We start from the raw sequence: 72,089 nt of genomic DNA, 5'->3' as shown, positions 1-72,089 counted from the left end.
GAGAAAACATGGCTATTAGACTTTAGACTGACCCAACTGCAGTTTGCCATCAGAGAAAGTTGGTGATAGAGCTGAATGCTTCCCTGAACCTTTCCACAGACAAGTGGTTGTGATGGGAAGGGCTGAGCAAGGTTGCAGCCTGTTATTTTACTGGCTCTGTTTGCAGACTTTCCATTCAGGTAAATTACACATACATTTCAGATATGTGATGTATTTGTCCCTCCAGATGTGGTTGAAGGAAACAGTTCATTTTCCTTCTCTTATCTAGAGCACAAGTACTTGATTTAACAAATACTCGAAGACTTATTTCACATTGTAGGACATAGTGCTAGGCTTTCAGTAGCCATTTCATAATTTTCCCCTAACTTATTAAAAGCTGCTGCTCAATTTTATTTAACGTCTGTTTAGGAAGCTGGCTTATACTTTTCTACCTTAATTTGGAGGTATAACATATGTATATGGTATGTTATGAGAATTCCTTAGGTTGGACCATTTTTGAAGTCTTAGGATATACCCTGGGGAGCTGTCTTTGTTCATTGCCTGTTGTCGTAACTGAATACCACAGACTGGGTAATTTATAAAGAACAGAGGTTTATTTAGCTCTTGGTTCCAGAAGCTGGGGAAATCCAAGGTCCACAGGCTGACATTTTGGTGAGGGCCTTTGTGCTGTGTCATCCCATTGCAGGAAGGTGGGAGGGCAAGCCAGGGCAGGCAAAAACGAGAAAGCAGGAGAGGCCAGGTTCACTTTCTAACAACCCACTCCTACGATAATCACACTGATCCTTGCACGAGAGCTCTGTCCTCAAGGTCCAATCCCCTCCCCTTAGGTCCCACCTGCCAACATTGTCACCTTGTCTACCCCGTGCCAACATGAGCTTTGGAGGGCACAAACACCCACACTACAGCAGCAGTTGTGGTAGGTAATTATTTCATATGCTTCTGGATTCTATTTGAAAACATTTTCTTTAGAAATGTTGCATTTATATTAATTTGAAATGTTTGATTTAGAATTTGTATTTATAAGTGGAATTCATTTACAGTATTAGTCTGTCTTTATCTGATTTGTGTATTATGGCTTAGATTTGAAAATGAGCTGAGAGGCTGTTTATCTTTCTCAGTGGCCTAGAATAGCACAGCATTGATCTGTTTTCCTTGGTCATTGACTGAGGCTTGATCTTTGCTTCTGTAGAATGAGAACCACAGATCTTTTTCTGCTTTCCGGAACGGCTATGAAAATCAAATGCCCATGAAGATGTTTTTCAAATTCTGACATGCTATCCAAATATTATTAAAATAATTATTACTTTCATTCTAAATCCAAAGTTTGAATCGTTTTTATCTTTATAGCTGTATTGCATTCAAATACTCTATTCTTCTTTTATTCTTTTATTTTCTATGTACTTTGCAAGTTTTGGAAATTGACTTGGAAAATCAGTACAATTAAGAGCTCAGCTGTGGGAGTCCAAGACAGGCAGATCACCTGAGGCCCGGAGTTCAAGACCAATTTGACCAACATGGTGAAACCCTGTCTCTACTAAAAATACAAAAATTAGCCAGCCATGGTGGCAGGTACCTGTAACCCCAGCTACTTGGGAAGCTGAGGCATGAGAATTGCTGGAACCTGGGAGGCAGAGGTTGCAGTGAGCAGAGATTGAGCCACTGCACTCCAGCCTGGGTGACAGAGCGAGACTTCATCTCAAAGAAACAAACAAACAAGCAACTCAGATTTCAATCTTTGTCTCTGACATGTATTAGTTTTGTGACCTTTGTTTCAATCACTAAATATCCTTCAGCCTCAGTTTCTTTGTCTATGAAATGGGGACAATAGAACCTACCTGATGGGGTTGTTGCGAGGGTTCAGATATTTTGATCCCCCTCTTAAGTATACTTGTAAACTAAGTTAGCTATTATTACTGTTATGTGATTCTTGGGGTGTTGTTTTGCCTGCCAGAAACCTCTGTGGCCAGTGGTGCCTTTGCCTGAGTTTTGTGTGGGCCCACTGCATTCATTTGGCCCACTCAACCTGGCAGGGTGGGCTCGGCTAGCCCTGCTGGACTGGATCCCATGCCAGCCAAGGGGGAGCCAGGCACAGAGTGGCGGGGGATGTTCGAGCGAGTGTGAGGTTCAGCCACTGTGCACAGCCAGGCATGTTGGCTGTGTGGGGCAGGCAGCTCCAGGCACCAGCATGAGTGCTGGCTTGCTGCAAGGCTGCAGCTGGACCAGGAGTGCCACAGGCGGCTTCCACTGGGTTTGGCATTGAGGAATGCAGTGGTACCCAGAAGCTTGGAGACACTAGGAACTGCCGAGCCCCAAAGAGGGTGGCACAGCCCCAGCGTGGAGCTCCTAGGTCGGGGCTCCCCGAAGGCTGCAGCTCTTCTCTCCTTCTTTCTGTCTCCTTGCCTAAGATGTGGCAAGCGAGGGGCATGTTTCAGCCCTGTTCGTGTTATAGCTCCGTTAGCCCTGCCATTTGGCAAGTCCCCAGTTCTTTTCCTGCATTCAGGAAGAATGAGGTGTGTAGACAAGTGGAGTGTGAGCAAGGCAAAGGGAGATTTCTTGACCTACAGAACACCTCAGAGACATCCACATTGGTAGCTCCTCTCCAGTGAGCGGTGTTCATCTCTCAGAAAGGAGATGCCGGAGTGGGTAGCTCCTCTCTGCAGCTGATCCTCCTGTTGTGTCTTAGGGTCTGGCTAAGTCCAGGGCTTTTATGGGCCTTAGAAGGGAGGAAGTGCATGCTGATTGGTCCATGGGCAGCTACAAACAGCCTTGGAAAAAGCACCACAAGTTCCCACTCCAGTCTGTGGGACTGGCAGCCCTGCCCCCAGGCTTCGGGTCCTCCCGGGCTTGAAGGTGGGGCTTCACCAAGGACCCGCCCCCTTCCACTTAGGAGCCTGTCTGCCTCCTGCCACCGTTCATGATGCCCGGGCTGCCAGTGCTCGGGTCCTCTTGCAGGCCAGCACTGAGCTGTCCTCAACTCCTGGCTCCGTCTCCCTCCCATGAGCCTCAGCATCCAAAGTCCGGAGGGGGCCAAGGCAGCAGGGAGCTGGTGGTGCACACACCAGGCTTGGCGCGGGGAGAGAGGGCGCAAGGAGCAGGGAGAAGCCAGGCAGCAGGAGCAGACACCACCATGTCTGCCCAGACAAGGAGGCCTTCCCAGGCCCTTAGTACAGAGATGTCAGGGTCAGCAGTGGCAGCTTGGGTGGCTGCAGCTGGGCCCTGGGTGGGGCTCCTGCCTGCTCCTGGCCCCCAAGGGCACAAGGAGGCCTGGGTCCACAGTCCAACTTGGGTTGCTGCAGCTGCATCAGAAGGGCGGGGCTCCTGCCTGCTCCTAGCTCCTGCAGGCTCCGTGGAGCCTTTAGCCCAGCTGCACTTCCCACGCTGCAACCCGCGTCCTGGCAGCAGCTGCCCCAGGTCGGCCACTGCTGCCATCATTACTATCAGTTATAAGATGATTTTTGTAGATTGACTCTGAGTTACGTGAGAGTTGGGATGGGTATGACTTTTGACTTACTAAAAAGCTTATTAAAATCCTATCTTTGGTAGTTGAAAAAGATTTTAATTCCACGTTCCCCCCATATGGCATTCTGATATACACTCAATATTAGTTTTCTAGTAAATCTGCAGTTTATGTGATTTTTAGCCATCTGGAGAAGAGTTTGATGATTTTCTCAGAGTTTGGTGCTCTGGAATTTGAAATGCAAAGGCAAACATTTAGAGTTGTGTCATTACATGTGGGCATTCCGCCAACTAGCGTCTTCATTGAAAGAGAGGGAAAAAGAAATCTTGAAAAGTTTTAGTATTTTTTCCCCCCTGCTATGTATCCTTCTTGCTAATCAGCCTGATCTATGGCCCAGATGTCCCCAAAGCGGGGCCCGAGGTGACAGAAACTGAAGCAAATCAAGGAACTTTGCTCTCTTCTTGAGGTCAGTCCCACCCCAAACTCTAATAAGCAAGATCTGGACCCACAGCCTGCCACAGAAAGTTAGTTTTCCAGAAAAATTTTAAAGGGGAATTTATTCTTACCACCAAATAAACCTGAGGACAAGTTCTGCCATTTCCACTTGGTGTGCAGTCGGAGTAGCTGACCTCAAAGGGCAAACCTAACCCTTTCAGATGTGTTTTCTCAGCAAGCGCTTTACCTTAGGCTTAGCCATTGTGGTTATTTCTGCATTTGGATCGAGCCGGCATATTCCGAACCACAGTGTTGACGGAGGGCCTTGTTTTTGCTCATTCACCAGAGTGGAAAATCATAGGGTTCCTGAAATGGGCAGTTTAGAAAAACAGATGTGTCTTCTGTGACCAGAAAGTTTTGAACCTGGGAGACCCTTCTGAGGAGTAAGGGACATCTTGGAAGGAGACGTGTGTGCAGAAATGCTTGACCATGCAGCAGTTCATGGGGACAGAGGCAATTGCAGTCACATAATTGCTGTTTTTCTTCAACATTTTATGGCAAGTGAGGAAGACTATTTTAGTGTGGCGATATAATCAGCCAATGATGGTTTATCTCCCTGGTTTCCATCAAAAGCATCTAAAATATGTGTATTTTTGACCTGGTGATGAAGCTGTCTCTTACAATTGCCCCCTCCTTCACCTCAACCTTCACATCTGTCTTAATTTGGAAAGTTTTGGGGGATTTTGCTGATCATTTTGGTGGCATAAGTAAGGTATTGAAATGTGCAAAACTTTTGTGAATATCTCTAATTGCCAGTGCGGGAGGCAGCTTTCATCAGCTCTCACTGGCTCATGAGAGCTGGCTGTATCTCCTCCCAAACCCATGGTCAGTGTCGTTATTTTGGTAGCTTGATATCAGCCAGGGTGGGAATATTTACACACTGGAATCAGCAGATGCCAGAAATCATCCCCCAAGAGAGTTGTCGTCAAACGCTTCCTAGCCCTCTGCCTCATATCATGTTTTTCGGGACTCAACAATTGAGGCTGGGCTGCTATTCTAAGACATTCACTTCTCCGACTCCACAATCTATGAGGATGGCTCCTTGGAAATACCGTTCCTTGGAAAAGGAGATGAGTTTCCTTTCTGCGGTGAGCATGTGGCTTGCTGCCTCCATTTACCTTTCACCGGGTAATTGCACCTTACTTCCGCTTTCTGTTTGCGAAACATTCTGTCCTTCATCAGTGGCCTGGGGCTTTGGTTGGTGTTCACTCCTGGGTCAGAGGTGAAGCTTATTACTTAGGCCAAAGCCCATCAGAGTATTGTCTCCCTCCTGCTAGAGTAACTGGTTCAGGTGTGGGCACGTGGCCCCTGTGGCATGATGATGCCTGAGAGACTTTTGCTGCAACTTCTGGAAGAGGGACGTTTGCTTTTTCTATGGAATTGAACGAGAAAATATAAGATTAGAGTTGCTTACTGGCATAAAAACAGACACTTAGGCCAATGGAACCAAATAGAGAGCCCAGAACTAAATCCAAACATGTATGGTCATCTAATTTTTGACAAGGGCACAAAGAAGACACAGTGGGGAAAGGATAGTCTCTTCAATTAAATGGTGCTAGGAAAATTGAATTTCTACATGCAAATGAATGAAAATGGATCCTTTTCTTATGCCATACAGAAAAATAAACTCATAGTGGATAAAAGACCTAATGTAAGATCTGAAACCATAAAACTCTGAGAAGAAGTCACAGGAGGAAATCTTGACGTTGGCCTTGGGATTAATATCTTGAATACCACACTGAAATCTCAAGCTGCAAAAGAAAAATCAGTAAGCTTCTGCACAGCAAAAGAAACAATCACGAAAATGAAAAGACCCTACCATTTGGGAAAAAATTTTACAGATTCAAGATCTATAAAGAGCTGACACCATTCAATAGCAGGAAAACATATGATCTGATTTTTAAAAAAGGACAGAAGACCTAAATAGACCTTTATTCATATGCGACATCAAAATGGCCGACAGATACAGGAAAAGGTGTTCAGCGTCATGAATTATCAGAGAAATACAAATCAAAAGCATGCTGAGACGTCACACGCCTGTTAGGATGGCAATTATGAAAAAGACAAATCATACCAAATGTTGGAGAGGATGTGGAGAGAAAGAAACTAATATATACGTTGTTGGAATATAAATTAGTGCAGCCATTATGAGAAACAGGATGGGATTGTCTCAAAAATCCCAAAGTAGAACTATGAGAGAATCTGGCCATTCCACAGCTGGGTATACACCCAAGGGAAATGAAGCCACTACCCTGCAGAGATGTCTGCACTCTGGTGCTCATTGCAGCACTACTCACAAGAGCCAATATGGAAACAGCACCGATGCCCATCAGTGGACGAATGGATAAAGACACTGGTGTGGTGTATGTATGCATGTATGCATAATTCCATGATATAAAATGGAATATTACTAAAGCTGTAGAAGGAGGAGATTCTGTCATTTGCCACAACATGGATGAACCTGGAAGATATGATGCTAAGTGAAATAAACCAGACATAGAAACAGATACACTACATGATCTCACTTATAAGCAGAATCTTAAAAGAAAAAAAAAAGGTCAGATATACAGAGATAGAAAAGGAAACAGGGGGGCCGGGCGCGGTGGCTCACACCTATAATCCCAGCACTTTGGGAGGCCGAGGCCAGTGGATCACGAGGTCAAGAGATCGAGACCATCCTGGTCAACATGGTGAAACCCCGTCTCTACTAAAAATACAAAAAATCAGCTGGGCATGGTGGCGCGTGCCTGTAATCCCAGCTACTCAGGAGGCTGAGGCAGGAGAATTGCCTGAACCCAGGAGGCGGAGGTTGCGGTGAGCCGAGATTGCACCATTGCACTCCAGCCTGGGCAACAAGAGTGAATCTCCGTCTCAAAGAAAAAAAAAAAAGAGAGAAAAAAGAAAAGAAAAGGAAACAGGGGTTACTAGGGTTGGTGGGTTGGGAAATGGGAAGATATAGGTTAAGGGACACAAAGTAGCAATGTATAGGACGACCTGTAATCCCAGCACTTTGGGAGACCAAGGTGGGAGGATCACGAGGTCAGGAGTTTGAGACCAGCCCGGCCAACATGGTAAAATCCAGTCTCTACCAAAAACACAAAAAAATTAGCCGGTGGCAGGCTCCTGTAATCCCAGCAACTCGGGCGGCTGGGGCAAGAGAATTGCTCGAACCCAGGAGGTGGAGGTTGCAGTGAGCTGAGATTGCACCACTGTACTCCAGCCTGAACAAAAGAGCAAGACTCCATCTCAAAAAAAAAAAAAAAAAAAAAAAAAAAAAAAAAAAAGATCTAAGATGCAGCATGCAAAAGGTGGTTAATGACAGCATATTGCATTCAGGATTTTTACTAAATGAGTAGGTAATAGCTGCTTTTGCCATGGGGAGTGAAGTGGGCAACTGTGTGAGGTGATGGATAAGTTAATTTGTTTACTGTCATGACTCTTTTACTATATAATGTGTGTCTCTTATAACATCATGTTATACACCTTAAATACACAGAGTAAAATTTATTAGAAAACAGACTGGAGTTGCTGCTTCCATTTTGTCACCGCAAGAGCCCAAACACTGGCCAGCAGAGCGGTTCCGAGGGCGTGGCCTTGAGGGACAGAGGAACGCCACCGGGGCCTGGTGACAGTGTCCCGCTTTTGAGGACCTGCCTGAAGCCCACTCTTGCCACCAACCTTTCAGTTGTGCGCTCCAGCGCCTTTCCGTCTTACTTAAAGCGTTCTGGCCTGGCCTTTCTATCACTATCCTCCCAAGGACCTTCTCTGGTATAACTGAGACTATTTGAAGGACATCGTTGAAGGAAATCAACTCCAGGTTTTCATAACCTGGAATGACACAGTCTACTTTATCCATATCCATGTTATGAAAGACTAACAGTCATTCTTAGGTAATATCATTTATTCACAAACATCTCTCAATCCTAATCTGAGCACAAATGAATAGGAGCCTGGAGAAACATAAATGCTGAACTCTTCGTTTGATTTGCCGCCTGAATCTTCAGAAACAGGATGTGGTTCCAAGAAACAAGGAACATTTGGATGATCCTACAAAAATTCATCAGTGGTGGCCTCTCACGACGAGCACTCTCAGGCTATTTAACAGAGCCCTCTAAGCCAAGGAAGAACATACTCTTTCTGCCACTGCCCAGATCCACATGTCATTGAGCTCCGCAGGGAAAACACCCTTCTTTGGTGTACGGAAGACACTGGGTTAGTAACCACAGTGTAATTCCCGACATTTTCATTACTGGGCAAGAAAGATGAGCCTAATTGGATTCACGTCCTTCCCCCAACCCCAGGTTTGCCAGCGTGCCGTGTGACCTTGTGCAGGGCTTGGCTCATGGCAGGTTCTCACAAACTGTCAGTAAGTGTTTTGGATGGAGACCAATGAACCAGTACATTTCCTGATACAGTGAGCCCTCCGGGGCACAAAAACGATATCTATCTATTAGCCAGCAACACAGATGCCGCTAATAGAGAAATATTAGCATTCAATATTTGTTTTAGCTTTAAAAAATTAAGGAACTGTTAGAACACGGGTTCTTTATTCCATTGATTGTAAATTTGCTTATTTCCATTTTCACGGGAAGAAGATAATATTCTTAACCGACTCTTGGTGAAACAAATGCACCTAACATCTCCCCTTCCGAAACCCAATTCTCTCTGGTGGCTGCTAATGTTCACGTCAGATTGCACGGCCAGGGCGGCTATAGAGAAGAGCGGGCTGGTTTCCCTGCTTAAAATCACAGCAGTCTCAGTGCCGATGAGGTCAAGGTAGTGGTTTTAAACCTGAAAGAGACCAGTAGTATCATAAAACGAAAAATAAGAAAAGATTTCACTGTATCATGATCATTCACAGCAAGCAATCCCATGGCTTTCCAGCAGGAATGCTGAAGGCAAGCCTTTTCGTTCTGTCACAAGCAGACAGGGCAAGATAGCACAAATCCATTGTCATATCTTCCTGACGAGGCTCAGGAATGGCATCTGAATCTGTGGAATGGGCACATTTTAAGTTGCGAGAACTCACTAGTAAATAAAACAGGTCCTTCATGTTTTCCTTTAATTATGTAAGGATTTTCTTGCCTGAGACCTTTGTGTTTCTGTCTTTACCCTTGAAGACTCACAAAATCCTTGGAATCCAAGGTATTCAGTGGCTTTCAGATGAAACAGTTATAAAAGGAACAACATCCCTGTCAATTCAATAACAGTATAGCTCAGAAGTTCTCAGACTCTCTTAGTTTGTGGCTCCCTTAATTTCCCAGTAAGTTTTCTCGTGACACTCAAGGCTAAAAGAAATGGCCAATAGTTTTATGAAGTAAGTCCAAACACCTTAATAATATTTATGTTCTAGCAACTCAGTAGCTGTTTGAAAAAATAAAACACATCGATTAAAAGAAAAAAATAACATTTTATTTTATTTCATTCTTTAATTACTACAATTATTTATGGGATGTGTGAGCCTCTTGGCAATGCCTGACTTCCAAATCTTGTAATGAGATTGACCATCTTCCAATCTTTTTCTCTTCCACACTGGTTTTCATGCGGTACTGGCTTCTTGTCCCAGAAACCACTGGAAACCTAGTTTCTGCAAAGATAGGATATCAGCAGGAATCTAGCATAATTTCATATTGAAGCTGTGAATTCTGCTCACCTATTAGTTCACCAAGCGTCTGACAGATGTTAAGCAGCTTTCCGTTTCCTTCAAAAATTTAAAATATTCTGTTTGTTGAGCACAGTGGCTTACGCCTGTAATCCAGCACTTTCTGTGGTTGAGGCAGCCAGATCGCTTGAGCTCATAAGTTTGAGAGCAGCCTGGGTAACATGGCAAAACCCTGTCTCTACAGCAAAAAAAAAAAAGTCAGGTGTGGTGGAATGTACCTGTAGTCCCAGCTACTCAGTAAGCTGAGATGGAAGGATCACTTGAGTCCAGGAGATGGAGGTTGCAGTGAGATGAGGTCATGCCACTGCACCCCAGCCTGGATGACAGAGTGTGACGCTGACTCCAAAAAAAAAAGAAAGAAAAGAAAAGGCTGTGTCATATTCTTGGATGTTTACTGCAGTACCCTGAGTACCTTGATACACAGTTTGATAACCACAGGTGCAAGCAATATTAATAAACACCTTTGGTTCATGATTAACAGTGACAATCTTTATCACCCTTAAGTAGTTATTTTGAAAGCTGTGCTTCATTGTGTTTTTCTTTGATGTCTAAATGTTCTGATTGGCCGTAATTTTTTTTTTTTTTCAAAAAAACTTCCACTCTGTTGGTACCTAGGCTCAAGACAAGTAGTTCTCTGTCTCCTATAGTTTTGAGGACCTCATCCATATTTAAGCATGAACAGGTTAACTTTTGTCATTAATGTTCATGCTTTTCAGAACAGACTGTATGGGGAAGTTGTTGAACTAAATTGAACTGGTAATTGAACTGTGATGGACCAGATAGAGTATGAATGGCAGAGGAAGGAGAGCAGTAAGAGGTGGGAAGAGTTGACCTTTAAGTGGAAGGAGAATTGAGAATCCTCATTCACCCTTCAAGACTAAAGTCTTGAATAACCTCCCCAGCAAGCCTCCTGCATGCTCCCACTAGGAGGAAGCACTTTGTGCTGACCCCATCACACCATTCAACACACTGTGCTACAGCTGCTCTCTCCCCACCAGCCTTGCCCCCTACCTGGAGCTCCTAGGAAGCAAGGGCTATTCTGTCCTTTGTTATCTGAAACCCAAGCACAATTCCTGACCAAGACAGACTAGATGAATCACAATATTGAATAATAAGACCTAGAAGAGTTTTTAAAAAGTGGTGCAGAGTGTCAAAGGGGAAGTAATGTTTAGGCGGGATCTCTAAGAAAACATAGGAATTTACCCAGAAATCTCAGAAGGAGGAGAGGCTGAGGGAGGCATTCCAGGCACCCAGAAGAGTATGTATGAATTCTGGGAGGTAAGGCCTGAAATGGAATCTTTAAAAATAGGTAAAAAGTTCTGTTGGGTTGAGAGGATAAGGAATATCTGGAAGGGGCAGAAGTTAAGAATGGAGAGCTAAGTTTGGGCTATGTAGGCCATTGTAAGGATTGAAATTTACAAGCAAAAACAAATAATCCCATTGAAAAGTGGGCAAAGGAAATGAACAGACACTTTTCCAAAGAAGACATACTCACAGCCTACAAGCATATGAAAAAGTGCTCAATATCACTAATCGTTAGAGAAATGCAAGTCAAAACCACAATGAAATACAATTTCACACTGGTCAGAATGGCTATCATTAAAAAGTCAAAAAACAAAACAAAACAGATTCTGGTGAGGTTGAGAAGAAAAGAGAACACTTATACACTACCCGTAGCAATGTAAAGTAGTTGAACCATTGTTTGGCACTTTCTCAAAAAAAAAGCAGTTTGGCACTTTCTCAAAGAACTTAAAACAGAAGTACCATACAACCGAGCAATCCCTTTACTGGTTATACGCAAAAACGAAGAGAAATGGTTCTATCATAAAGACACACCCATGTGTATGTTCATTGCAGCACTATTCACAATAGGGAAGTCGTGCAACCAATCTAAATGTCCATCCGTGGTGGGCTGGATAAAGAAAATGTGGTGCATGTAGGTCATGGAATACTAGGCAGCCATAAAAAAGAATGTGGTCACGTTCTTTGCAGCAACGTGGTTGGATCTGGAGGCCACGATCCTAAACAAACACACACAGGAACAGAAAAACAAACACTGTATGTTCTCACTTATAAATGGGAGCTGAACATTGTGTAGTCACGGACACGAAGAAGTGAAGAACAGACCCCAGGGCCTACTTGTGGGTAAATGATGAGAGGACAGAGAGCACAGGAAAACTACCTGTCGGGTACTATACATAAGCATACCTGGGTGATGAAATAATTTGTACAGCAAACCCCTGTGAGACGTCATTTACCTGTATAACAAATGTGCACATCTACCCCTGAACCTAAAATAAAATTTGAAAAAAAAAAAAAAAAAAAGAGTTTGGGTTTTCTCTACTAGTCAATGGGGAACCCCTGCTGGGTTCTGTGTGGGACATTGAAATAATCTGGCCTGTCTGGGAAATGGACCAGACAGGCTGTGGGGCTGGGAGGAGAATGAAGACCTGGAGATGAGTTACGTAACGACTGGAATGGCCCGGGACAGAGAAAAGAGGGATGTCCTTCACCGGGCCTAGGCCTCTGGCTCCACGCCTTTCATTAGCCTTTCATGAGAAAAGTGTTGCTGAGACATGACGGGATTTCAAAAAAACTTTTCATTTTGAAATAATTTTAGACTTACAGAAAAAATGCAAATTAGTAGTGTGTTCCCATGTAGTATTCACCCGGCTTTCCCTAAAGCAAACATCTTCCAAATGTAGAGTACGGTTATCAAAACCAGGACATTCATTTTGCTAAAACATCCGTAACCAATCTATATACCTCGTTAAATTTTGTTTTTCCCACTAATGTCCTCTTTCTGGTCCAGGATTTAATCCAGGATCCCACAGTGCGTTTCATCGCCACGTCTCCTCACTGCCTCCAGTTTGGGCCAGCCCCTGAGCCTGTCCTTATGTTGCATGACCTTGAAACTCGGGAAGAGTATTGGCTAGCTGTTTTGTAGCATGCCCCTCATTTGGGGTTTTTGTAACATTTTCTCGCGATGAGATTGATGCCGTGAACTTTTGGCAAAACTGCAAGGTGATGCTGTCCATTTCTCAGCCCATCGTATCAAAGGCACATGAAGTCGATATGTCTAATTATTCGTGGTGTTAACTACAGGAACAGTTAGAAAGTTGTACTTTTGAGTCTCGTTCGTACCTCCTCCTCGAATCTGGGCCCATACTGCTTTTACTCTTCCTTCTTTCATGAAGAGGCTCCTCGTACTGATGACTTCAGCACAAATTGGTCTGCTTCTCCTGTAAGGAGGGCGACTGCTAATTATCCCATGGGTACATTCTCTTTTCTTTCTTTCAGTAACAGAACACCCGAAGACTGAGCTCGGCACATGGCTGCCTAGTGAGGGATTACATTTTCCAGATATCCCCAAATCTAGGTGTGATCCTACAGCAACCTGGGGCCAGTGGAATGTGAGTGGAGCTGACACCTGCTCTTTAGAAATAAAGCCTTTCCCTAGACCTGCTCTAGGGCCTATTATCAGCCCTGCAGACCAGGCCACCTGGAGCAGCTGCCTCTCCATTTAAGCTGCCTGACAAGAGTGGCAGAGATGTTCACGGACCGCATGAGGAGGGAGAAATAATACCGTTTCATTTGAGGTCTTTTTGTTACAGCAGCTTAGCCCATTGTCTAACTATCGCAGGTACGTCGAGTTAAGACACAGAAGCAAGAGCGATGAAGGTTTTCACCGTCATCATATGTTAGCCTTATTTATGTAACTATCTGGCTATTGATGGGTGGGAGCTGAAATTGCATAGTAGATTTCTTGTTATTGCCCCAGTGTATACATGTGAGTTTCAAGATGAATTCGATCTTTTTGGAGGGTGGGCAATTATGATAAACTGTCAACTGTTTTGTTTCAGATAGATGTAGGTTGGCAAATAGTAGCAGATATGTTTCTGGTCCTGTCTCCTAAACAGACGTCGTTGATCGATCACGTCACTCTTCTCCCAAGCTTGGATGCAGCATTGTAATCTTTCTTGAGCAAAATGCCAGGCAGCCACTACTTATCAATCAGAGACAATGCAACATGACTGCCATTTGCCGTCTTTAAACTGAATTTCCATAGAAACTCTTAAATATATTAAGTAGAAAATCAAGCTTTCTGCTAGTGTGTAAACAACCCCATCTCTTCACTATAAATAACACAGACTGTAACCGAGTATAGATCAGGTTGTAACTGAATACACAGGAGAGCTTCTCCTAGTCCATCCCCTGCCCGGTTTTAAGGATAAAGAGACGTATCTCACCACCTTTTTTTTTCGGAGTTCCTCTGAGGCTGCATTTCCTCTCTCCTGTGGCTGTGGGCTCTCAGAGTTGTTTTCCTGGCTCTCTTCCCCCTGCCGCAGAAGCTCCCCCAAGAGAGTGCGGTGTTACCAGACACCTTTGTACCCTCAGAGCCTGGCATGAGGGTGGGTACATGCGAACTTCTGGGAGAGCCAGCATAGGCTCTCACTAGAATAGCACATCTAGTGACCTAAGGCAATAAGTTTATTTTTGCTGAGAGGCTCTCCTCATAGAATTACTTATGGGACAGTGGCCAGGTGTGGTGGCTCACACTGTAATCCCAGCATTCTGGGAGGCTGAGGTGGGTGGATCATCTGAGGTCAGGAGTTTCAGACCAGCCTGGCCAACATGCTCACACCCCATCTCTACTAAAAATACAAAAAATAGCCAGGCAGGGTGGTGGGCGCCTGTAATCCCAGCTACTTAGGAAGCTGAGGCAGAAGAATCACTTGAACCAGGGAGGCGGAGGTTGCAGTGAGCTGAGAAAGCGCCACTGCAAGACTCTAGGCTCCAAAAAAGAAAAAAAAAAAAGAATGAGGGGCAGAGGTGCTACCTTGTCATACATTCCCAGTGGGTTTGTGCAGGAAGAAGGTCACACGGTGAGGAACTCACTAGCTCTCCAAACAGGATTGACTCTGAACCAAGACACCCGGCCACACCTACCTTCCAAGAGTGAGGGGAGGCTCACACTTGCCCTGAGCTGGGCAGAGAGGGCAATCGGGACATTTGTGAAAAATCCTAACAGTCACCTCAATATCCTGGGGTACTGTCAATAAATGCAGTGATGCCTGTCTTTTTTGCTTAATAACTGAAATGCGAATCTCAAAACCCACACTTCTGCCTTCCCTGCCGCTTGAAGAAAACCAGAACAGAGAGACGATGACAGTAAAAAGTCCGTTTTCAGGTCAGCAATATAAATTTCCATCATTATCTTTGTTTCCCCAATCAGAAGGGATTAATTCTCTCTTCAAAACCAAGATGTATCCCTGGGGCGTCAGAAAAACTTGAAACTTACTCAAGGGCTTATATTTATTCATAAAACACTTAAGCAATCTGTCCCCACAATTGTTTCAGATTAACTTCTTTCCAAAGAAGGCATGCCCATTTTCCTCTTTTAAAAAACTAAATGGACTGGAACTTTACTTTCAGGGACATATTTAGGCTGAGCATAATGAAGTTTTATTTATTCAGCTCTAAGCACCAAATATTCACTAAAGACGTAATGTGCTTTTCTCACATGCTGTAGTACCAAGCGTAGAGTGTACAGGTGCCCAATAATTATTTGTTGTTGAATTGGTTTTCCTTCTAACCTTCTCCAAGAAACAATCTTTCAGGGCAGTCTAAGCATCTCCTGAGCCTAAATAAAGAAAAAATGTATAATAGAATCCTGAAAACTAGAAGAAATCTGGACAGACCTTTGCAGTGAATCATCAGCTCCCTCCTTTTCTCTTTCTCTGTGGGACAGGAAGCCATTCTTTTCTGAGACTTGACTTAATCCTATGGTACTTTCAAGAGACTTGCTAAAAGTTTCCCATCATTAAGTGTGATAATGATACAAATCCTTATTTTAACTTCGGTTTCTTTTGCTGGTGCTTTTACTCGTCGTTATTATGACTTGGCTTGGGGAAGAAGATAAGGGACTCCTTGTTCTTCTAGAATTGCGAGAACGTGAAAGGCCATTGCTAGGCTGGACCTTCTGTTTCCCATCACCCATGGCCACTTTGGCCTCTGAGCTGGGATGTGGCATGTCCTCATCGTGAGCCAGCTCTGCAGTATGGTATGGATAATAGCAGAGTAGGAAAAGATTTTGAGGAAACATCAGCCTCCACAGAAGGACACATAAGACCTTCCATGATCTGGCCCTGCCCACCTTTCCAGCCTTGTCTCCTATGACCCCCTTTTCTGTATAGAGTGAGATGATAAATTCCCCAACGACAGGGATTGTGCCTACCTCGTTCAACACTGAATCCCTAAAACTGATGGCAGGAGTGTTTCATAAATACCCGTCAGAGGAGAGAAGCTGCTGTACTCTGGGCACGGGGCTTTCTCTTTCCCAGTGCTCTGCCTTCCCTCAGGCTGTTCCCCAGTCTCGGCAAGTTCCTACCGCTCTTCCCTCAGCCCCCACCTCCTCGGCGCACCTCCTCCAGCCTCTCAGGTAGACCTGATGGTTTCTTTACTTCTGTGATGTTGAGAATGTGGCCCGGGGATAGCACTACCATTGTTCTAGAATAGTCTATCTACTTGCCTGGCTCATTCACTGAATAGCTCCTTCCTAACAGAATATTTGTCTTAGTCATCTTCTTATTCCAGAACCTGGTTGAGTCTTGGCATAGAGCCTTTGCGTTACAACAGCTCCCCTGTATCTCCACTAACACAGGTTCCGAGAGTGAGGATCACACAATCAGGAGAGAGATTTACAGCAGACATCTAATCAATGAGGGCTGGGGTGACATGCCAAGCAAACGTAAGACCTGGTGAAGCTGCCAGGCTCTCCAGGCCAATGCAATTGCCCAGCGCTGGGTTGCTAGAGGTGAAGGTGCATGCCCGTCTTGCAAGACACTGTCAACTCCACCACTGGGGGACGATGCTCCTCTCCACTGCTACTGTTTGCTTCCATGGGGAGAGAGCTCAGTTAGCATCACACTGCCAGTCTCCCTCTGACACTTTACTGCATCCCAGGAATGGGGAAAGACTCTCTTTTTTGCAAATTTGGGAGAAATACTTTGGGCTTGCTCATTTCAATCCCTCTCTAATCTCTTTCGGGGGAGAGAGGCTCACAGGAAGTATGTGTTTTCCTACGCTCCTCTGCATCCTAAGTTTTGTGCACATCGGGTGTCCCACCATCACCCAGTGCTGTCTGTGACCAGGTGGAGAAGTCTGCCTAATTCTGGCTTCACAGGGTAAGCCCATGAGGCTCTAAGACCTGAAGGTGCCTTCTCGGCATCATCAGCTTTAACAGAATCAATGTGCTGTTTCCGCTTCCAGTTCAGCTGCATTTCGGGAGATTTTTCTGGTCAATATTTTTACAACTTAGGTAGGGAAGAGGGTCGCTTCTATGTATTTCTCCTCAAAAGACCCAAGTAGATTCCACAGGATGGCTGCACGTTTCCAGGAGTGAAGACTCAATTCATGGCATATCTCACAGCTGCTCAGAGCCCACCCTGCTACCAGGGTGGGCTGGCAAGATGGGGTGGGGGTGCAGGCGGGGTGTCCTCCAGGGACCCTGCTCTTGGGCTTCTGGGTGTGCTCCATTTCTGTGCTGGCTGCTGGCCACCCTGTGAGTATCCCAGCCCCACAAGCATGTGTCTTCCTAGACAGCAGCTTGAGCCTCAGAATGATTCCTCTCATTTCCTTTTGAGAACCAAGACTCCTTTCCCCCAGGGCTCTCACCTCCCAAGAAAAACCATCTTCTGATCCACTAATTCACACTTGGAACTAGAGCCCAAAGAAATCAGAGGCACAGCCACTCCTAGGGATGCTCATATCTTCATACAACATTTAGAAGTCAGAAACACATGTATTCAAGTCAAAAGACTCAAACCAAAGAAGTGAACTTGTCTCCAGCTGGAGGCACTTCTCTCCTGGTGTAGTTTCTGGGTCACTCTGTGTGGTCTCTTCCCGTGGCCTCCCCAGCTCGGTCGCTTCAGCACAGCTGGTCTGGTTATAAGGCAGCTTGGGGCTGCAGGAGCAAATGCAAATGGTATTTATAAAGACATCTCACATTCCTAATACAGCTTTATGTTTTCTTAAATAGTGTTCTAGGAAGTTCAGCTGTTATTTGTTTGTTTATAATGAGCTTAGGTAGTTTTTTCTTTTTTTTTTTTCTTTTGAGACAGAGTCTCGCTCTGTCACCCAGGGCAATCTCAGCTCCCTGCAACCTCTGCCTCCTGGTTGTCCTCTTAGTCCTGGGTTCAAGTAATTCTCCTGCCCCAGCCTCCCGAGTAGCTAGGATTACAGGCATGTGCCACCATGCCCAGCTAACGTTTGTATTTTTAGTAGAGACGAGTTTTCACCACGTTGGCCTGGCTTGTCTCCAACTCCTGACCTCAGGTGATCCACCGGCTCGGCCTCCCAAAGTGCTGGGATTACAGGCATGAGTCACCACACCCAGCATTTTTTTCTTTTTAATCTTGAATTACAAAGGTAATAATTCACTCCCCTAAGTACAAGAGAGAAGCGTTTTCTTCTGTTTCTCTTGCAGTATGCCAATGAGTTGAACATACTTGTCACGTATAAGACATTTTTGTTGGAAGTAAATGAGAACTATCCCATCTATGGTTTTTTAAAAAGTTTACTATTTATTCATTTATTTTAAAGACAGGGTCTCACTCTGTTGCCCAGGCTGGAGTTAGGTGGAGGAATCAGAGCTCAGGAAGCCTCCTGGGCTCATGTGATCCTCCCACCTCAGCCTCCCGAGAAGCTACAACTACATGCACATGCCTCGACACCCTGCTTGATTTTATTTTTACTTTGGAAACTGAAAGATGCAAATTGCTACAGAGAAGGAAAATCCACATCTTGCCCTTCCAACTCTCTAACCCCTATTCCAGTTGCTCTGTGTGTGCCTGGAGATCTCCCCTCCTCTGAGGGGGAGAAGTGTATTTCTAGGTAACCTGGACCAGGACAGGCCTGCAGTCCATTTCTACGGTATGAATCCTTCTGCTCTGTGGCCATAGGTTCATTTATCTGAAACGTTTATGGTTCCCTGAATGTTTTATCCTTAAGACAACATCTATAATGCTTGTTTGCAGTTGAACCACCCATTAGAATGTAAGCTGATATGATCTAGGGAGAGACCGAGTGGGAGGTAATTGGAGCACGGGGGTGGCTCCCCCTACGCTGTTCTCACGAGAGTGAGTGAATTCCTACGAGATCTCATGGTTTTATAAGGGGCTCTTCCGACTTCATTCTTCACTCTTTCCTCTTCTGTTACCATGTGAAGACAGCCCTTGCTTCCCCTTCGCCTTCCACCATGATTGTAAGTTTCCTGAGGCCTTCCCAGCCACGTGGAAGTGTGAGTCAGTGAAACCTCTTTTCTTTATAAATTACCCAGTCTCAGGTGTTTCTCGCAGCGTGAGAACAAACTGATACATAAGCTCTGTGAGGGCAGGGGTAGTTTTTGTCCTGCTGCCCTCACAGCGCTTAGCACAGTGCCTGGTCCAGATCGTGTACGTGTTCTATTATTGTTAAATGGTGACAGAAGCTGCCAGCTCTGTAGCATCAAGGTCTTGTGAAATCTGGAAGAGCTGCAGGAGGTCACAAAGAAGCTTAAAACTAAGGACTGAGAGTTACTGAGGATTAGCATTTTTATTAAATACTTAAAATGCATTTATTGTAGAGCAGTTGTTTTGTTTTGTTTTGTTTTGTTTTTTTTGAGATGGAGTCTCGCTCTGTTGCCCAGTGTGGAATGCAGTGGTATGATTTCAGCTCACTGCAACCTCTGCCTCCTGGGTTCAAGCAATTCTCTGCCTCAGCCTACCGAGTAGCTGGGGTTACAGGTGCCTGCCACCATGCCCGCCTAATTTTTGTGTTTTTAGTAAAGATGGTGTTTCACCATCTTGGCCAGGCTGGTCTGGAACTCCTGACCTTGTGATCCACCTGCCTCAGCCTCCCAAAGTGCTGGGATTACAGGCGTGAGCTGCCACGCCCAGCCAAGCAATCTTTAAAAATGATTTCACTACCATATTTTTGTTGTTTGCTGCATATAAATTTACATAGTTTCTGTAGCATATAAAAACAGATTTAAACATTTTCTTATCTTGACCTTATATTTGTTATTTGCTTCCTAAGAATAAGTGAGAAAGAAGACCCTATGCTATAAATGAACTCTATGTATGAATGAAGACAGTGTGGTCTTTGGGCTATAGGGTTCCTGCCTCTGTCTTTCCCATGCCTTGAAAAGCTTTAGTATCTGAAAAGCCATAGTATCTGATCAGTAAATAAGTTGCTTTGTAATATGCTATCTGCTCACCCTGTCTACTCCGCTGTGACTGCCATCCATGTGATCCCTGTGGGGTTAGGAGCTGTGACGGACATCTGTGCTGCTTGTTCAGCTTTCTCCCCCTCTTCATCAAAGAAGAGCTGCTTCCACCTCTCCAGCCTCAGATGCGACTTCCAAGTTCTTATGCAATGTCATTTCTTGGGTCGGACTCTGTTGACTAGGGAACTACCCTGACTAGCAGTCAGTCAGTCCCAGGGTCCTTCCCACATTCATCTGCCTATGGTTGATTGCTTCCGGGTGGGCACCTGACCTAATCCTGACCCATCACGTCCTTCCCCGGGATTTATTAAAGTGCAACTGGAGAAAAAGATTTGATCACTCTCTGATGTGATACTGAGAGATAAGAGGTATACGCGAGCCTGGAAACATCTTAGTCACCGTGTGGACAAAGCCAGCCGGAGCAAGGTAAGCTAAAATGCAAAAAGCTGCAGGTGGGGTGAAAATCTTGGCAGGTTGAGCTCCGTGTTCCGGTTCCTGGAGGCTTAGCAGCTTCTGTCCCTGTCGTGTTGCTCTGGCTTTTATTTCTTTCTGTTGCTGCTTTCATGTTATTTCTTTGGAGATTTGTAAGTTAACTGAAATCCTTTTGACTACAAGAGGTATAAGCACATACATAGGCATGTCAGCGTTTTTATGTGACAAATGCCCATCAGTACTCTTGGAGGTCTTCAGTACTGTGAAAAAGGGGGTTTATATTAAAGCCCAAAAGGTTTTGCTGGGACATAAGAAAGAATTTTTTGTCCCCCGACAGATTAACTCACAAGGAGCTTTAAGAACATTGTGTTTCAAAGGGCTCCGGACCCCTCTGTGGCCTGCACTGTGTGACTGGCCTCTCCATTCCTGAGATAAGGTCATTCACACACGTTCTGACCAAATGCATGTGCCAGGGGGACAAAAAAGAAGACACCGTCCTACCTTCCAGGAACCTCTGGTCTAACGTCTGAAACAGATGCTGTTACAGTAACATTTAGTGTATAGGATGATAGAGGTATGGGAAGACTTGCGGGTTACCAGGCGTGCTCAGATCATCACCTGCGTGGCCAGTGGAGACGGCTTCAGCTTGAGTTCTCAGCTCACAGGGACACTGATTTATATACTATCCTCTGAGTTATCATTAAGTTTGGGGGGAGTCAAAAGTTATTCACCGATTTTCCACTTTGTGGGGAGTCGGCACCCCTCACCAGCACATTGTTCAAGAGTCATCTAGGTATGTGTGTGTGTGTGTGTGTATGTGTGTGTGTGTGTGTGTGTGTGTACTGCTTTTGTCACACAAGTCATAGAATTTTTTAGGTTCTTAGAAACACTTCACAAATGTAGTTTTTGACGGCTGTGCGATGGGCATCCTGTGACGACGTCCACTTTACTCACCAACCTCTGCCTTGCTTCCAGTCTGTTCCACCATTATATATCCCACGCCCGCTTTTCACTGCTCACAGGTTGCCAACCCGTTAGCTCAGGGACGTGCAGAAGGAATGCAGGGAAGTTTACAATCCAAGTACCAGACCCAGGTTCAGATGATGAATTTGCCCAAGAAAATGAGGGAATCAACGGTTTTAAAACCCCAATTATCCGCACAGTGTAGTCTTCCAGTGTCCCAAAGACAAAAGCTTCTGGGTTCTAGAACAAAGAACCAAGTGAACAAATTGAAGAGAAATTAAATTTGCTCTTAAAGCAAATTTGGTAATCACATGGAAGCAGACCTGTGGAACACCCCGCAGGAAGGTTTATACGGTGGAGACGAAGACGATGAGACAGCATTTTACAAAGGACCTTATTGCAAACAACCTTTGTCCGCTTCCACACAGGTGGCTGAGACCGGGCGGTACTTTGCAGGGGCATCTCCGCTACCGCTGTGGAGTGCTGGAGCCGGGCGCTGGGCAGCAGGGCTTGCTTACTCTTCCGGCTCCCAAGGGGCTGTTACTATCTCTGTTCTACAGGTAAGAAAAAGGAGGCTTAAGGAGATTAGGCCACATGCCCAGAAGGTAACACGTGGCTTTAGGAAATAGGGCTGGGCCTGTGTCTGATTCAAAGTGCGTGCCGCTAGCCCCCCCCAACTCCCGGCCCCCTGAATCCATGCTGGCAGCTTGAGGGTGACCACAGGAGAGGGAGCTGCACCCCAGAGGCAAATGCTGCCAACCAGGGCTTTTGTTGTTACTGCTGTTGAGAGCTGGTTGTTCAATACTCCGCTATTCTGCCATCCTCCCAATGTGGTGTCTTCGTCAAATAGATACAGAAGTTTTGCTTTTTGTTTCTTTGCGACAGGGTCTCCCTCTGTCATCCGGGTTGGAGTGCAGTGGTGCCATCATGGCTCACTGCAGCCTCGACCTTCTGGGCTCAGGAGAACGTCAGCCTTCCTAATAGCAAGAACTACAGGCATGCACTACCGTGCTCCGCTCATTGTAAAATTTTTTTGTAGAGAGGGGTTTTCTTATTTCTCCACCTCCTCTCCAGCATCCGTTGTCTCCCGATTTTTAAATGGTCGCCATTCTAACTACAGTATGCACCTAAACTAAAATAAATAATTTTTTTTTAAAAAAAGAGAGAGGGATTTGGCCATGTTGCCCAGGCTGGTCTTGAACTCCTGGGCTCAAGAGATCCACCCTCCTCAGCCTCCCAAAATGCTGGGATTACAGGTTCGAGCCACTGTACCTGGCCTAGATTTTTTATTTAATAGGGAAAAGCATAAGACGTATAGAAAGAGAGACTTTGCCCAGTGACAAGACATCCACCTGATTGCATCAAATCCAACAATGGATAAATTCAGTTCCAAATGTGTATATTCCTTCTCTGATTGAATTCAGGGTTCTCCAAGTGTGGTGTCCAGGCCAATAGCATTGCCATCACCATCATCACCACTTAGCATTATAATCACCACCACCACCACCACCTCACCATTATCATCACCACCACCACCATCATCACCACTACTGCCATAACCACTATCATCATCATCACTGTCATCACCACCAGCACCACCACTACCACTACCAATACTACCATGAGCATGACCATGACCATGACTGTCACCACCACCACCATCACGATTATCACAACACCATCATCATCACTACCACTACCATAACCACTACCATCACTACTGCTACCATCACCATCACTACCATCACCAGCAGCATCACCAATACCACCATGACCATGACCATGACCATCACCACCATCACCACCATCATCATCACTACCACTACCATCATCACCACAACCATCAACACCACCACCAGTACTACCACCACCACCACCACTACCATCACCACCACCACTACCAACACCACCACTACTACCACAACCACCACCACCACCTACCATCATCATCACTATCATCACCACCAGCACCACCACCACCACCACTACCAATACTACCATGAGCATGACCATGACTGTCACCACCACCACCATCACGATTATCACCACTACCACGATCATCATCACTACCACTACCATAACCACTACCATCACTACCGCTACCATCACCATCACTACCATCACGACCACTACCATCACCACCAGCACCACGAATACCACCATGATCATGACATTGATGATCACCACCATCATCATTATCACCACCACCACCACCATCATCATCACTACCACTATCATCATCACCACAACCATGACCACCACCACCACCAGTACTACCACCACCACCACCACCACTACCATCACCACCACCACCACCACTACCACCACCACCACCATCACCACTACCATCACCACTACCACCAACACCACCACCATCACCACCACCACTACCATCACCACCACCACTACCATCACCACCACCACCACTACTACCACCACTACCATCACCACCACCACCACTACTACCACTACCATCACCACCACCACTACCATCACCACCACCACCACTACTACCACCACTACCATCACCACCACCACTACCACCACCACCACTGCCATCACTACCACCACCACTACTATCACCACCACTACCACCACCACCATCCCCACCACCGCCATCACTACCACCACCACTACCATCATCACCACTACCACCACCATCACCACCACCACTACCATCACCACCACCACCACCACCACCACCACTACCATCACCACCACCACCACTACCATCACCACCACCACCACCACTACCATCACCACTACCACCAACACCACCACCATCACCACCACCACTACCATCACCACCACCACTACCATCACCACCACCACCACTACTACCACCACTACCATCACCACCACCACTACCACCACCACCACTGCCATCACTACCACCACCACTACTATCACCACCACTACCACCACCACCATCCCCACCACCGCCATCACTACCACCACCACTACCATCATCGCCACTACCACCACCATCACCACCACCACTACCATCACCACCACCACTACCACCACCACCACCACTACCATCACCACCACCACCACTACCACCACCACCACTACCATCACCACCACCACCACCACCACCACTACCATCACCACTACCACCAACAACACCACCATCACCACCACCACTACCATCACCACCACCACTACCATCACCACCACCACTACCACCACCAGCACCACCACTACCATCACCACCACTACCAGCACCCCATCATCACCATTATGATCACCAGCACCACTGTCACCATCACCACAACCACCACCATTACCAGCATCACCATCACTGTTCTCATCATTGTCACCTTCACCAGGGAATTTGCTAGAACAGAAAGTTTTTGGGTCCCACACAGACATCTTTTTCTGTGTAGGTGTTTCCCTCGTGTGAGAATCCCATATGTAGGCTAACCGTGCAGTCTCCTCTTAATCATTTCTTTATCTTATTTCTGTCCAAATAGGTGAGTTTTGAAGAAAAGCACTTTGATTCAGAAAAATTCAGATGATATGGAATACGTATAAAGTTTTTCTTCTCATTTTTCTTCAAATATGATTCTGTTTTTCTTAAAGATTAAAACCCAAGATGCCAAAACAATTTTAGAGCTGCTTGTGTTTATAAATGATTGAGTTTAAATACATACAGTGTAAAGTCAATTGATTAAAGAGTGGTAAGTTAATCGATGAGTTGTTTGGTTCATCATGTTGAACTATGATTTTGGTCAGCATAGGGCTGAATCGAAGAGTCAGAGAGACCTTGAAGGGACAGAACATCCAGAATCTTCAGACAGATAAGCTAATGCATATGGAAATCCTTGCTAATGATAAAGCAGTTGAGATCAACCACTTAATCAGTAGCCATCTACTTTATTTCCTAGATGTTGCTCTAAGCACTGAGGATCCAAAGTCAGCAAGTCATGTCCTTAGGTTTCAGAGCTCCAGGCTACGTGGCCTAGGTAGTCACATTAACATATGAGTTCCATAGTTGCAATATGATAGAAACCTCTGGGAGCAGAGGAGGAGGTGACAAACTCAGCCTGTGTGCGTTGTGTTAGGGATGTGTTTTATTATTAAAGCAGGAATCTGATTCAGTCTCCTCCATCTTTCCATGCTTCTCCGTGGATCGCAAATACCCGTCATCAGCTTCTAATAAGGTTGATAGTGCGCACACTGCTTCATTCCACTCTTGGAAACAGTGAAACACATCCAGCAGCACCCCCGTTGAAACGGAGACTTCCCATGCAAGACACTGGAAGCGGAACTGGAACTGCTGATGTTTTTCTTGGAAAGATCCCTTATTTGGATGGCAGGAGGTAGAATTTCAGAAGACACATTTTCCAAGGCTGGGGGTATGGCCAGAAAGTGGAGACTGTGTTTGCTTTGTCTTCACATTGTCATTTTGGGGTAGCAGACCCTTTCCCTGTCGGTGAGCAGAAAGCTCATGTTCTCTCCACACAGTGCATTGCCACCTTGCTTTTCTCGTTCAACCAGAAAGGCCTCTGATGAAAGGCCCAGAGCTGACACCAAGTCTGGGGGTAGAAGTAATCAATCTAAAAAATACCTGTAACAGCATTCCCATGGTTAGTCAACACGTGCACACAGCATACAGACAATTGTGTCATTTACATGGTCTGCACCCGTGGCTCCATTTGAGAAAGAAGGCAGGGAAAATAGCTCCTCTCAGGTTCCATTTGTGGAAAGAAAAACCTTCCACTTCATCTGCAGCAGAACATGCTCGTCTCCTTCCATGTCGACCATGGACACATCAAATATTCATGAGGCGTTCCCAGCGGAGATGGGAAAACTGATAAAGCGAGAATGGAAATCGAGCTTATGCTGAGTTTATATAATTATTTCTAAAGTAGCTTGCAAAGTGTGTAACGATTGAGATTTCAGCTCATGAATGCTGCAGAATCATGGAAACGTCGTATGCAAATTGCAGTACAAAGAAGAATGTGTTTATAAAAAACGGTATCAACACCATTAGCAAATTATCCCTGCACCTGGACAGTCCCAAGGGCCTCTGGAAAGATCGACTCCCTGTGTTCTTCTGTCACGGCAGCTTACTGAATACACAGATCAAGACTTTCCTCCTACTGTAGTTACTTTCCAGAAATAGCACCATAATGGACTCATAAGAGAAGATTCTTCATCACACACGCACACGCACACACACACACACACACACACACACACACACACACACACACAGAGGAGCAGTAGATTCCATTCGTGGTGAGGAGGGAACTGGCAGAAAGAGCAGATGGCCTTTCATGAGCCTCCACACTGAACTTGCATCTTCCAAACTTGAAAGACCAGCAATTACAGAGAAAAAGCTAGATGAACGTTCCACACTACTCCTGTTACAGAATTCCTTAGTGTTCCCCGCTTCGGCCTCCTAAAGCTGAGAATTACTCCTCCAAATCTGTCTAAGGCTGACCCTTCATGTGGGTGAATGTGTCCCAGGGGGTGGGCTTTTCATTCATCCGTGAATCCAAGGCGCTCCCAGGCACGAGACCCTGGAGGCGGACTTGCCACAGAGTGGAGTTAGGATGAACGTAGGTCCGCAGCCAGCATCAATGGCGTGCCATTCCGCTTGACCATTCTTGCTGAGGAAGCTTGCATTTGTCCAGAAGTCTGACCAGTGCCCACCCAACTTTATTTTTCTATTTTTTCACTAAATAATGGCAACCTATTTATAGCAAATTCCTCTTGCTTAATGTTTGCATGAAAGCATAAGAACGAACAAAGCGAGGCTCTCCATGGGCATGTTTCATATTACCAAGTCATTTAAGGATCTACAAAAGACGCAAAATATGCAAAGCAGCCCCCTGCTCCTGGGGTGGAAAACACTATTATTAGATCTTCCACATTGTCACGAAGTTTGATAACTGTGCCCAAAGGGAGCCACAGCCCCCACAGAAGCCAGCTGCTCCCACATGAAGTGTCCACGTCCCACGCACAGAGAATGTACGGCCCCCAGTCACCACCCTGGCCTTCTGTGCCACACTATTCTGGGACATTAGACAGCATTTGGAGCCTCTATTTGCACCAGTTCCTTAACTGTGAGGTCCCCGTTCAGGAGAAAGCCTCATTGAATCGCCTCAGGCTCTGGCTTGTTCCCAGAAACCAGGTGTGTCAGGCGAGAAATGACTTCCCTTTATCGAACATATTCTGTGGGAGACCACATTGATCTCATTTAAACAGCTCTGCAAGTTGGAGATGATTGATCCCATGTTACAAAAGAGGGAAACGGCTCTAATAAGCAGGAGCTAGCTGCTAGGGAGGAAGGGCAGGAACTAGGGTTTGAGCCCAGACCTGTCTGCTGCCACAGCCTGCGTCCTCAGCCACTGAGAAGACCCCCTGCCTTTGTCACATCCATTTCACTATGTCTTGCTCCTAAGCTGCACACATGGCAAACCCTTAATAAATACTTATTAGAACCAAGACAGTTAAAAATTGGAAATGAGCAAGAAAGGTAAGTGGGATAAAATCAAGAACCCAGATTTGACATAGAAACCTCTTCAACAGGAAAATAACGGGCCGGGGAATTTTCAGTAAATTTGCAAGTGCAGTGAAACCTTCCAGATTGAGCTCTCTTGGTCCCCTGGTTGGGTTTAGATATTTTTAAATGCAATGTAAAAGGCTTAGTTCTATAGTCTTCTGAAAACTCAGAGTCAGACATCCTTTCACAGTGGGCATGCATCAATACCCACAAGATGCCACCTCCATCATGTCACCTGCTGTTATTGTCCATAAAGAACTTGTCACTACCTGAAATTATCCTCTTTATTTGTTTAATAATTTCTTGTCTCGATCCCAAATGTCATCTGTCATTCTCTACCCAGCACCTAGCATAGTGCCAGCCACATTATCCTTCTACTATGGATATTGATTGACCCTGAGCCCTGGGCCAAGTGGAAGGCGTGTCATGCCCATGCTAGAGAAGGCACAATCTCACGCAGAACAGTCTGCTACCCTTGGGCCAGGAGCTCTAGCTGTTTCCTCATCTCCTGGGAATGGCATTGTCATTCAGAGTGATCAAGCCTGCACCGGCGTGGAAAGAACCATCCCGTCTTCCCCGTCCTTGGCCATTGTTATTGCCAAGGCAGATCACGGAAGGCAGAGCTCGGCAAGACTCTCCCAGCCTATCTTCCGCTCTCCGTGTCTTCGGTTCCTTAGCCATGCCTAATAAGTGAAAGGAAGAAGTCATGTCATAGAACAGAAAACCAACCCCTCTCCGCTCTCACTTTTTAACTCAGCACATTTATTATGCACCAACTGTGCACCCAGCACCGTTCGGGCGCTAGGAATACAGCGCTCGGCAGCACCGCAGTTCCTCCACTGCAAGTGCTTACGTTCTCATGACCAGAGACAGAAAACGAATAAAAAATAAAGTGAAATACAACGGGAAGCAATGAGAAGAAAACATAAGCAGAGGAAGGGCCTGAGAGGCTTGCCAAGAGGGGTGCGGGCCCCCTTTTATCTGAGGGGTCAGGAAAGCACCCTGTGCTGAATTAGCCCGTGTGTGGCCCCGTGTCCAGGGTCCCAATGGGAACCTGAGCTGTGTTCAGGCCTAGGATTCAGACCAGTTTGGGGGTCTAAATTTTTTATTTAAATTTTTTATTTTTATTATTCTTTTATTATTTTTATTAAAATTATTTATTCAAGTAAATGGCAGAAAGAGTTGAGGCTCATGAACAACAAGCAAAACACGCCACATGGTGTGGGTCACCTGGGTCATCCTCCGCCCTAGCCCCATGGACCAGAGCCGAGCCCTGACGACGAAGCTGCAAAGATCAGTGACACTCAGAGCTCCGGGTGAGGGGCCCCAGCGGCTCCGCTCTGGGTGATAACTGTGCTGCGGCTGTGGGGCGTGCGGTAAGGACAGCCTGGGGTCCCTGTTGGAGGCTGTGGGGTGCCAGAGGTCCAGATGCGGTTGTGCGGGCATGCCAGCCTCCCTGGAGCCTGGGTGGCCTCAGCTGCAGGGATCAGAAGGCAGGAGCAGCAGCAGAGAGGGAAGATGGCAGATACCAGCCGGCACCTGAGATGCTGCTTGTCTAGCGCATGTGAGTTTCCTTCCAGGGCGGCCCTGCACTAACTGCGGCCTGGGGTTCTTCTTGTGTCAGCAGAGCCAGAGAAATACGATGATGTGACATCTACCTCCGCTGGAATGCCCTGAGGAGACACAGGCTGCCCTTGCAGGCACTCCTGGCTGAGGACCAGACCCAGGGAGAAGACTACACTTCAACGTTCAGTTCCCAGGCCTCCCGGCTTTTCTGGGGCCTGGGGTGATGTTAGATGGAGAACAAGCTTTGCGCCTTGACTAAGGACTCCTCTCCAGCAGGCAGCAGCCCTGACCGAAGCGGCCTGCCATGCCAACAATGCCATCGTAGGGAGAAGCCCTAGGACCTGGGAACGTGCATTTCAGAGGTAATAAAATGATTATGAGACATGCCGTAAAAACGGTATCAGTGTGTGGAGGGGAAGGCTTGACAAATACGCTTCCTTTACACTTGCAGAATCTTCTGGCCTGGCATTTGGGAAACAATCTTTTTTTTTGAGATGGAGTTTCGCTCTTGTTACCCAGGCTGGAGTGCAATGGCGCGATCTCGGCTCACCGCAACCTCCGCCTCCTGAGTTCAGGCAATTCTCCTGCCTCAGCCTCCTGAGTAGCTGGGATTACAGGCACGCGCCACCATGCCCAGCTAATTTTTTGTATTTTTAGTAGAGACGGGGTTTCACCATGTTGACCAGGTTGGTCTCGATCTCTCGACCTTGTGATCCACCCGCCTCGGCCTCCCAAAGTGCTGGGATTACAGGCTTGAGCCACCGCACCCGGCCTTTTTTTTTTTTTTTGAGACGGAGTTTCACTCTTGTTACCCAGGCTGGAGTGCAATGGCGCGATCTTGGCTCACCGCAACCTCCGCCTCCTGGGCTCAGGCAATTCTCCTGCCTCAGCCTCCTGAGTAGCTGGGATTACAGGCACGCGCCACCATGCCCAGCTAATTTTTTTTGTATTGTTAGTAGAGACGGGGTTTCACCATGTCGACCAGGATGGTCTCGATCTCTTGACCTCGTGATCCACCCGCCTCGGCCTCCCAAAGTGCTGGGATTACAGGCTTGAGCCACCGGGCCCGCCTGGGAAACAATCTTTATGCTAAAGTGCCACCCTCATGGCCCTACTCACCTGGGACCGTCACCCCAGCTAAGCCACAGCTCTCCAGGCTCGCAGGCAGCGGTGGAGAGGGGCAGCCTGCACTTGAGGGCACGGAGCCGGCAGCCTCTGGCTGAATCCCTAGGCCAGCTCCCTTCTTGTTCCATCAGTTTCAACACTGTCTCATGTGTGTCACCTCAAGCCTTGGAACAAAGCAGTTCAAAACGGACGGGCTGGCAAGGCAGTCTGTGAAACGCAGGACTGAAACGTCGCTACACACACTGTTTCCAGGCACTGCCTGCCGCTGTGTTTCCCCCGAAAGACATGGGGATCTCAGCCTGAGGAGCCTGAAGGAGCCAGGCAGGTGGCCAGGCCGCGGGGCTCCGGGACCACTCAGTCCCACTGGGCACCATGGGAGAAAGTGGCCTGGCGTCTCCGCGGCCTTCAGTCTCTTCAACAGAAGTCAGAAAGCCTTTTTTTCTTTTTGAGACAGAGCGTCGCTCTGTCACCCACGTGGGAGTGCAGTGGCACTATCTCAGCTCACCTCCACCCGCCAGGCTCGAGCGACCCCCTCACCCTCAGCCTCCCGCGCAGCTGGGACCACAGGCGTGTACTACCACGCTTGGCTATTTTGTTGTATTTTTCAAAGAGATCGGGTCTCGCCCTGTGTTCCTGGCTGGTCTCCAACTCCTGGGCTCAAGCAATCTGCCCGCCTTGGCCTCCCAATGTGTTGGGATTATAGGCATGAGCCACCACGCCCAGCCAGAAAGCCACTGTTAAACACAAACTCTCCCAGGTTTTAAAAGTAGGGAATTTTTTAAAAGCAGAGTAGGGGCCAAGCAAGATAAATATATGTATAAGCTGTGTTTTTTGTTTCTGTAAGCCAGCACTTCGAGCATCTGGGTGAAAAGATGATTGGGACATCTTTATAGAGCACTGTGTAGGCTACAGAACCTTCTGTATTCTTTCCTTGGTGCCCCAAGAACTTCCAGTGCTCATTCTTCCAATGAGTGGTAGCTCGTTTGGCCACCTTCTAAAGTGAAGTAACGGCCCTGGACCAGCGACGGGGCGTGGTCTCCATCCGTGCCCTGAATCGGCAGCATTCAGGTGAAACTGCAGACAGGTGGACTTGACTTCTATGTTAGTCTGTGTCCTTCAGGACTAGGGAGTTCCGTGCTGGTCATGAGAAGGAAGTTTGTGGCGAGAAATGGCTCCAGGGAGAACAAAGAAGGGAAAACAGCACTCCAGCAGCGTGCAGGCACCACTGATGTCCGCCCTTCACCCGAGAAGCAACCTGTGTTGAGAGGGGCACTGGACAGGTCGAGGGACCGGACTTTGGGCCACTGGCTCTGGGTTCTGAGCCCCCAGCCATCCCAGCTAAGGTGCACTGTGAGCAGGGAAAAGTGGTCCCCGACAAGCCCTGCCTGAATTGCAGATATATACACAGTGCAAGTGATTCTTGGTGTTCTAAGCCACCCCATTTTGAGGGTGGTTGGTTACACAGCAGGAGATGGCCACCATCCCTATGGATACCATGGTAACCAGGGATAGTCATGCATGCAGTTGCCTGTGGCATCCAGGAGACCGTGGTGCCCAGCATGCTGAGCTCCTGGGAGCCAGGACAGCAGCACGTCTCTCCCCATCTCCCCTCTCTTATAGGCTCACCCCCGTCCACCTAGTGGCCTACGTGGCTGTGACTCTGGCCTTTGGCTCCTCTCCTGGGTCCACTCACCTCCTGCTTTCTTCTCTAACTGCACGGTATTCTCCACGTCCACAACTCAGATTCCTCCAAAACGGAGCCTCTGATGGGCTCAGTGCATCGTTTTGTGTAGGCATCGATCTCTGGCTGGCTTATACATTGCTGGTTTTCAAATGAGATGCCAGCTGGGTACGGTGATTCATGCTTGTCATCCCAGCTACTTGGGAGACTGAGCCCAGGAGCTGGAGGCTACCGTGAACTATGATTGCACCACTGCACTCCAGCCTGGGCAATGGAGAGAGACTGAAATCAGATGCCGGCCCCTGTCCAATCCACTGCGTCAGTGCCCAATGGCAGGGGGCACCACTTCAGGAGGCACCACAGAAGGAACGTTCCTACAGGGAGTGCTTTGTAATTGACTGACATGACCAACGTGTCTGAAACAGAAATAAGGGAAAGAACGCAGGGTAGAAGGATTCTGTGCCGTGGACACCATCTTCAGATGGGGGGTCGCGCACATTTCCTACTAGCTCTGAGATTTGTAATCCAGACCTGGACGCTTTTAGGAGAATGAACTGGCAGCTGTACTCTTTTCTAAAATTGGTCAGGGGGTATTATGTTGATTTTTCTTTCTTTACTTTTAAAATTGGCCTTTTCCCACTCTACAAAAGCAGGGCATATCTTTATCCTTCTTGAATATTCTTAGGGGAATTGCTTCAAGGTAGAAAAGGCTTCAGAGTGTCCAACAAGGACGTGATCCCAACACTGGTGTTCCCAGTGTCAGTCTTTCCTTCTAGGGAGCATAAACCTTCCTGACCATCACAGATGCATTTCCCCCCAAAATGACTTTTTCTTTTTAATAACGATTGACGTTAACTTGAAATGACAACCCAAGTCGGGACACATTTTAAATAGCTTGAAAACTTATGGTACTAAGGATTGTTTTAAAGTTGATTTGCATGTATTTATGTATTTCTGCTGCAGCAGAACAGGATGACCATTTCATTTTGGAAAGCTGCTGTAGGGTGGGTCTCTGGGAAGGGAACTGTAGGCTGGAGTTTCATGTGTAGAATATCCACAGGGGGTGCCCTTGGGAGGAACCCCTGAGAGAGGAAGGGGAAGGAAGTAGGAGTTGGGGAAAGTTCACTGCAATGCAGGTCCACTGCAGACTTGGCAGCTCCGCGGGAGCTCTGCCACTGAGAGGGTCATCAGAATTGCCCCGCCCCTGCCTCGAGCCTTGTACTCACACCACAGCCAGTCATTGAGGGGGGCTCCCCGGGGAAGAGCGTGAGCCAGGGCCAGGCATCTCTGCACTGGAGGCCATTCTAACCCAGCAGCAAGCTGGCAGTGCTCCCAGCAGTACAGGGGGTGGGGACAAGTCCTTCCTTGATGAGGGGTCTGGGTGGAGCATTGTCTGGTGACCACCACAAATTTCAGTGTCTATCATATGCCAGAAATGACATCCTTCACAATGACTTAAATTTACGATGAAAATCTCCGGGTGTAAACTTTAAAACGCAAAGGTCCACAATGAGTAAAAGCAATTTTTGAAGGGTGTGAGCACGTGTCTCAAGACTGCGGTAGTGGGACTTTCCTCGCCTGGGTCACTGTTAGGAGGATTCCTTAGAAGCTTTTTTTTTTTTTTTTGAGATAGAGTCTTGCTCTGTCACCCAGGCTGGAGGGCAGTGGAGCAATCTCGGCTCACTGTAACCTCTGCTTCCCAATTTCAAGGGATTCTCATGGCTCAGCCTCCCAAGTAGCATCTGCCACCACACCTGGCTAATTTTTGCATTTTTAGTAGAGATGGGGTTTCACCATGTTGGCCAGGCTGGTCTTGAACTGCTGACCTCAGGTGATCCTCCCACCTTGGCCTCCCAAAGTCCTGGGATTATAGGCATGAGCCACTGCACCTGGCCTCCTTGGAAGCTTTTTAAACATGTATAGCAGAGGCATGTTAAGTGTTCACTAAGCTCTACTGTCTTTTCTTCTTGGACACCCAGCTAGACTGTATTTCCCAGATTCTCCTGCAGGTCTTGTGAGGCCACGTGACCTAAGAAGTAGTGAAGGTGGCAGAAGTGGGATACACCACATCCGGGCTTATGAAACTGCCTGTGGTGTCCTCCACACTTGCTGTTCTGTTTCCTGCTGGTAAGACGTGGATGATTCAGTGGAGGCCTCCAAGGCCCTAGGGTATGGCAGAACCACTCGATATCAGATGCCTGGGGCCCTGGAAGACTGCATGGATCAAAGCCCCCTCCAACCAACCTGGGATTGTGAAATGATCATGAAATAAACCTTCATTATGGTGTGTCACTGAGAGTTTGAGATTGTTTGTTACAGCGCTTCGTCTACTCTGATTAACACAAAATCTGTTGAAAAGAAAAAAACTCAGTGAACCCAAATGTTTAGTGATGTTTTCAATATCATGCATGGGGAAGGAAAAATGTGACTTGATTTCCAGGCAGCTTAGAAAAATTCCAAGGGAGAAAGATTTCCTCCAGGTCACTTTCATAAGGAAGGAGCTCAGCCTGAGCTGAGCCGGAGGGAATGGGTCCCAGTGGAGACCACTGGCTCATTAGTGGTACGGGGAAGCCTGATGCCAGTAAATGTGGCTGGCACTAAGGATGTGAATCCATCAAGGCTGAGTTCAGCTTTATTTAAAAGGAAAACTAATGAATGAGGCCTAAACAACACGAGGGTTTATTTTTCTCTCAAGCTTCAGGTTATACACTCCAAGCCTTAATCAGTCCCATGGCGACACCAGACTTTTTCTAGTTTTTTACTCCAGAACTGTTTTTAGAGTGTGGTCTTCATTTTGTGTTCACAGTTACTAGAGTCCCAGCTGTCATGCTGACGTTTTGGGGAGAGGGCAGCAGGAGAAGTGGAGTGTGCAGGTATGCACACTGGCTCTGGGAGGTGCCCGGGACACTCTGGCCACACTCCCCTGGTCCTCTTCTCTTCAGCAGCTGCTTCCACAGATCTGCACACATGATAAGCATCACACACCAGCCACACCATGGTGCCCCTTGGTTTTGCTGGAGCCACAGAAGACCACCCAACCACATGCAAGAGCAATCAGTTAGTGTGGAGGAGCTAAGAAGCCAAGGGAGATCCCAATGAATGGGGAACGAGGCAGCCCAGCCTCATCGTCCTCCACTGAGACCATCGCGAGGCATGGCCCACAGCACTCCCTGCAGGGTCCCACGCGGACGGAGGCACTCCCCGGCAACTGGCTTATTAATGCCTCTTTCACTGCTTTTCTCTTTTTTCTCTCTTCTTTTTTCCCTCTCTCCTCATTTCTGTTACCTGGGACCACCTCCCAGATAAAGTTTGTCTCAAGCTCCTTCCTGAGGGAGCTCAAGCTAAGACATCAGCTGCATCTGTCCCTTTGAAGGACTTTCCTGGGAATCCCTCCTAGCAAATTCCAGCTAATCTCAGAGCCAGAATCAGGTCAAGTGGTCCTTCCTAACTGTCAGGGGAGCTGGGAAATACAGGCTTTTTAAGTGGGCACTTTGGCATCCCTAACTAAATCGAGGTTTTGTTCACACAGAAGAAAAGGATGCATATTTGATGGACGACTGGCCAGTTTTGAAAATCAACATATGTCAATATTGATCATTTGGCATTTTTAAAGCATTAAATTAGTGAAAAGTAAAATTGAGGAAATGAAATACATAAAAGTATCAGCAGTGAGAAACAGTATAACAAATATAAAAATGGAGATTTTAGAACCCAACCTTTGGTCGGTAGAGATCCACTTATACTGGAAGTATTTTATAGACTGAGAAATGATGTGTATTCACAGTCGACCTGCTCTCCACCAATGGCTGCTTTGATTTACTTTTCTGAATCTTTCAGCATTTGGAGTTTGCTTTCACAAAATGTGCCGAAATAAATGTTTCTCTGTCTCTTCCCCATCTACTGATTACCCCAAAATGTGTGATGGGTTACAACAAAATGCAGTCAACAAAAAAATAGCAAAATGAACTCCAGATCATGAAGAACAAGAAGACAAACAGATCCGGGGTGCAGGGTGGCTCAGACTTGGATCTGTGCTTCCTGATGCCCAGGGATAGGTGGAAGAGACCGTGCTTTACGTTACTTGTGTTATCAGGAAGAAGATGGTGCGCTAATTTCCCTAGAGCATGGGTGGCTTCTCTGGGCCACACTGGAAGAAGAAAAATTGTCTTGGGCCACACATAAAATATACCAACACCAGCCGGGCACGGTGGCTCAGGCCTGTAATGCCAGCACTTTGGGAGGCCAAGGTGGGTGGATCACGAGGTCAAGACATCAAGACAATCCTGACCAACATGGTGAAACCCCGTTTCTACTAAAAATACAAAAATTAGCCTGGCGTGGTGGCACGCACCTGTGGTCCCAGCTACTAGGGAGGCTGAAGCGGAAGAATCACTTGAACCCAGGAGGCAGAGGTTGCAGTGAGCTGAGATTATGCCACTGCACTCCAGCCTGGCGACAGAGCAAGACTCCGTCTCAAAAAATATATATGTATACCAACACTAATGATAGCTGATGAGAAAAAAAACTGCATAATGTTTTAAGAAAGTTTATGAATTTGTGTTGGGTTGCATTGGAAGCCAAACTGGGCTGCATGCAACCAGCAGGCCGCAGGTTGGACGGACCTGCCCTAGAGCAAGCAAATCTTTCCAAGCACCAAATTCTGAAAGAAAACTCTTAGGGCTTGTCTGTGAGAGTAAAGAGCAGGGAGCAGTGCATGGAAACGGTTCTCAACAGCATCATCACAGCAAAGCTCAATAGTAGATGTCATGGCCCTGGCTCCTGCGGTCTAAGAGAGTCCATGAAAGTTCACGGTGCAGTACTACCGTTGAAGTAAGCGACAGTGATTCTGCAAAGGTCAGAAACGTGATCGCTCGTGATTCGGCAGGTCTCAAGGCCAGATCTCAGAGTTTCGGGATGAGTGGAGACAGTGCCTGGCCACACATAAGCTGCAGGGGAGATGAGCTCAGGCTGGTGCTCTGACTAAGCTCAGGAGCTCCAGCGATCCGTTTGCTTGTTGAGGCAGTCACTCATTACTTGGCTAACTCAACAGCTACTCCCAACCCCATTTCCTTTGCCTATCTTTTAAAAGTAAAAGCCTGATGGTCCATTTCCTAGGCTTCCTTGCAGCGAGGAGTGGCCAGATGACACAGATGTAGTCAAAAAGACTAAGGGGAAATAGGTTTGGGAGCTCCTAGGAAATCTCTTTGTCTCTAGGGACACAGTGAATGATGTGAGGAGAAAGGTGTTGTTATGGCCTCTTCTTCCTTCCTGTGTTGAACCTGAATGTGATGGCTGGTGCAATGGTAGCTATCATGTGGTAAGTAATAGAAATGCAACTGAAAAGCCAACTAGCCGAGGAGGGTCAAGAGGAAAAAGAGTGAGTGTGGGTCCCTGCTGACGTGGAGCTGGCAGTCCGCTCTAGAGACAGCTCTCCTGCAGATTCTTAGGCAGAGTCTCATCAAGTAAGCAATAACAAAACCATATCGTCCACGCTTCTGGAGCCGAGACTTTGTACTTCTTGCTGTTGGAAACAGTTTGCCTTTTACCAGTGTAAGGAGAGAATTTGTGAACTTTAAACAAGTGGAGAAGTGGTGGGTGAGATTAACACTCTGTGGTGAAAACGAGGAGTCCAGTCAGGAAAACGAGCTCATACGTGAGCAGGAGCGGGGCCCGCGTGGAGTCAGAATTTTCAGTAAACCACCGCATGGGAGTCACTGCTTAATTGAGTCCTCAGAGAAGAATGCCATGAACCCTGGCTAAGGTGGTTTTGATCACTAAATTTTTTAAACAGAAGTAATTAATTACTCATGGAGTTTCAGTATCCCTATCTTGGATCAACTGATTTGAAAAAAACGGGGCTTGTCAGTGAACCTGCTGAGGTAATTGAGCTGGAGAATGGGTTCCTGGGTCATTAAATTAATGTATCTGCAGCTTGAGGTTAGTCGACAGTGGAACAAAATTCTGGGAACTGTTAAAAATAATGATATTGTTTTCAAAATGTTCACACAATTCTAAAGTTAGTGTTTCTGATAGTAGAAATTGTTACTTGTTCTTAACAATAAAAACATTTGTCTCATTGATAAAGTAACACACATTTAATTTTTTCAATGCGGTTTTAAATAATTAAGAGATAATTCGAAGGAAAAGGAGGATTCAGAACTGTCAACCTGTATTTTAAAAAAGTTGTCCTTTGAGGTATGAATACCCTGGATTTTTATTTATTTATTTTAGATGGAGTTTCGCTCTTGTTACCCAGGCTGGAGTGCAATGTCGTGATCTCGGCTCACCGCAACCTCTGCCTCCTGGGTTCAGGCAATTCTCCTGCCTCAGCCTCCTGAGTAGCTGGGATTACAGGCACGCGCCACCACGCCCAGCTAATGTTTTGTATTTTTAATAGAGACGGGGTTTCACCATGTTGACCAGGATGGTCTCGATCTCTTGACCTCGTGATCCACCCGCCTCGGCCTCCCAAAGTGCTGGGATTACAGGCGTGAGCCACTGCACCCGGCCCCCAGTCTGGATTTTTATGATGGTTTTGTGTAACCAGAAGTTCATGATTTCCTCATGTAACTTGGCCACAAAATTGTTATTATCGCTGAAAACGATGTGGAAAGCATGGCTGTCTTTGCCTCCCACTTCCACATGACCTTGCAGACAAGGTTAGCACACCGTGGAATGTCTTTCAACACAAAGGGCAGCATCTTGGTGTCTGCGTATACAGGAATGCGGCTGTACTTGTGACATTTGTTCTAATGACATAATACAGGTCGTTTGTGAAAATTGCAGTAACAATGAAGTGAGAGGCAAAGGTGTGGTAACATTCCCTACGTAAAATGAAGCCATAAATATGCGGCCTGAGTAGACGAAGTGCTTTCTCCAAATGTTTCCAATTATAAGACAAAAATGAAATTGTTTTTACTATTCTTGGGTCATTTTCATTTCAAGTACAGTATTTTTCGAAAACATGGGAGACGGAGATTCAAATAAGTGTTTTCTTTACAATTATCCGCTATAAAATTCTGAGTTTCTCTTTGCTTCTGTTGGGTGTAATTTATCATTTCTTACGCTATGTCAGAAATCACTGCCGTGAAACACATGGTGGAAGAGTCTCCTATGGTAAATGAAAGAGAAATTCAACTTGGCGTTGTTTAGGGCGTGGCGTGTTGCAGGAAACCACGTTTTCTGGATCACCAGCAACAGAAACAAAGGGTTTATCACAAAATAAATAAATGTAATCTACAGTTTTCCACTTCACTGTATCAGAAAACATTTGGAGGACACAGCCAGCCACACGCTCATTCAGTTTATTCGCAATAACCTTATTGGCATGACGAAGCCGGCAAAGATGCCAAGGTCAATACTGGAGGCCAGGATACATTGGCAGGCTTCACGAGGGGGGTGAGATTTTATGTCACGGACCTCAATGTGCATCCAGATGCAATCTTGTTTCTGGACCTCACATAGAAGAAGTCTCCTCTCTCCAAATTAGAAAAGGCTTCGGGAGTCCTGCAAAGACCGAAAGGTTTGTGGGAGATGAGAAGGAATGAGCCTCAGGGTGTGTTTAAGCCAATGATACATTTACAGTACATGTGTGAAAATCTGGGATTGACAAAATCAAAGGAACATCAGTAAAATTTAATCCAGATCTAACTCCCGTGAATAAGTATTTTTTGCAGTTACTACATGGTAACTTTTTTACACATGTGAGTTTCTGGACTAGGTCATGCATGATTAAGGCACAAAATTACAAATTTAAAAATATACATGTCATGAAACCTAAGTCTCCACCTCACCCCTGCCCTTCAGCCACATCCCTCCCCTTCCCAAAGCAACTGCGGCCACCAGTTTATTGCAGATATTTTCAGAAACATCCTGCAGAATGTTCAGCAGACATCCTCAAACACAGAAAATTTTGTAAACGCACAAGCATAAGTAGAAAATATGCTTCTGAAAGTAAAATTATTGGGTCAAAAGGTTTTAAAATCTGTAATTTGTAAAGCTTTTGCCAAATCCTTCTCCCAGGTTTACCACTTCTCTTTAGAAATGTATGGCAATGATTCGTCACAACTCACCAACATAGCAGATTGTCAAACTCAGTCCAAAATTTGAATGGTTTCTTTTATTCAGACATCAACAGTAAGTCAGAGTCACACTATTTTAACAGCTTCTTTTGCTTTTTGGGACCATAACAGACCAAACAGCCATCTATTCATCACTGTAACAAACAGGCATTGAGTTCTTATTAATTCATTCAAGAACACCTTCTATGTACCAGGCATCCTGCCAGGTCTGGGGATACAGCAGTGATACAATGATCCCGGATTTTATTGACAATGGGGGAGAGAGACAAATGATCACATACAAGAGCTCAGAAGGAAAAGCAGAGAGTCTGTGTGGTGCTAAACAGGAAGGCCTGCTCTGGGCTGCAGTGGCCTCAAAAGCTTCCTTGAGAAATGCTGTCTGAGCTGAAGGATGAGCAGAAGTCATGGAGGAGCGTGTGTTTGTGTCTGTGTGTGCCTGTGTGAGTGTGTGCCCGTGCCTCCGCATGTGTGCACACACGCTGAACTTTCCAGACAATAGAGAAACAGCAGGTCACCTTCAGGGACATGGAAGAAGGGAAGGGAAGAGACTGCAAGAATACTGGGGTGTGAGGCACCGTGGGAGATCCCCCCCATCAAGGGACTTCCGTAGAAAGACTGCACAATGCCCAATCACAAATAAGTCTGGTAAAGAATTGGATAATACGATCCGTTAAACAAGCAAAGAGAGGAATTAGGAATGAATCCTCATGGTGTTAGTTCCCTTGCGCAATCGTGTGCTTGATCTGTTTTCTTTATCTGTTTTGATAAAATAAATCCTGCACTACTTCTTAACTATTGGTTCCACCAGTACTAATTACTGCTCCACCAGTGATAAGTCACTGGTGGTTGCCCGGTCCCCTCTTCTTACCGTTTTATCTTTAAAGAAGAGCCAAAAGATTTGGTGCTCCAAATCCCAGGAGTTTCTGCATGTCTTCATCACTGTCAGGAGAGCCAAGCCCAGACGGATGGTCCAGCCTGTGCATGTGGGCCTCCCGCCTCTCCAGGTGTGTGTTACGGTGCTTAGAATATCCAGGCACAGCGGTGTTAAGACATCCAAATGTTTTAGCATATGCACGAAGAGAAGTTAAGACTAGGGGAGCTGCACTTTGAAATTGGGTTTACGGTTAAAACCTCAAACTCAGTTGTCTTCACATCACATAAATACCATCAAACAAATGTGAATGAAATGAGTTTTTCAAAAAGTTAAAGGCTAAGCACGGTGGCTCACTCCTGTAATCTCAGCACTTTAGGAGGCTGAGACAGGTAGATCATCTGAGGTCAGGAGTTTGAGACCAGCCTGGCCAATGGGGTGAAACTCTGTCTCTACTAAAAATACAAAAATCAGCTGGGCGTGGCAGCAGGTGCCTGTAATCCCAGCTACTCGGGAGACTGAGGCAGGAGAATCACTTGAACCAGGGAGGTGGAGGTTGCAATGAGCCGAAATCATGCCACCGTACCCCAGCCTGGATGACAGAGCAAGACTGTCTCAAAAAAAAAAAAAGAAAGAAAAAAAAAGTTAAAAACATGACTCTCAAAGAAATAGAAATCATATCCATGTCAAAATTTTATGTGACTCATTAATTCATGAGGGAACCAGTAAAATGTTAACACTGGTTCAAAAGAGAATTTGAAGAACAAATTTAAACACTGGGGCCTACTAGAGGCCAGGACCGGAGAAGTGCCTATGGGGTACCATGCTCGCCACCTGGGTGATGGGACCACTCACACCCCGAACCTCTGTGTCATGCAAGATACCCGTGTAACAAACCTACATGTGTACCCCCGAATCTAAAACAAAATTTGAAATTATTGAAAGAAACAGATTCATATGGTCAGTCAAAAAAAATGCTGAAATAAACTTGCCAACAACTGTAAAGCTTTAATATTCTAGATAGTAGCAAACTATGATGTGTGGGGTTACCTTTTCTATTAGAGGAAAATAAATTGCATCTCTACCAGACAAGATCCATCTGTGTTATAATGAGCTGGAATAATTTCCATTATTCTCTAACAAGCATTATTTTACATTGCTATCAGTGTTTTTGTTTTGTTTTGTTTTGTTTTGTTTTTTATCAACTTCTACCCCTACAGAGCTGCCAATAGAAAGTCAAAAGTACATGTCCAGAAACACCAAACTGATAAAACATCCTATATCCCTCCTCCTTTAAAAAATAGTGTATGACCTGGGGCGATGGCTCACACCTGGAATCCCAGCACTTTGGAAGAATGAGGCGGGCAGATCACCTGCGATCAGGAGTTTGAGACCAGGCTGACTAACATGGAAAAACCCCATCTCTACTAAAAATACAAAAAATTGGCCAGGCGTGTGGGCATGCCTCTAATCCCAGCTACTCTGGAGGCTGAGGCAGGAGAATTGCTTGAACCTGGGAAGCAGAGGTTGCTGTGAGCCAAAATCATGCCATTGCATTCCAGCCTGAGTAACAGAGAGAACTCTGTCTCACAAAACTAACAAATAAATAAATACTGTATACGGTGCATTAACTCTAAAAATATCAGAGCACTCATTTATTGCCAGGATTTTATGACCATATGATCATCCCAAGGAGGTTTAGAAACTAGCATTCTGCCACCGTACCAAGATTGAAAAGAAGCATTCATAACATCACATAACGATTATGAGTTAGAAAGTAGCACCCTAAGCAGGTTCAGCTACAACCTGTAATTAATTGTTCTCATGGCTCCAGCAAAAGAGATCACTGCTCTTTGAACTACAACTCTTTTATCCTTATTCCCACTAAAAACCCCGACTTTTAAGTTTCCAGCCACAGAAAGCAAAGCCTTCTTCAGACTGCCTTAAATCCTTTAGTAACGAAAGTACAGCATTCGGTGGCCTGCTTTCTTTGTGACTAGCAACCTTTGTCAAACGCTGGTGAGAGGGTGAGAAATAGAGTCAGTCTTGGGCTTGTGGCAGGAAGCAGTGTCTAAAGATGCCACTTCCAAGACAGGAGGCTCAAAGCAAAAGTGAAGGATGGGCAGAAGCCAGATGGTCCCCAAAGGAAAGCCAAGTGAGGTGCAACCAGAATCCGATATTAAGGTGTCCTGACAGGGAACCCCAGAATATGAGCAGAAGAACATAACCTCCAGGGTTTATAGGTGTATCAGACAGGGCTCAGAGAAGCAGAGCCAGTATGAATATTTTAGAACTAAATGTTTAATAGAGATATTAGCCCTCGTGGGCAAAGACGGAGAAGGAAGCGCCTGAAAATGGGTGTTTAATATTCGAAGAAAAGTCATTAGGCAGCCCAAGTGCTGGTGACTGAGTCAGAATTTGTAGGAAATCTTGAATCAAAGCACATGGAGCATCTGCACGGAGAAGTTGACAAAGGGTTGATATCAATCCAAAGATCATTGGCCCATCAGACTCACACATACCGCCTGTGTGAGTCCACGGCAGTGCCTCTGGGGGTGGCTGGCATTACCACTGGGCAGCAGCGCTGGTGGGTGGAAGGACAGATTCATATGGAGTGGGAAGGGGTGAGGACACACTGGAACTCTCCAGCACTTCCGGTCCCACACTCAACCATGACCTTCGGGACAGTGGCTGTGGTTTCTCTTCTGCCTCCTAAGTATCCTACAGAGTGGCTTTTGTCAACTCGAACGTGGAACCATATAGGTTGACAATGGAATAATCTAGCCGCCAGTGGGCAGACCCCAAATCATCTGGTGGCAAAGGTATAAATGCCAGACAATGTGGTGTTTTCAATCACCGAACATTCCCCTGGAAAATGTTTATGGCAGATGGACTCCCTTTGAAGAGCACAGACCCCACCATCAAAGACACACCGCGAAGGGTCCTGAAGAGCTCCGCAGTGATATATGTGGAAGCTGTCTGCGCCTGCCCATGAACTGAAGAAATGGATGTTAAGTGTCTGTCAACATGGGGTAGTAATTCAGACCCCCTGAGCCAGAGCATGAAGGGTCTGATGTGATCACTGTGGCCAATTCGCCAATTCACTGCTTGAGAAGGGAAGCATGGAGGAGAATCAGGTCACCATTGGGTTGTTTTATTTGCAAATCCTCACTTCTAAATGAATGCAAAGTTCTCCCTATACCTTCTCTTCTTTTTTCCTCTTATTTATGTTTCTCCTTCTTTTATTCCAGATTCCCCCCTCCACATTGCTACATTTATCCATAGAGCACAAAATGGTGGATGGGTTGATGGATAAGACCAGAGTTGAAAAGAATGGGAATGAATTTTAGGGTGTCGCATAACTCTACGCACAGGGTGACGGACGGAGGAGCAGGAGGCTTGGGCTCTGCTCTAAGAATGGGGGTGAGACACTGAGATACTTTACAGCTCTGAGGCTCTGAAGATCAAATTTCCCTAGGAGTCCAAAAAAAGTGTGGGGTGGGGGCACGGGGAGTGTTTTCTGTGAGAGAATAACTCAAGAAATTTACAAAGCGCCATAAAGTCCTGAGACATCCTGCAGTAAAGAAACCTTTCCGACTTGTTCAATCCAGTGTTTCCCAAACTAGTTTGACTCTGGAACCCTTATTTGTAACGTCTAGTAATATTCTACAGATGAAACGCACTTTGGGAAATGTTCTAGATGATACCTAGGATAGTTCCTTCAGCTCTACAATAGCCTGAATTTTTCCTCTTTCCTTAAAAAACTCAAACTCCAATATAAATTGAAAGACCAGTTGGACACTGAGAAGCTTGTAAAGGAGCATCACTTTTTTCTTTCTTTTTTTAGTTAACACCTTCTCAGTGAGGGCTAGTCCGAGAGGCAGCACATGAGGCATACTCAGTGAAATTAATAATGGCCCATCTTGATATGTCTCCCATCAAGAGATCCCAAGTCACCTGGATCAGTGCTTTTCAGACTCACTCAGGAACATTGTCTTTGAGTTCTGACGGCAGCAATGTGCAGAAAAACACCACCCTCCAACTTGGATTGGACTACCTAAGGTTTTCTAAACCAGGATGGCCAGCTGGGGTCCTAATCTTCCAAGTGCTTGGACCCTGGATAGGTCAACTGGCTGAAAGCTGGAGATCAGAATTGAGTCATCCTATAACATAGATCTTGTTACCTTTTGGGTTTACCACTAGGGGTCACTAAAGAGAGATGGGAGACAGTCTCAATCTTGTTTCAGTAATTCCAAAATAACCATGGGCTTTGAACAACACACCAGGTTAGTGCCTCTCTAACTTTAATGAGCATATGAATAACCTGGCAGTTGTGTGCAGATTCTGATCCAGTAGGTCTTGGGTGAGGCCTGAGAGTCTACATTGCGATCAAGCTCCCAGGCGATGTCGCTGCTGTTAGTACAGGAAGTGAGGTGTCAGAGCTTTGGAAGGTCTCAAGGTCAGTTCAGCTCCCTTGCGGGAATCCAGGTTGGGTCCCTGTATCCTTGGATCCCCCACTTCTCCGCACACCCCTTCTCTTTTCTCTTCCTCCCCTCCTCTTTCTCCTCCTTTTTCTGCCAGCTCTACTCAGAGCTCAATCTTCTCAAACAACATCTTCGCAACCATTTGTGTTTACAGCTTTTCCTCATGAGATCTAGCTTGGTGGCACGGATATTTATTGTTGAAATAAACACTAGAGAAACAGGCATGGAATGCATATTTCTTCTGAAATGCTTCTCTCTTTTTGCATATATTGAATTTTGTATAAGTAGATGAAGCTAGTTTTGAGTAATGGCAGTTCTGGCTGAGCTAGGCTAGAGTAGACGACATTATGTATCTTTGACGGTGCAGGCTATTTGGTTATATTCTTCAACCCCAACTATAAAGTTATTTTAACCAATGAGAAACCTATTTCTATGTTTTCGAGTTGAGGAAAAAAGACAATTGCCCATGCAGAATCCAGAGAGTTTCATATTCCACACTTGATGGTAAGTTACATGGAAGTGAAAGTGAGTGATAGAGCAATTTCATGTAGAAATGTGAGAATAGACCTCTATCTCAATTATACATACAAGCATAAATATTTGTATTGAGTTTTTCAAATTTTAGTTCAGAAAACTTGGAAAACATATAACATCATTTAAAAAAAAATAGCTCCCAAATACCACCACCCACAGAAAACTCACAGTTAACAATTTTTGGGTATGATGATGACCTTCCAGTCTTTTTCGTATTCATATGTGCATCTTCCTGTGATTATGGAATGCTGTTTTATAGCCTGATACATTCACTTAGCAATATAGACTAAACAATATCCCATTTCAGTATTTTTTAACAAATAACTGTTAATGCTTTTGTGATAGTCTATCATAAATATATTCCACAGTATACTTAATTAGTCCCCTATTGTTGGATATTCAGGTTGTTACTGATTTTTCACATTGCTAAAAAAAATGTTTTTTACGAACCTTCTTATACATACATCTTTACCCACACCTTCCATTATTTGGGTTGGAAAATTTCCAAGATGTGGAACTTGTAAGCCAAAAGCGTTTGAAAGGCACTGCCTGGGAAAACTGCACCACTGTCCAGCAGCCGCAGGACTCTGTTAGGACAGGCACAGCCAGCCGCTTAAAACTGGGATTGGCAGTCAGATGGCCTGAGTTTGAGTCCACCCTGGAAGATCGTTTAATCTCTGTGCCCCTGTAGAATTTCCCTATGATCACGGATAATGCTAGGTCTTACAACCATGAAGTTGTGTTGAGCGTCAAGTGACAGAAAATACACAAGCCTGACGCTGTAAACCTTGAGCAAATGTTAGCTGTCATTATTACTACCTTCATGCATGCTCAGCCATCGTCCCAGGTCCTTACGTAAATCAGGACCGTCTGCTGCAGTCAAGGGGACTGGTAATTGACTAGATAACCTTCCCAAGAGTGGGCGTTCGAAGAGGGGGGTACACGAAGGCGGCCTCTGGTCACCTAATCAGGCTCCTTGCTGACCCTTTCCTGGACGTGGCGGTGCAGAAGGACCCAGGCCAAGTGAAAGCGACCAGCGAAGGTCAGTCACGCCGGCCGGCCCCGCAGCCTGGAGGCTGAGACCCAGCGCCCACAAGGCCACCTGCGGAGAGCGGGGCGCGGTCCTGCGTGCGGGAAGGAGCCGGGAACCGAGGAAGAGGAGGGCAGTTGTTTTCAGCCAAGGGAGACGCTAGACGCGTCCCTACCACAGCAGCCACAGGTCGGAAATCTTTTTCTGCAAAGTGCCAGAAAGGAAATAGTTCTGGCTTTGCGGGCCATAGGGTCTCTGTCGCAACAGCTGGAGTTCGAGTCCCAAAGCGGCCACAGAATGTGCAGAAAGTTCTGGGCGCGGCTGTGCTTCAATAAAGCTTTCTTTACAAAACTGTGGGTCACAGTTGACCCACCCATGATGTAACCTTCTAAAACACCAGTATTAGTTTTATTGGTGTCAGGGATTATTTTCTATTAAAAAAAAAAAAAAAAAAAAAAGCATTCTTCTATGGGGTTTCTTCCTGTAGGTGATGACCCTAGAGGCACTATCTCCTGTTTCCTTTCTGTTGGCCTTAAAGCTTCATTTCCTAGCCTATATGAATCCTGCATTCGATAAGGCCCGTTACTTTTTGCAAATCCATTTCCTTGTCTGGGACCTTCTTAAGGCATGTGCTCTGCAGGGCACATTCACCGAGGTGTTCTCTTCGCAACATCACTGGTTCAAGTAACGAAGTGATAGTTACAGCATCTTCAAATGTAACATCACGGGAGAATCTTTACTCACGCGAACTCTGAAAAGTTGACTCCATAAATTTGGTGCCCTCATTGACAGGCAGGTGATGGATGATAAGAAGCAAAGGCAGGACGCAGTGGCTCACACCTGTAATCCCAGCACTTTGGGAGGCTGAGGCAGGTGGATCAGGAGATCAGGACTTCAAGACCAGCCTGGCCAAGATGGTGAAACTCCGTCTTTACTAAAAATACAAATATTAGCAGGGTGGGGTGGCGGGCACCTGTAATCCCAGCTACTCAGGAGGCTGAGGCAGAAGAATCGCTGGAACCCAGGAGCTGGAGGTTGCAGTGAGCCGAGATCGCCACTGCACTCTAGCATGGGCAACAGAGCAAGACTCCATCTCAAAAAAAAAAAAAAAAAGAAGAAGGAGGAAGGGCACATGACATTGACCAGAAGTTCATTTCCTGGTCACATCTAGCCATAAGAGAGGGTGAGGAATGTGGACTTTTTAGGTGGGTAACAATGTGCCCACATAAAAGTCGGGGTGCTTTCATTAAAGAAGAGGATAATGGATATTGGGAGACAGTCACAGAGGGAGATAGGTATTTATCTAATAACGACACAAAAATATAATGACGAGTCATGAGATGTGCCATGAAAGAGATAAAGAACTAGTGAAGTGGATAAAAAGCAGTGTTTGCAGGGGCAGGGAGTGTTTAAGAAATACTACCCTTAAAAAGGGGACTCTCAGCTGATACTTGATTCATGAGTGGGTTTTCTCCAGGCATAGAAATAGGAGGAAGAGCATTCCTGGCAGATGGCACAGTGCATGGGAATCCCACGCATCCAGGGGGCATCTGGGGGTGCTGTGGTCCAGGGTCGTTGGCGGGAGCATTCAGGGGCAGCTCCGGGTTATCAGGAACTTTGGGAGTCACAGTACAAATAGTGAATTTCATTTAGTAAATCATCCGGTAAAGGACTGGGTGTGGGGGGTGAGGAAAAAGGGTGTGCTCCGGTAAAATAGTTAACACTGAGTATTATTGGCCATAGGGTCCTATCCATGCAGAAGTCGTGGGAGCCTCTCAAATCCATAGGAGACCAGGTCTGCCAGTTGTTAATGAAGCTTCTTGTTTAGGATCAAAGTGAAGAGCCACAGAACGAGGAGATGGGTGTCTCAGACCCGGTTCTTCTGTATTTGCTACCTAATGAAGTTCAACAGAAGTAGGGGTCCATTGATAAGCCACTTCCATTGGCTAGGAACAACAAGGAAAAAAACAGGAAGCAAGAGAATGAAGGAAACGAGACGTCGTAGTGAAAGGAAGAGACTTATTCCTCAAATCCTCACCCATTTTAGATAGTATGGTATCTTTGGTCTCGAGTGAAGCTAATTCCAAAATCAGTTTAAAATTTAGAGTAAACCACTGGGCCTCTGAACTTCCAGCCTGGAAGAAGTTTCGGTTCATCAAAGCTTCCTGAGTTTTTACTCGGAAATAAAGCCTGTTTGCCTGAATTGCTGATCCACCCCTGATCCCAAGAAGTTGGCCTGTGCCTTTGAGGTCACTGCTGGACTCGGGCGAAAATTACAAGCTCAAGACAGAAACAAACTGTCGCTTCCTTGTAAATCAAACAACACTGACGGAGCAAAGCAACAGTTCAAAGGTCACCACTGACAAGACGAAAATGTTTTCTTTGCTATATATTGTAATTATGCAAGGATAACTGGAAACCAGTAATAAACACACTGCAGTTAAGAGTTTTGTTTTTAGCATGTCCTAGGCAGATGAAATGAGCAACACCATTGTCTTCATTGCAAAGCTTGCCAAACATTGCTGTTTGGGGCAGGAGTACTCAAGAACAGGGACTGGAGAAAATGTCCAGATGGAGAATTTGAAAGGCCCATATCTGATATTCATGTCCCTTTGTCACCTCTGGCCAGTGTACACAAGTAGAATCATCTTCTTGCAACAGATGTATCCAAATAACACATTCTTTTACCACCGAAATGTTGCAACAGCAATAACAGAACCCCCTGGGGGGGCCTACTTATCTTGGTAGGAAAATTACTGACACAGATCTCTGTGCTCCTGCTGCAGGGAGGTAATTACCCCATGATAACCTGGGGCACTTTGTTCTCTGAATGTCTCATCTCTGTTGCATTTTCTGGATGCTTTCTTTTCCCATTAAAGAAAGCATTTATGTCCAGAGAAGTGCTTTAGAAGTCACTGGGGCTCTAAAAATGAAAGGGAATGAATTTAAAACCACAGCTATTTTACTTACCTCTTGAAAACAAAAAAATAAAAGCTGACATCTGGTAAGTAAGAAACTTCCCCTGGAACCGAGTAACTAACTTTTATTTTCTCATCATGAAAGGGACGGGTCTCCATTGGTGGCCTTTCTTATTTACACCACACACATGGCGATGGCTCCGACATCCAGTTCCTTTAGTATAAACAGAAAGGATGGTCTTTTTCTGTGGAAGTTAATGAATTGAAAAACAAAGCTGTTCTGTATACCCACTCATTCCAAACGAATAAAAGAACTACAGTGTTCTGAGACTTGGGCAAAATAGTTGCATTCAAATTAATTTTGCCCCCTTCTACCCTCCTCCTCCCCACTTCCCACCACTCCCTCCTCGCCTTTTTCGAAGGAGAAAAAGAACCATTTAATCACCTTATAAGGGCAGAGAGCAATAAGGGAACGGAGCAGGAGTCATGAGGCCCAGATCTTATTCTTGGCGCAGACAGGGGCTCGCTGGGTGATCCGGGGCTGTCCCTTCACCGCCCTGCGCCTCTGTTGATGCAGCTGTGATATGGGGACACAGATGTGTGTGTGTGGCGCCGATGCTCAGCCTTTGGTGAGAGGTCCAAAGCTAAATGTGGGGTCCATTCAGCTAGTCGTGGGCTGTCTCTGTGTGAAATTGCTGTCTGCAGTGTAGGAATTGGGAGGTGACCTGGTAGGTCTTGGATCAGCGACTAGTAAATAGAAAAAAAAAAGAATAAAAAAGAATAAAAAAAGTCCAGGGGAGGGGAGTATGTCCCTGATGGCTGGGAATTAGATTGCCATGGCAACCATAGCTACTAGTGTCCGCTTTATAAGCATCAAGGGCTCATCCCAATGTCGGGCATTGCTTATCAGTAAGCTATGGTGCAGAATTTTCCTCTGCAATATTAATATGTTTTGTGGTATATTGAAAGAATAAAGATGAAAAAGAGTGAGCGTGCCTTGCCTCTCCTGGGCAGCATCTGAGGACCTTTCTCATGGTGGAGATCCAGTCAAACTCTGCATCTGTGAGAAAGGGGACTCTGGGATTTGGCCCTTTCCTTTTGGACTTGATGGCGTCCACCAAAGTCAGTTAGGACGTTACAGTTGCTCTGAACTGGTTTTCTGCTGTAGTGAGCATCAGAGAGAGCGTAAGCAGAGCGGAGCCACCTTTCTGCAAACAAGTGTGCTGCCCTTGCTTCTGAATGCTCCAGACAGTCCCCGTGGACTTGCATTTCTGCCTTTCCAGTGGCTTCCCCTGCTGCCCCAAAGCATTTCCTCTGTGTTCTCTGTGGCCACCCAGAGCTCCACAGACCTGGAAACTCTAAAAAAAAAAAAAAATGACTTGTGAGAATAGTGGAGATTGGTACACAGTAGCCCAAAGTCTAAGCCTAAGAAAGGAGACCCAATCCTTGGTCTTACTCGCGGCTATGGTGGGTGTCTTTGAACTTGGGTTGGGTTAATCATCACCTGGTTGCAAGGTGTTTGAACCTCATGCATAAAAACAGAGCTTCTGACCAAAGCAAGGCCATGGAACGGGGCTTCAACCCATTCTTCTCTCTACCCTTCCTGCAAACACTTCATTCTCCCTTCCCAAACAGCATTCTTATTCATGACAGATTCTAAAAATTTCACACGCGAGGGGCTCCCAAACATCCTATTGAAACTGATGTGTTTTTGCCTTCTCCACGTATTATGCATTCCAGGTGCTGGGACGGGGTCCATTTTGCATGCCATGTCTTCTTTTCTTATCTTCTCCTGCTTCAATCGCTCCTCCGCTGGACCGCCAGAGTGAAACACAACATTAGCCACCTTCTCTTTAAAAACGCCTCCACGGCATGCAGCTGAGGTCGAAATTGCTTTGCACTGCCCAGGAGGGCAAGAAATCTCGATCTGGCTCTGATGGCATCTCCCTTTCTGCTGCCTACCTCTCTCCACACAGCTGCAGGTCTGAGGACCACGGCTCCTTCTGGAATGCGTTTCTCCCTTTCCATCTCCTTTCGTTTCTTTCTGGTGAACTCCAACGCATCCTTTAAGATTCAATTCAAATGTAATATCTCAAGGGTTCTGCAAAGGCTGCGTCTACCTCTACCCGGAGGCAGAGACAACCCTCTCCTCTGAGCTGTCACTGCCGCCTTGTGAGTTCCTCTTTCAGAGAAAGCATCACGTTACAGGGGAATCATCTGCTCCTCTGCCCATCTCCCTCAGTAAACTATAAACTCCTCGTGGGCAGGAATAAGATCTTACTCATCTCTATGAAACTAGTTCCTAGATGAAGGCCCACGGGTGCTCAATGAACAGGGCGAGAATACAAGCATTCAACTCTAGGAGCTGGTGAATAGATTACTTTGTTTTAAATTTTGGAGACATCTAGTAATAGAAGTCACCAAATGATAACCAATTTTCACCAACGATTGATATAAATTTTCTTTATTTCCTGGGTAGGGATTAAGGTAAATCCATCTTTAGAATTATTGCAAAGATGGAGGTAACACCTTAGGGTGAAGAGCTTTATGTCAATGGAAAAGTCCTGTTTTAGACAGAAAGACTGCCCTTGTGGAGAGGTTCGAGTGCCCCAGCTCCAGGAGTGATCATGCCTGAGCCCTACTCACAGCTCATGGGGCCAGGCCCTGCTGAGGCCTCCACAAGGCATTACCACAAGGCCCCACCCAGCCAACAGCTTTCCAAAGGGAGCATCATTATTATTCCCATTTTGCAGGTAGGGAAACTGATGATGAGGTAAGTTGCAAAGTCCTGCAGCCGGTACAAAGCTAAGCAGGATGCGAAGCCAGGTGGTCTGATGCTGGCGCCTCCTTTTACCGCCCCCGCTTGGCTTTTAATGAGCAAGGGGGGTAGGGTGGGTTATTAAAGTGGCAATAATAATAATTTTAGGCACCCCTTACCATGTGTCAATCACTGCTCTATGTATTAACTCATTTAATCCTCACATTGACCCTGTGAGGGGGATACAATTATTATCCTCATTTTACAGATGAGAAAACAGACAGTAAGGTTAGAAGTTTGCCCAGAGGCCACAGAACTAAGAAGTGGCGAATCTGGGATAGAAACCCAGACAGGCTGGCTCCAGAGACCATGCTCTTAATGACCTGTTCGGCAACCTCCCAGGAAGCCAGGATGGGCTGGCTGTTCAGGCAGGATCCAGGGCCCCGAGGGCATGAGGAATTTGGGGTTCTCAGGAACCTCAGCCAGGACCCACCATAATGACCCTCTGTGTAGCCCAAGTCACTCTGCATAGACATCACATCTAAATACAATGTTCTTGCCCTGCAAATGCAAGGTCCCTGGCAGGCAGTCTGGAGGGCAGCTCCTGCCTCCTCTGAACGGACACTGGAACCCTCAGACGGCTCTGTTCTCAGGGGCTCTGCCATCCCCTGCTTAGCCGCTCTCCCCGGGGGCTCTGCCACCTCCGGCTGCCACGATGTTCTCTTCCTCTGTCTCATGGCTTCTGCTCCCCGGGGCGCCCACTTTCCTCATGGCCTTGATGGCCAGGGCCTCTGTGGCCACCTCACCGCGGACTGGATTCTCCCTGCTGCTCTCTCTCTGTTCTTCTCTCTCCTCTGTGCCCTTCAGTCTCAGCCACAGATCACTTTGTTTTTTTTTGTTTGTTTGTTTTTTACTTTTCCTGATTCTGGTTTTGGAAGGAAGATGCTGATAGGCTTGTTCTTTTTTTTTTTTTTTTTTTTTTTTTTTGAGATGGAGTTTCACTCTTGCTGCCCAGGCTGGAGTGCAATGGCCTGATCTTGGCTCACTGCAACCTCCATCTCCCGGGTTCAAGCAATTCTCCTGCCTCAGCCTCTCGAGTAGCTGGGATTACAGGCATGTGCCACCATGCCTGGCTAATTTTGTATATTTAGTAGAGACAGGGTTTCTCTATGTTGGTCAGGCTGGTCTTGAACCCCTGACCCGCAAAGTGTTGGGATCATAAGCGTGAGCCACCGCGCCTGGCCTAGTTCATTTTTTTGAAGCTGGGTGTGGTACAGGTTGCAGGCCAAGCTGTGAACATATTCTCCTTGGCTCAGGTGTGAGTGTCTGAGCCAGACTTGGGAAGGCACACGGGGACCAAGGGTAGGAGGCAGAGCAGAGACAGGTGAGGAAAGAAATGGCTCCCGGGGCAGCCTCTTCATCGGGGGCTGAGGAAGTCGGTCTCCTTGAAGGGCTGCACGTGTCAGATGTGTCAGATGTAACATACAGGGTGTGGATGGTTCTTGTTCCCTCCAAGCCTGACCCACTCCACATCCAAGAAATATTACCCCAGGGCCAGAGGCAGGAGCATCCTCCACACAACGAGTGAGCATCTGTAAAACGAACTGCTTCCTGCAGGCCCCAGCAGAAAACAGATGGCATTTGTAGGCGGAGTCACTGGAGCCAGCTGAATGGAGGAGCTATTTACACAGCCATGGACAGGGTGAAGGGAACCCAATAAGGGACGGTGACACGTCTTGGGGCCACGCATTGGAGAGCCGTGACCGTGTCCAGGCTGAAAGGGCAGGGTGGAGAGCGGGCACTCGAGGCCAGAGAGAGCCAGAGCCCTCGCTGCAGCTGGGTGTGCAGGAGACGGCCCCCTTTCCCCTGCCCGCATGTGGCTTTCAGGGGAGGAATGCAGCCTCTGCCCACCTGTGACTCAGAAGGAAGGGAGCCAGCAGGATCCGCATCTCCACCTCCCCTCTCCTGCCCTTTGATCTACTGCCAGTGCCGTGCTCTGGCTAACCCAAACTGCAGCCAGAGGGCCAGGAAGCCCGGTGAGGCCTGTCGGGGGCCCAGACCACGGCAGGAAGGGAGGGAGGGTGACCAGGAGGTGCAGCCCACCCACACACCTCAGCCGGGAGCCCCTGGCTGCCCCATGGTGATGGTGCTGACTCGGACCCAAGAGCAGCATCTTCCCTGCTGATCACATTCAACCTATTTAAAAATATGTATGGAGTACAGCATCCTGGAGCTTCCATCATGTCTTCTCTGGGTCTCATGAGGATTTCTGCTTCCATGCAGAGTGGTGGAATATTCCCATAATACCAAAAAGGCATAGACGCTGAAGGCAAGACCTACCCAGACTCACTGTGGAGCTGAGGGTGGGGAGCAGGGGTGATGTGGATGGCCCAGGCAGAGGGGGAGGTCCGGGGAGCTGTGCACATCTCAGAGGATGTGGGAGGCAGTCATGGGCAGCCAGGAATCACAAGCGTAAGATGCAACCCTGGAGAGAAAGGAGGAGAAAGAAAATGCTCAAATGAATTTATCCTGGATACGGTTGAGGTTCTGCCATGTGCGGAACGGGGTCTTCACATAGAAATGATTTTTATTTAATTATTAAAAGGCTGTTTTAAAATGTTGCACACCGGCCTTCGGGAGTGGCATATTCTGTAGGCATGGAAAAATTCTATTGCTGTTGACCTGCTCACACCCACAATCCCAGCACTTGGGAGGCCAAGGCAGGAGGATCATTTTGAGCCCAGACGTTTGAGACCAGCCTGGGCAACACAGGGAGACTCTGTCTCTACAAAACAAACAAACAAACAAACAAACAAACTAGCCAGGTGTAGTGGTGTGCACTCACGGTCCCAGCTACTCAGAAGGCTGACGTAGGAAGATGGCTTCAGCCCAGGAGGTGGAGGGTACATTGAGCCACGATTGCACCGCGGCACTTCGGCCTGGGTGACAGAGCGAGATCCCGTCTCCGCCCTCCAAAAACGATTTATTACTGCTGTGTTGGGTAAAGGGCAGGGCCGAAATCCACAGCTACAGTGCAACCTTGGGCCTCCCTTATCTGCATTGCCTTTACCATAGACCTATTCCCGAAGGAGGAGTTTGTCCGGAGTTAAAAGGTGTTAACTGATGTAGTGCTCAAGTTGATAAAAAGCTGATGATAGAATAAGATACGGCACTCGGGAAAGTTGCTTCATTATTTCATCTTTGAAGGCTCAAATGAAGGCATGTTTAGATAAAAAATACCTCCCAGGGAGTTTAAAATGCACTGGCCCCGAGTATATCTCTTTCCCATCGCTCAAGCATGTTCACACAGAGGAAACCGCTAAGGATGCTCGATGTTTAGTTGTTCTAGACGTTGGTGGGAGGCAAGGAGGTTGAAGGTCCTGGCATGTGCCGCTAATTTATTTCCTTCTACTTTCCCAAGAGTGGGAGGAAAAATATTTGTGAACTTTGTGTGATTAAAAAGTTCAGTCTGTCCGCTTAGCTCTTACCTATAATCCCATCAGTTCTCTGGACCAAGAATGAGCTTCGATGGCCAGATTAATTCCATTAGGCTAACAAATTCTGATTTTGCACGGTTAACGGAAAGCTGCGTATGAGTGATTTCTCTTTCAGAATAACTCTTTTGGCATTCTGCTGTGTCTTTTATGTCTTTCTGCTGAGGCATCCACCAGTCCACTCGTGACAGCCCTGGAGCAAAGGCACAGACGCTTTGGAAGGGCCTTTCCTCTTCCCAGCTGTGGCCTCTCTCACTCTCTCTGTCTTACTGACCCCCTCTCTCTCTCCCCCTCCACAAACATGACTAATACTTAACAGGTTATGGTTGGTGTTTTTCTAGCAACTAAGAACTCCAAGCCTTCTTCACCTACTTCAGATTGATGGCGGCTGAGACCCGCGGCAGCGCCCTTGGCTGCTAGCCTCACACCTGACAGCTCAGCGCTCCTCTCCCAGGTCCCACGACACTGGGAGGCTATTCTTTCTGCAGTTATCCTTGTGCCATGGTTTCCACAAAGCAGGCTGCAAACTGAATTCAATCCAAGGTCCTGACCAGAATTTAAACAACAATGAAATCGAATAGAATTGAAAATATCAGAGACTATGCTGCATAGACTGTAATGAATCTGAGACTTTTTTTTCAGTTGTGCCTGTTTATTGAATGTGGTGTGTTGGCTTGTGGTGTAAACTCTATTTATTATTGTGGATCACTGAAAAAATGTGAAGCCACTGAAACAAAGGTTATTGAAGGGCAAACTCCTCAATTCACAGCTAAGTTTTTACCATAAGGGCTTGGCCTCAATGGGGTGGTGTCCAGGGGCCCTGCTGGCCATCAGGTCCTTGTGTATCTCCAGCTTTCCAATTTCTCAACATCGTTTCCAATTCGAATTCTATACCCCAGAGGGCTGTTCACCACCAGCCCTCCTCAGATCTCTACCCCTGCTGAGATTCCAAGCCTCAGAAAAGGGAGTGCTTGGAGCACCCCCTGGCAGGGAGTGGCTGTAAGGTGGGCAGCCAATTCTGCTGGCTAGAAAACTTGAAAGGGTGGACCTGGGTTAATCTCACGGGAAGACTTTGTCTTTTCTTCTTCCTTCCTGCACGTTCTGTCATCCCCCAGTGCCAGACCAACTACACCCCTGCTGGGAAGTCTTCGAAATGACCACGTGAAGCTCTAGCAGCAGCTATAAGAGGTCTCTCACTGGGGCTCCACCTCCCGGCCAGAGCACTCTCCAGAGGATGGCAAAACCTGGTCTTTTCTGTTCATTCCTGGGTCATAGTCTACGAACTTTTTAAAGGGATGCATGAAATCCTATCCTTTCAAGCCCAAGAGAGAATTTTAAATTCAGTTAAAAAGAGCAGTGATTCAACAACATTTCATCCATTGTGTAATTCCTTTCTGTTACTTCATCATATGTCTCTCAACAAACATTTATTGAGCAACTATTTTTCTGTGTGAGGTACTATGCTAGGTGCCAAGTACCATGCTGGGTATTCAATAGCAAGCAAGGCAGAGAATGCTAAATACAGGTCAAGAAACAGCGATCCCCCAAATAATTGTGACAACTTGTTTTCTTCGACGTGGGAATGCAGTGCTGTGATTTCTCAGAGCAAGGACATGTCACCGGGCCTGGAAAAGGTTTTACAAAGAAGGGGACACGAGCTGGGTCTTGAGGGGCTGGGAAATGGAGCTGGCTGGAGAGGAGCCTCTAATGCAGACTCTGGCTGTGTTATAATGAGCTTTGTGTGCCAGATGTAAACGGATGGATTATCCTGAGGGCAACAGGGAGCCAATAATCATTTTAAAGCAGTTGATTGATATGATTCAACTTATAAACAAAAGTCTTCAATCCACCTTTGTTTGCAATAGCTACCAATAAGGAGAAAGGAAACAACTGTCCGTAATCAGAGGACAGATTTGGTCGTTCACGGTAAAATAGCGCATGGCCGATAAAAATGGCAGCACTTTTGATATTCATCAGCACACAAGAATCCTGGTTGGAATGTTACTGAAATGGTTTCACCACATTTACTACCGTCATACTTTCTTTTAAACTCAGGTTGAAAATTCAGACTTTGGGTCTCAGTGTGTTAAAAATCCCATAATAAAAGTCCTGTGTAAAAGAAGAGTCTCAGATAAAAGAATAACATAATATAAAAAAAGAATAACTCCAGATCAATCAGAATTTCTTCTAAGTTCATCACAGTCTTAGGGCCATTCCTTTAACTTTGTAGTGATGGTAATAGAAACAGAAAACTTCTTCTTCTTCCTGCCCAAGTTTCTGTCGCGGGACGCTGTCCCTGAGGCCTCTTACTGAATTGCCTCAGCCATCCTGTGGTCCTCATATTCCGCCCCTGCTCACATCACCCTTCCGCCTGCTCCAGCCAGACACGCTGCCCATACAGCCACGTGGTTCTGGCAGCCAGGAGTTTCCTAGGACCAGCAGCATCGATGGTGTTCTACTCAGATCAAGTAAAGAGTTCTCCTTGGCTCTTACCTGGCAAATCAGGTCTGTATTTCCAGCTGTGTTTCTCATCAGCTGGGGTTAGATTCCACTATAATCTAGATGCATCATTTGTGATGGATGTAGATCTCTTATGGGGGGGTAACAGAGAAGGTTAAAAGGATGAACATTTAAGTAAGTAGGATCTAGTACAAGAATATAATGTCATCTGAATCTCAGAAAGAGACTAAGATATTTAAGAATTTAGCAATACATCCTAAGTAAAGATTATATAAAAATTTTTTTAACAGTCCAGAGGTCTTTTATTTATTTATTTATTTATTTTTATTTATTTATTTATTTTTTTAACACCTATTATGCCATGAATTCATAGGGAATAGGGGTCCAGCAGCTCAGGCCCCTTCCCAGTGGTTCTCACAAAGCGTGCTTCTCTGGGTGGGGCAGGCTGGCGCTTCCGTTGGACCAGGTGCCTTTCTCTTTGGCTTCTTTCTTTTTCCGATCATTTTCCTTCACACGCTTTAGGAAGCTGTCTCGGCTCTTAGAGTGCTCGATGTGCTCAATACGCCCATTACTTCTCTTGGCAACAATCTTGCCCTTAACTTGTTGGTTTACAGCAATGCCAACAGCACGCAGGGGAACATTGCAGACCCTTCCGGTTTTGCCATGATAGCATTTGTGGGGCATTCCTTTCTGAACCGTACCCATTCCCTTGGTGTCTACAATATCACCTTTCTTACAGATTCGCATATACGTGGACAACTCCATGTGTTCTAAAAGGCCTGGAGAACGTGTATGGAGCGCCTCTCCTCTTTCCCTTTGTGTTCGTCATTTTGGCGAATTACTGGAAGATGGCGGTTCCGGCTGAAAGGGCATAAAATGTCTTTACAAGTGAGGCAGCATTCCAAATGTAACCCCCATACATGTCCCATGTGGTCCAGTGTTTGCAGTCTCATTCCAAGAAAACATATTCTATTTAAGACAAGTTGAAGAATGAGAGAAATTTTGGTACAGATTTTCTTAAAGGAATTTATCTTTAGAAAACTTCCCAAAGATCTTTAGAAATATTTCTGTTCCCCAAACTTCAGTACTCACAGTAGCTACCAGCTGTCTCTCCTTTCTCTCAGCCACACAGCTTTCTCGTAGCTTCCCCACTGACTTTCTCCTTCAGATGCTCTGTTTCCTTCTCCTCTGTGCCACAGTGGACTGCAGACTTTGCCCGTAGGACTTCTGTTTCCATTTGCCCCATGCCAGACCTCTCCAGGATAGCCAGAGCATCTAGAACCACCTCATCGCCTGATCATCCCTGGCGCCCCATGGGCAAGAGCACACGAGAGCGCTAGGAAGCAAAGCTGTTTCTTACTTCAACAGAAAACTCACGGAGCATTTTGGGGAATAAAATTCTCCACCTTGCTAACAAATCAGTAAGGAAGGATTATTCAGTAATTGATGGCTGACACTACTACCGGTTCACAATTTGGGAAAGAATATTACATTTCCTTCCCCCTGCCTAAATACATCCCAGATGCTTTGAAGAGTTTTATGTAAAATAAAAACCTAAAGGAATTAGAAAAATATAGGTGGATATTCATCTAGTCACATAAAAGTCAAGAAAAAAAATCATAAAACTAAAGACCTTGGCTATCACTTCATCAAAGCATACAATGCTACGTGTCATAAATTGCCACAGAAAGTTTCAGAAATGAAAAACTAAAGGAATATTTGCAAGAGTTGCAACAGATACGTGTTCATTCTCAATTATTTAAACAGCTCTTACAAATCAATATAAAAAAGACAAATGCTTTCACAGGAAAATGGGCAAAATTGTAAACAGGCAATTCAAGGATATATTTAAAAAGCTAATACATATGGAAAAGTAAGTGTTCAGCCTTTGAAGGCCAGGCATAATCCGGTAGTAGAGGGAGCGAGGAGGTCTGTTGCTTATGGCCTTTGAGATGCGTGGTGACAAAAATCTTCCTGCCTGCATACATTCGCTGTCTTTTTAGTGCCAACATCATAATTTCATGGACCTGGGAGTTCTGTTTTCTTTTTTGTTGTTGTTGTTTTTGTTTTGTTTTGTTTTGTTTTGTTTTGAGACAGAGTCTCACTCTGTCACGCGGGCTGGAGTGAAGTGGCATGATCTTGGCTGAGTGTAAATTTCACCTCCCGGGTTCAAGCAATTCTCCTGCCTCAGCCTCCTAAGTAGCTGGGATTACAGGCGCCTGTCACCAAGTCCGGCTAATTTTTGTATTTTTTAGTAGAGATGAAGTTTCGCCATGTTGGCCAGACTGATCTTGAACTCCCGACCTCAGGTAATTCTTCCCACCTTGGCCTCCCAAAGTGCTGGGATTACAAGCATGAGCCACCAGGCCCGGCCATTTCTGTTGTTGTTGTTGTTGTTGTTGTTGTTGTTTAATCACTGCACATTGTACACTCTTAACTGGTACGAGAATCCTTAAATAAACCGGGTAATTTAACAGAAAATATCTAAGCAACTTGTAGTTAGCGCTAAGCCCATGAATTTCATAGACACTCAGCAACTTATTTGGCATTCAGAGCATCTGGTGCATGATTCTGAGGCTTGCATTTATTTGTTCACCCCTCTAAGCAGACAGCCTGATTGTTATTTTCCTTATATCTCACGGTAGGTGGACTGGAACAATTTCTTTTTTTTTTTTCTTTTGAGACGGAGTCTTGCTCTGTCGTCAGGCTGGAGTGCAGTGGTGCAATCTCGGCTCACTGCAACCTCTGCCTCCTGGATTCAAGCGATTCTTCTGCCTCGGCCTCCCAAGTAGCTGGAACCACAGGCGCGTGCCATCACGCCCAGCTAATTTTTTTGTATTTTTGGTAGAGACGGGGTTTCATGGTGTTGGCCAGGATGGTCTCGATCTCTTGACCTCGTGATCCTCCTGCCTCGGCCTCCCGAAGTGCTGGGATTACAGGTGTGAGCCACCGCACCCGACCAACAATTTCTAAAGAGATCAGGAAGCATGAGTGAATGGGATCTGTTCAGTCTTTCAGATACCTGTAAGTTGAAGCTGAAAGTCAGCCTTGCCATCCATGAAACCTGCATCGACATCTCCAGGTATTTTTTACCTGCTAAATCCTTTTCTCATTTCACAGAACTCTGCCTATCCCTGGGCTGCCTTTTGAAGCTTCTATTTCTGGCTAACACAAGGGGTAGTCAGCCCAACTTTTGATCAATATCCTAGAAGATGTTGCCACTGTTCTCAGTAAAGAAAGTGACGCTTTCTCTTTTCATTAACAATGAAAAGAAAATCCACCTTGTTTCCAATAAGAGCGATGCTAAAGCTACATACTTGAAAATGTTTACAGCAATTTAGGAAATACATCACATAAAAGCGTTTTAGCTCCGGTTAGAAAAAGGTCTTGAATTGACTTAACGAGGCCAAACATGGCAACCACGCCTTGGGTCTTCAAAAACTTTCTCTGTTTTGAGAAAGCTCCTTGGCTGTAGTTTGAAACAGGACTGGGGATGAATCCAGCTTTCCCAAGGCCTCTGGACATCACAGGCGAGTGCTGGTGGCAGGCGTCTGCACTTCCGTGATTATTGTGTTTGATCAGACGCTTTTGCTATCTCACTGGGAACGCGAACTCCCGGCAATGACGCCAGTGGCACCTGCAGCTTTACCAAAGAGCTTTCTCTTGCTACAAAAACATGCTGAACTCACACGTGGGAAGTGGAAAGGCCAAGCAGTTACCATCCCCTCTGCCAATAATAGAGAGAAACCGGAGGATAAATACCCCAGCAACCTCACCTTTGGTAGGACAACTCAGAGAGGTGTTTGATAGGGTCTCTAGAGGTCCCCAGCGGGACGGAGCCCCATGTTCATAACAGCGACCTGTTGAGTGTAGGCAGCCCTCTTCCCACAGTCTCACTTACCCCCTCTCCTGCCAGTGGTTCCTGAGATTAGCTCCCAAATGACCTTCTTGCACACGATCTATGTCTCAAACTCAGCTTCTGGGGAAAACCCAATCTACCGCAATGTTGCTTAAACGTTGTTGTTTTTAATTTTATTGACACCATTTCCCATTGGCATCCCTTAGGTCAACCCGAGTCTCATACCACTGGCATTAGGTTCCACGTCAGTGAGTAGGAGGACCTCATAATTAGACCTAGCTGTTTACTATAGGTCCAGGCAGCTATCAGAGCTGAACTAGGGGAATAGGAAAAAGAATACCCAACCCTCACTGCTACAACAGGACTATGATAAGATCTCGCTGCACTCTGGCTCCTCCACCTCTCCCCACCAAAAACAATTCCCGCTCCTGCTGGAGCTTCCCCATCTGAGTCAACAGCAATCCCCAGCATCCAACCATACAAGCTACACCCTTGGCCTTTGGTGTGACCCTTTTCTGGCTGTCACGTATTTTACTGGATTTATCAGTGAATCCTGGTGTCTCTGCCATTAAAATATAGATGCTCCCCAATTTACAATGGGATTCTGTCCCAACAACCCCATCGTAAATTGAAAACATCATTAAGTCGAAAATGTATGTGTTACATTTAACCTACCCAACATGATAGCTTAGCCTGGCCTGCCTTAAACACGCTCAGAACACTTGGGTTAGCCTGCAGTTGCGAAGAGTCATCTAACACAAAGCCTTTATTGTTTTCTTTTACAATAAAGTGTTGACTATCTCATGCAATTTATTCAGTACTGTTCTGGAAGTAGAAAATGGAAGGGCCGAATGGGATGGGGCCTGACATCCACAGCTGAACTCACACCGGGACGGAAGGACACGGGACACAGTGAATTGGATGATGGGATGCTACCGTGACAGGGTCATCCATGCCTGTCTTCTGATGCACCTCAAGAATAGCTGGTAGCAGGCCCTGGGGCATCCACACTTGTCGATGGATTAGCCTGCATGGAGTTCTTCAGGAAGATCCCCAGTCTTGCTCGGGTTTAAAATGACAAACAGCAAGACAGAGTGCAAACTGCGAGGGGTAATATCTTTTCATTAAGCATAGACTTTATCTCATTCATGAAATAGTTTACTGAATGCAAATCACATCTTTCAGTCGAAATGAATTTTTCTGCTTTAATAAATGACACTTGATTGTAAAGTGACAGTGATCGCTGTTGCGTGGCTCACTGGGAGCTGTGGTTCGCTGCCGCAGCCACCATCCAGAGTGTCATACTGCATGTCGCTAGTCCAGGAAAAGAGCAGAATTCAAAATGTGTACTGTGATCTCAACTGAATGTGTATCTCTTTTTGCACCGTCGTAGAGTTAAAGAAATCATCAATGAAGCCATCATTAGTTGGGAACTAACTGTATATCCAAAATCCAACCGCTTTTCACGACCACGTCTTCTATTCTCTGGTCCAAGCCAGCATCTTCCCTCACCTGGACCGTTGCAAGAGCCCCTGTGGGTGTCCCTGCTCCCACCCTCATCCCTCTATGGCCTAACAAGGGATTGGTAAACTTCCTCTGTAAAGAGCCAGTTATTTCAGGTTGGTGCAGTTACTTCCGCACAGCATGATAGACTATATTTCAGGCTTCGCTAGCCTCGTGGTTTCTGTGGCACTTACCCAGCTTTGCCCTTACAGCACGTAGACGGCCACAGAGAGCAAATAAGCAAATGGACACTGAAGTTCGAGTTGCACATCGTTTTCACGTAAATAGTTCTCTGTTTTGACTTCTTATCAACTATTTTAAAATGTAAAAAAAACACTTTTGACTGGGTGCAGTGATTCACTCATAATCTCAGCACTTTGAGAGGCCGAGGCTTGAGCCCAGGAGTTCAAGAACAGCCTGAGCAACATAGGGAGACCCTTCTCTACAAAAAAAACACAAAAAACTAGCCAAGTGTGGTGGTGTGTGCCTGTAGTCCCAACAACGCCAGGGAGACTAAGGTGGGAGGATCACCTAAACCCTAGGAGGAGATTGTACCACCGCACTCCAGCCTGGGCTACGGAATGAGACCCTGTCTCAAAAAAACAAACTCCAAAGGGGAGGGGAGGGAGCCTGAGCTGCGAGATGGAAGGGGTGGTGGGAGGGGAGGGATAGATCGGAGGAGAGGAGAATGGGGAGGGGAGGAGAGAGGGCGGACTAAGCCTCAGCTTCCGGAGGGAGGGACGGAGGGAGGGAAGGAAGGCGGTGGGGAGAGGGGGAGCCTGAGCTGTGGGAGGGAGGGACGGAGGGAGGGAAGGGAGGGAGGAGGCCGTGTGGGGAACCCACAGCTAGAGTCAGTCGCAGCTTGCACACAGCCAGGTAGCTGGGGAGGAGCCGCACTAAACACTATAAAAATGTAGCTGGCCGGGCGCGGTGGCTCACGCCTGTAATCCCAGCACTTTGGGAGGCCGAGGCGGGTGGATCACGAGGTCAAGAGATCGAGACCATCCTGGTCAACATGGTGAAACCCCGTCTCTACTAAAAATACAAAAAAAGTAGCTGGGCATGGTGGCGCGTGCCTGTAATCCCAGCTACTCAGGAGGCTGAGGCAGGAGAATTGCCTGAACCCAGGAGGCGGAGGTTGCGGTGAGCCGAGATCGCGCCATTGCACTCCAGCCTGGGTAACAAGAGCAAAACACCATGTCAAAAAAAAAAAATTATCATGAAGTGATTTTTTAAAAATCGTTTTCAAATTTTATGATCATTGATTGCCATTTTTCCCCCATGAGATAAATTAACCTGGATTTTATTGGCTGATGAAAAATATTTACTATGGGTCTATTCTGCATAGTGTTAGGAGACTGCTTCAGCACTGTCAGACCTCTACTGTCTGTCCTATTAGGCTCCTTCAGCGCGTTGTTTTTTGGGTGATGTATATACAGATGCTCAACACAGTGGCTCTTAACTGGGGTTGGTTTTGCTCTCCAGACAATATCTAGAGACATTTTGGTCACAACTGAGAAGAGGGTGCTACTGGCATCTGGTGGGTGATGGTCAAGGATAGCGTGAAATTTAAAATGTGCAGCATGGCCCACCACAGGAAAGACGCATCTAACCCAGATGTCAGTAGTGCTGTGATTCAGAAACTCTACCCTGACAGTTTTCTCCTTCGGTCTCTCATAAAGAAACACCAACGGAACCAAGGTCTGGTGTCTCTGTGGTCTATTGCATCGGGAACTGTGTCTGAGAAAAGCAAGTCGTGGGGACCTGCAAAGCTGTTTTTAGCACAGAAGAAAATCACAGAGGACCTAAGGTCTAGAAGCCCGCCCTCCTTCCAACTGGGCGTACCCCTCTGGCTTCCGTCTCCTGGTGGGGTTTCTGCAAAGCCGCAGCTAGAGCAGCATTTTCAGTTATAATCAAACCTCCGAAAGAACCCAGGGAACACGGCGGGCCGTCTGCAAAGGCCAGAGGGGGAAGGGATTGTGTTTGGGGGGCTGATTATGCTGACCTTTCAGCCTTTCTTGGCAACTTTGCTGGCCAGAAAGCAAAGCCAGCTGTAACTTGGACAGGGCTTTACACAAACAGACAACACAGACTGTTATCTCTTAAATTGGAGGCTTTCTGCAGTGTCTTCTCATGTGGGCACTGGGCTCAGGCAGGAAGACCACCCACAGGCAAACACACAGCACCTCGCTGGGAGGCCTCAAATCACCCACCGCTCTCACCACCTGTTCTGGGGCCCAGCTATCAGATGGGAAGGAGCCAGTTAATAACAGTTTATAAGCTATAAATGGAAGGGGCCATGTCAGGGAGTTGATAAACATTTGGGGGCCAATTATTTGTGTAGCTGACTGTCATTTGCACCCGCTCTCAACTGCTTGCAAGTATGTGTTTCAGGTTACAGGATGTCCAAATGGCTGTTTGTGGGGAGGGGTGTCTGGTGAAGGGCTATGTCTGTGGTGTTGATCTAGATCACAGATAAAGAGAGCTGTCTTGGACATTTTCAGCCTTCCAGGGCATCAGATCTTTCTCCTTAGCTCTGCTTAGGGGTCAAAAGAAAGTTCCAAAGCCAGGAGGCCCCTAAAGTATTTCATGCACTTTGGAATCTCAAATCTCCGTTTTGATGGAAATGCATTGACAGAGTGTTTGGCTCTGAGCTGATTAAAAAGTGAGTTTCTATGTGCAGCACTTGTCAGTTTACCATGGTGTGGGGGGTGTTTTCCTGCAAAAAAAAAAAAAGGATGCTACATCTAAACTGTCAACTGACAGCCCGAGGCCACTGCAGACCCAGAATTGTGATTGCTGGGGCAGTCAGAAGCAGCACGTCCGGAATTCAACGTGGCGGCGACCGAACTGCTTCATGACCTTGGGTTGGCAACTGTTGGATTAAAAGGCTCAAAGGAGAATTTTGGAAATGAAAATGGTGTGCAAAACTGGGAAGGAGGGCCTTGATATTTAAATCACAAAATTGACACCACGCTGGTTCTGTGGGGAGTGGGCAGGAGCAGCTGGTCCAGCCCTGCGTCCCAGTGGGAAGGGATTTCTGCCTTTGTCTTCCCAGGGAAGCCAGAGCTTGGAACTGGGTATGACCGCTTTCTAGTGCCTCCGAGTGACTAGTGCTGGGTTCAGGGATCCCTAATTTCAGGCAGTGTCTGAGCGTGAGAATGGTGCCAGGCAGGGGCCTGCAGGACTCTGGTTCCAGATTCACTGCGCTCCTACTAGGTTGTGTGATGTTCACCAAGAATCTGAACTTCTCTCTGTCACCCACGTCCTTATTTGACACCAGGAACGCTTATGGCTCAAGGCGCTGCTGGAAGCTACAGAAGTTTGGCATACAAACCACCCTCAAGGGATTCATACTTGCCCTGAAAATAAACCTTATCTCGGACAAGATTATCTGCTAGTCAAGGCCGCATAGGAAAGGCCAGCTGTCCTACAGGGAATAAACGCTGCCAGGGTTTAGTCAAGGGCGGGACAGGGGTCTGGAGAGATGGTGAGGGCTTCAAGGAGGAGATTTGACTTGAGAAAGGCCACCTTGAGTGGCAACCCGCAGGTGAATGGCATGGCCCATGCCCAGCAGCAGGTATTCACACTGGTTTTCCAAAGGGCAGTCCGTTTATCTGTCCTAAAGAACAGGAAAGAGTTGGTGCATATTAACCTTGAGGGGGCAGATCTTGATCAGATGGTGAGGGGCTTGAGTCCTCGGTGAGGAGCTTAGTTTCTTCCTTGTCATCTCTTAGGAGGAAGGACTGGAAAGCAGTGATTCCAGGCAGGTGGGTCTGGTGAAAAGGTAAGTTGCTCAAGGTAGAGGCTGCTGGTGGTCCAGGCATGAGAGTGAGCAGCTCAGAGGCAGCTGGGGTAGAGAGGGGGGGCCCTGAGGGACTGCAGAGACCCTCAAGAAAGAACCAAGGGGCTCAGTGAGGAGAATCAGCAAGAACAGGCCCAACGCTGAGCAACCGGGAAGGTGTAGTGCCTTCCACAGAAGCTAGCAAGACCTGAAGAATGAAACGAAGGCTTCGTATCATACACCTCGCATTTGGGGCAAAACATTCCAATAGAAATGCCCAGTTAGTAGTCGGAAAGGCAGAACTAGAGCTGAAAAGTGTTTCTGTTCTCTATGTCCCAACTAGATTGCTAGCACTTGAAGGGCAACTGGAATGTCCCAAGATGAAATGAGCATGATATTGGACACCAACCATGAAATACATCATTAGCTGTCACTTTCCGAGGGCACGGTCTTGTTAGGCCACAGGCCTGCAACAGCAGGATTATGACAGTCGTTATACCCAATTTTCAGGTCCAGAAACTGAGGCTCAGAGAAGTTAGGACATTTATCCAAGATCACACAGCTTGTAAGTGGGTGAATTGAGACTTGAATTCAGGTCTAGCTGATGCTAAAGGCCATGACTTTCCCTTTCTCTCTCCCATCCCCTTTTGGCCTTTTTATGCAAGAATTGTTTCATATCAAGCTTTTGTTTCTGTACAACTTACACAATGCCTTGGGTCAGTTTTTTGATACATATGTATTATTAATCCTTTTTTTCTGCTACCAAATTTCTTACAAAAAAAATCCAGATTTTATTGGCCCACTATTTTAAGAGTAAGACAAAAACAACAAAAATTTTTGCCTCTTTTTCTTAAAAGAACACAAATTTTGAGACATCAAATCAATCATTCCTTAACAAGTTAAAAAATTACACTGTGTTTTATTTGGCAAAACAAAGGGAATTTTGAAAGACAAGAGACGGTATAAATGTAGTCGTCTTTATTAGAAAGTATTTAGAAGTTTTTGTTAACAGAACTCTTTGGGAAAACTTTACGCATTTTCTGAAAGTAAAACCTATGGGCCCCTCTTCCAGGTAACTCTCAGGTGAAATTAATCCTTATACATGTTAAAACATTATTTACATATTTGGGAAAGGAAAACACACAGATTATGCAAGGTCTCAAAGTAGCTAAAAGTCAAAGTTAGTATTTCACTTTATTCTTAAACTCATGCCAGCCACAAGCTACATCCCATAGAGTTTCAGGGGAAAATGAAATCAGAAACCCAGCTATGGCAATTTTTACAGCGTTGAAGTTTTTGCCAAATTTGGGTTCTGAAAGGAATTTCCCTACAGGGCCTTTTGGCAGAGACTTTGCATTTTTTTTTTCAGCTTTCCCCTGGAGCCCTTAGCTGGGATCTTCTATTGTATAATTTGTTTGCTTCAACTGTTCCTCCTCTCCTCTTTACTCTGGATCACCGGCACATGACAGTATTGGAGGAGAAGGCAGCTCTGAGAGGATGTTACGATGGGTCTCTCCTCTGACTACGCGTTCCTTCCTCCACAGCCAATTGACAGGAGAGAAAGGGACAATCTCTGTTCATTTACTGGAGAATTGGCATTTTCTGTCAATGCACTTTGCTCTTTTACCCGAGGAATTTCTGTTCACCAGAGAAAAAACCTAGGCAAGGGGCCAGTAGTTGGCTTGATGAAACTACTGTCTCTGTATTAATGATCTTTTTCTCCCAGGAGCCCAGTCATAAAGATCAATACACAGAGGTCTAAAACAAATTCAGTTAAGCTGCAAGGAAATGGAGAGACAGAGCTGGGTGCCTGGAATCCCAGCTACTTGGCAGGATCCCATGAGCCTAGGCATTCAAGTCTTGCCTGGGCAACATAGTAAGACTCTTTCTTGAAGAAAGAAAGAGAGGGAGAGAGAGAGAGAGAAAGAGAGAGAGAGAGAGCGAGAGAGAGAGCGAGAGCAATGCAAAGACATTACTTCCATCTTTTGTGTTATTACACTTTTAAATGAAAATAATGACACAGTTTTACATGGTTATTACAGACAGAACCTTACGCCTCTGAGGAAGGAAAAAAAGCAAAGGTAAATCAATGAAAAATGAAAAAGCTGTGGGACTTTTTTTTTTTTTTTTTTTTTGCCTGTATGTTAAGCTACAGCAGCCCACTGTAAAAGTAATATGTATTGTTTCCCAGACGAAGACCAATTAAGAATTGAAATTGTTGCTCCGATCTACTTTGAGAAGCTTGGCCCCAGAGGGACGGGGACACCAGCGCGCTGAGCACGCGCGGGCCGCACGGCCACCCTGGGCCACCCTGGCCTGCGTCCGGGACTCCGCGCGTGCAGATTCTCAGGGCGAGGCCACCGGGTGCCTCCGGGCCTGCAAAAGGGCCGGACCCTGCAAAGACGCGTAACTTACGACCCACGTGGAGGCGCCTTGAGGACGGACCTAGTCACTGGACTCCAAGAAGACCCACTGTGCGTATTCGATGTTTGCAATGGATGAGAGAATGCATGGGAGAAACCGTCCAGGGAAGCGGACAGGGGGCTGCTGAGACGATTCTCATCAGAGAATACAGAACTGATTCAAACAAACGTTCATTATGAGATATTTCAAGCCTACAGAAACATTAACAGAATAATACCATTGACCTCCGTTCACCCAGAGAGATGGCTGGTTTCTGAAAGTGAGAGATGGAGGCGTTTACTGTGAGGCGTTTCCTCGCCTTGTCTCGTTGTGTGCACCTTCTTCCCACCCCCTGGTTTTCTGTCCACTTGCCCCAGGGACCACGATCGCCCCGTGCCTGGGGCTGTGCCTCTTCCTCCTTGTGCGCCCAGTGTGGACACTTCACACCTGCTCAGTGTTTGTTGACTGTGTATCCAATGTGTGAAGAAAGGAACATCTTATTAGAGTGTGGCTAAGGGACCGTCCCTACCCCCTCCAAAATGAGGGAGTTGCCTAGTTCTTAGATTGTACTTACCACGTGGCCAGGGACCTGGGCTGTAGCTGGGACATCTTCCTCTTGGGGTGCACTTCAGACTCAGCCCCAGGAACCATGGCCTGGCTGGGGTGCTGATCACCGCCCCATCGCTGATGTGGCTGACATTACCCAGCCTGCAGGACTCAGACACGGTGCTAAGAAAACATGCAGGCCGGGCGCAGAGGCTGACGCCTGTAATCCCAGCACTTTGGGAGGCCGAGGTGGGCAGATCACTTGAGGTCAGGAGTTCAAGACAAGTCTGGCCAACATGGTGAAACCCAGTCTGTACTAAAAAAAAAAAAAAAAAAAATACAAAACTTAACCCGACATACTGATACATGTAATTCCTGCTATTTGGGAGGCTGGGGCAGGAGAATCACTTGAACCTGGGAGGTGGAGGTTGTAGTGAGCAGAGATTGCACCACTGCACTCCAGCCTGGGTCCAGAACAAGCAAGCAAGAAAGGAAAGAAAGAGAGAGAAAGGAAGGAAAGAAGGAGGGAAGGAAGGAGGGAAGGAGGGATGTACATGGAAATACCAGTCGCCCTTCCTTATTTCAAGTGTACGGATATGGAAACACAAAAGTCAAAAAGAAATAACTGAGAGCAACTGTTTGACTTCCACAGCTTGTTCACAGTTTTAACAATCTCTTAGAAAGAATGCTTTTCTGATGAAACACCTTAGACTTTTTTTTCTTTCAAGCTTATTCTTGCGCTCCACAAGTCCTCATCTGTGAAATCAGAACATTGATGTCTCAGTCTGTTAGAACTGCTTTAACAAAAACAGCACAGACTGAGTAATTCATACATAGCAACAGAAATGTATTGCTCACAGTTCTGGAGGCTGAGAAGTCCAAGATCAAGGTGCCAGCTGATTTGGTGTCCCGTGAGGGTTCAGTTTGCCACGGAGATGGCACCTTCTCGCTGTGTTCTCGTGTGGCCGAAGAGACAAACAAGCGTCCTTGGGCCTGTTCCATAAGGGCACTCATCCCATTAATGAGCCTCTCAAAGGCTCCGCCTCTTAATACCATCAGCTGGGGATGGGGTATCAACATATGCATTTGGGGGGGCACAAACATTCAGACAATTGCAATTGATTACCTAGAACTTTTCAGCTTAGATCTTCTTTGACCCTAAATCTAGTCTTTTAAAAATTATTTTCTATTCTATTTGA

This window comes from Saimiri boliviensis, chromosome 2 (assembly GCF_048565385.1).
Source record: "Saimiri boliviensis isolate mSaiBol1 chromosome 2, mSaiBol1.pri, whole genome shotgun sequence".
In the NCBI taxonomy this organism is placed as follows: domain Eukaryota; kingdom Metazoa; phylum Chordata; class Mammalia; order Primates; family Cebidae; genus Saimiri; species Saimiri boliviensis.
Note: the sequence above shows the minus strand (reverse complement) of the source record.